Source organism: Hordeum vulgare, chromosome 2H (assembly GCF_904849725.1).
Source record: "Hordeum vulgare subsp. vulgare chromosome 2H, MorexV3_pseudomolecules_assembly, whole genome shotgun sequence".
Classification (NCBI taxonomy): Eukaryota; Viridiplantae; Streptophyta; class Magnoliopsida; order Poales; family Poaceae; genus Hordeum; species Hordeum vulgare.
The window spans coordinates 412,682,226-412,754,314 of NC_058519.1; the positions used below are offsets into that span (position 1 = coordinate 412,682,226).

The 72,089-nt window shown below is 44.1% G+C and overlaps 1 protein-coding gene and 2 long non-coding RNA genes across 3 annotated transcripts; 2 read left to right on the forward strand and 1 right to left on the reverse strand.

The window, feature by feature from the left end:
* The first annotated feature begins 21,125 nt into the window (after positions 1 to 21,125).
* LOC123426455 lies at positions 21,126 to 26,591 on the forward strand. The gene is made up of 3 exons (XR_006622215.1): positions 21,126 to 21,154; positions 23,193 to 23,256; positions 26,541 to 26,591. It is a non-coding gene; the product is annotated as an uncharacterized LOC123426455 (long non-coding RNA).
* A 3,292-nt stretch (positions 26,592 to 29,883) lies between these two features.
* On the forward strand, positions 29,884 to 31,565 carry LOC123426457. The gene is made up of 2 exons (XR_006622216.1): positions 29,884 to 30,604; positions 31,027 to 31,565. It is a non-coding gene; the product is annotated as an uncharacterized LOC123426457 (long non-coding RNA).
* On the reverse strand, positions 31,468 to 41,571 carry LOC123426456 (sister chromatid cohesion protein SCC4). Its single transcript, XM_045110299.1, has 10 exons — positions 40,769 to 41,571; positions 40,201 to 40,669; positions 36,900 to 36,938; positions 34,527 to 34,648; positions 34,072 to 34,218; positions 33,613 to 33,702; positions 33,390 to 33,514; positions 32,317 to 32,522; positions 32,004 to 32,128; positions 31,468 to 31,864 (listed from the first exon to the last, which is right to left on the reverse strand). Exons 1-10 carry the CDS (start codon positions 41,432 to 41,434, stop codon positions 31,670 to 31,672), a joined length of 2,184 nt encoding a protein of 727 aa, XP_044966234.1. The 5' UTR covers positions 41,435 to 41,571; the 3' UTR covers positions 31,468 to 31,669.
* Positions 41,572 to 72,089: the final 30,518 nt, after the last annotated feature.

Below are 72,089 nucleotides of genomic sequence, written 5' to 3' on the forward strand. Positions count from 1 at the left end.
TAAGTATTAACTTTCTCCGAGTGTGGACTTAACGTCACACTCGGGGGCTTAGCTGCGATCCAGAATCGCCTAAGTATCAACTATCTTTGAGTGTGCACTTCACGTCACACTCGGGGGCTTAGCTGCAATCCAGAATCGCCTAAGTATTAACTTTCTCCGAGTGTGCACTTAACATCACACTCGGGGGCTTAGCTGCGATCCAGGATCGCCTAAGTATTAACTTTCTCCGAGTGCGCACTTAACGTCACACTCAGGGGCTTAGCTGCGATCCAGAATCGCCTAAGTATTAACTTTCTCCGAGTGTGCACCTAACGTCACACTCGGGGGCTTAGCTGCGATCCAGAATCGCCTAAGTATCAACTATCTCCGAGTGTGCACTTCACGTCAAACTTGGGGGCTTAGCTGCGATCCAGAATCGCCTAAGTGTTAACTTTCTCCGAGTGTGCACTTAACGTCACACTCGGGGGCTTAGCTGCGATCCAGAATCGCCTAAGTGTTAACTTTCTCCGAGTGTGCACTTAACGTTGCACTCGGGGGCTTAGCTGCGATCCAGAATTGCCTAAGTTTCAACTATCTCCGAGTGTGCACTTCATGTCACACTCGGGGGCTTAGCTGCGATCCAGAATTGCCTAAGTATTAACTTTCTCCGAGTGTGCACTTAACGTCACACTCAGGGGCTTAGCTGTGATCCAGAATCGCCTAAGTATTAACTTTCTCCGAGTACGCACTTCACGTCACACTCGGGGACTTAGTTGTGATCCAGAATCGCCTAAGTATTAACTTTCTCCGAGTGTGCACTTAACGTCACACTCGGGGACTTTGCTGCGATCCAGAATCGCCTAAGTATTAACTTTCTCCGAGTGTGCACTTAACGTCACACTCGGGGACTTAGCTGCGATCCAGAATCGCCTAAGTATTAACTTTCTCCGAGTGTGCACTTAACGTCACACTCGGGGACTTAGCTGCGATCCAGAATCGCCTAAGTATTAACTTTCTCCGAGTGTGCACTTAACGTCACACTCGGGGACTTAGGTGCGATCCAGAATCGCCTAAGTATTAACTTTCTCCGAGTGTGCACTTAACGTCACACTCGGGGGCTTAGCTGCGATCCAGAATCGCCTAAGTATTACCTTTCTCCCAGTGTACACTTAACGTCACACTCGGGGGCTTAGCTGCGATCCAGAATCGCCTAAGTATTAACTTTCTCCGAGTGCGGACTTAACGTCACACTCGGGGGGCTTAGCTGCGATCCAGAATTGCCTAAGTATTAACTTTCTCCGAGTGTGCACTTAACGTCACACTCGGGGGCTTAGCTGCGATCCAGAATCGCCTAAGTATTAACTTTCTCCGAGTGTGCACTTAACGTCACACTCGGGGACTTAGCTGCGATCTAGAATCGCCTAAGTATTAACTTTCTCCGAGTGTGCACTTAACGTCACACTCGGGGACTTAACTGCGATCCAGAATCGCCTAAGTATTAACCTTCTCCGAGTGTACTCTTAACGTCACACTCGGAGACTTAGGGAATTACACGGACCCTCAATGAGGCTCATGCATATGTCAAAACAACTGACATGTTCCGAATGTTTGCCTTTGGCTTCACCAAGAAATGCCAAACGAAAACTCGAGTCAACATTGCAACAAAAGAGCAAAAGAAGCAATTCGAAGTTCAACCAAAGATAGTGGCTCGGTGTGGATCAAGCTTACCCACACCGAACCAAGAATGTGAAGGCCAACAGCAGTGGCCAAAGTTTCTTACAGATCCACACTCGGCATACCGAGGATAAAAGTGTTTTTACGCTTCATCTTGATTAACACCAGGACTGGAGGGCTCTACGAACGTGTCCAGATCAATACCGTTGGCGATGCGGGTGGCGCTTTCAAGGAAGGTTTCCATGAAGTCTTCGAATCGAAGTTTCTTCGTGTTGGCCACCTTCAACGTCTTCAACTTCTCCTCGCGCACCTCCTTGCAATGGACTCGGACCACGGACAGAGCAACATCTGCACCACAACGAGCTACAGATTTCTTCCATGACTGCACTCGGTTGGGAATCTCCTCCAGTCGGGTCATCAAGTTCTCCATCTCCTGCCGCGACTCATCTTCTGGCCAAAGCTCCTTGTCGATTCGGCCAACGACTTCTCTCAGTCGACCGATGAAAGGACCAACTTTGCCCACGCGGATGTGCGCACGGAGCAGATCCCGATTGGCGTCCTCGCCGAGTGGAACGTTCTCAAGAATCGACCGCTCCACATCAGCTGCTTCAGCTTCGGCGTCAAAGCAAAAATCTGCGACAATAGGACAAACAGACAATAAGTGCCGAGTGTGAAGCGCATAACACAACCACTCGGAAAAAGCAGGACTTACCAGCCAGACGCGTCATCATCTACCGAGCCCACTCGCTCACGTATTTCTCATGTGCTCTGCACCGTTTGTTCAGCACGTCCATCTGACCCATCAGAGCAGTCCTCTGTTTCCCCATCTTTTCCACTTCCTCAGTCAACACCTTGTTCGCGTCCCGAGCCTGCTCCAATGACCTCTCTCATCCCTCCAGAGCATCCTTCATGCTAGCCATTGCGAGCATGGCTGCGTCAAGCTCACCAGCGAGCTGATTCCTCTCCGCCTTGAGAGTCTCATAGGCTATTCCCATTTCACAGGTTTTCTGCCACCAAACACCAAGGGACAATCACAAAATTCAACAATAAAAGTCTAAGTTCTTCAGACCCCTGCCGACGCAAGCAGTCGACAGCGGTCTCGGGGACTACACCCAGTGGGTTCACTAAGAGTGACCCCACTGGCATGCAACTCAAGCAGGCCCGCCCTATTGAGCTGCATGTTACCACCTACGCCTACGAGGCCAATACTACCCGACCTGAGTACAACTTACTCTCGGAGACTCTTACAGAAAGTGCACTCCGAGTGCCACAACTGCTAGCAGTCGGTCATGTTATTTAACGACCTGACCAAAGCAAAGACAATATGTATAAAGACAACTGCCGGTGCAAGCACTCGATAGAAGTCTCGGGGACTACACCCACTGGGTTCACTCAGAGTGAACCCATTGCAAACAACAGCTGCTATCCAAAAACACCCAGTGGGTTACAAGATAAAAATAAATACTTACTAACCCACTTACTCGGATATCATCCCGCAGCTCCAAGCTCCGCTGGTACAAGGACGCGACGGAGTCGTAGGCCCTCTTGGCCTCCCCAGCCATCAGCTCCGCCTGCACCATGGCTCCCTTGGCCGCTCCCACCTGCTCCTCTGGGAGACGCTGGATGTTGAAATCGACATTCGACGAGCCTGGCATCGTCGGAAGTTCCTGAGGCATCCCGAGGTCCGTTCCAATCGGCACCTCAACCACCAGCACCGGTTCAGTCGGCGGCAGCGCCTCAGTCGGCGGCACGTCAGCGGCGAGAGCAGCAACAGGCGGAGAAGCCTCAAGAACGGGCTCCACAGCCTGTTCAGTTCTCCCCTGATCGCCCTCGTCCACGCAAATCGCCCCTGATAGATCGAACGACGCAAGATCTCAGAAAAGGAAAGAGGCAGAACTTATGATAGAACAAAACACTCAAGGTCACTACAACACACCTGGCTGGGACGAGACGACGTTGTCTCTGTCCATGAGGTCGTCTTCTTGGCGCACCAGAGAGGTGGCAGAAGTAGCAACTCTGTCGAGTGAAATCCATTCGACCAATGAACAAGAACTCACTCGGATATCAGAAGAAATTAGGAGATCGATACACTTACGTGGAGGTGACGGGGACAGCAACCCTCATCCGCGACAGAGCCTTCCGAGGTTTGGACCCGCTCGGTTTGGCCGCCTTGGAAGACTGACCCGCAGGTTCAGTGGCAGCATCCGTGGCCCTTTTGGTGCTCCGAGCACTCGGGACCACCGGGGCAGTGGGCGGAGCACTCGAAGATGCTGGAGGGGCCGTGGGAACGGCAGGCTCGTGTCGGCGCTTGGTCCGATGCTCTGTTTGCGGAGGTGGCGAGTCCTGCTCTTCGTCTTCCTCCTCTTCCTCGCTCGTCTCTTCCTCCGAATCCCCGCTGTCGGAGACATATTCAGCGCTCTCCACGCTGCCCTCCTGGCTGCCTTCCTCCTTGGTCGGGTTCCCGTTCGAGACGGGAGAAAACCAGTTGGTCCACTCCTGCATAAAATTCAGTCGGCGACATCAGACGTCACACAGAGATTCAAACAAACGATAAGATTAAGACAATTAGGAGCACTCGACAAGTGTCACTCACCTGATTCGGAGGAGGATTATCCGTGCAGAAGGGCTTCACTCGCCGAGATCCTTTGGGATTCTCGCAGGGGCCTGTGATCTGGAGCACCCACGAGGTCACCCTCTCCTCAGTCACGCCCACAACATTGGTCCGAGTGGAATCCTCGGGCCCCGTATAATGCCACATGGCGTGGTCGCGAGCCTGCAGGGGCTGGATACGCCGACCAAGGAAGACCTCCAGCAAGTCTATGCCAGTGACCCCCCCTCCTGACGACATCTACGAGCGCACCGACCACAGGCTGGATGTCGTTCTTCTCCGCCCTCGTGAGCGCGAGTTGCTTAGGTGGGGCGGGCCGATCTAAACTAAAAGGAGGCAGCCCAGTCGACGCATTCGGACAGGCGATATCTTGGCAGTAGAACCACGTCGACTGCAAGTTCCTGACCGACTCACTTAACTGAAGAGCAGGATAACTACTCCGACTCTTTTTCTGGAAACCTAAGCCCCCGCAGAGCTAGAGGAGATGCGTCTTATCATCCGACTGGCTAAGTCGTTTGATGGTTTGGGATCTGGCGGAAAAGATGTGTTTGAACAAACCCCAATGGGGAGGGCAGCCGATGAAACACTCGCACAAAACTATAAAGGCAGAAAGATGGGCGATGGCATTCGGAGGAAAATGGTGAAGTTGGGCCCCGAAGTGATTCATGATGCCCTTGAAGAAAGGATGCGGGGGCAAAGAAAAACCTCGGTAGACGTGGCTGAGCAGCAGGACGCGCTCCCCCTCCCGAGGCGCTGACTCGACCTCATTCTCCGCCGGCAGCCTCCAGGACTTGTGCACGATCATCCCGTGCTCCACCAGCTGCAGCAGATCCCCCTCCATCACCGTGGAGGGGAGGAAGTCGCCCTGGATCCATCCCGCCGGCAGCGGCCGCTGCCGCCGCTGAGCAGGCGCCGCCGTCTTCCCCTTCTTCTTCCTCGCCTCCATCTTGCTGGTCTGGCCCTTGGTCATGGAGGCAGCTGCGAGCCCTCGGGAGGAAGGAGAAGGGAGGAGTATAGGAGCGCTGGAGGTGGCGAGAAGGGCGGAGCAGGCGAGATCAAGGGATTTGGCAAGCGTAACGGAGGAGCCTCGCCACCGAGATTTAAATAGGGTTCCGACTGGGTCGCTGGCAGGTGGCCCTGAAACCTTATCCCCCCGACCCACCGCGGCGATATTAGTGGAGAGGTTGAAGGCGCGAGAATCGAGGCGTCAGGCGCTACTCGAGCGCGATGGCGTCATCCCCGCTGAGCGTGCGGAACCCGAAATTTGAGATCCCGGAAAATCCGCCGCTGTCAGTTGACCGGTCGCGTCAAAAGATGCCGCAGAAGCACTCGGCTTCCGACAGTCTGTTTCGCGAGTACTTCCACTCGGATCGTTGGTCAGAAAAGATAAAATGGATCGGGGCGGGCAACGCCCAAGCCAAATCTGTTCCAGTCGGATCCAAACTCCAAGCACCGCTTCGTCATTTCAACCCCAATCCATTCGGGGACTAATGATGGGGTCATAGTCCTAGGGTAGGGTCATAGGCCTGTCATGTAGGTCCTACCCAAGGACTACCCCTCACAAAGGACAAGGCCCTTAGTCAGTCCCGATTGAATTAAGGAGTCCCCATCATCCAGTCGGTAACAGGTCCTCAACCATCCAGTCGGAGACTAGCATTCGGAGGATACCAAGCTAACCGACTGGCTACACTCGGTACATCGTAACCTCTCTAGAGGGAAATGGCCGTACGTTTCCGGGTGCATTCATTAGCATTTAGAGCATACGTTACCTATAACGTACGCATTCAATCCCCACTACTCCACCCTTGTACCGGAACCGTTGTGGAGGGCAGCGCACTCTATATAAGCCGCCCTCCCTCACTGGTAGAGGGGTTAGCAACTCATTGTATTCCCTATTCCACTCGACAACAAAGCTCCCTGGGCACTGAGACGTAGGGCTATTACCTCCACCGCAGAGGGGCCCGAACTCATACATCCTCGCCGTAGCTGGGACTCTGCCCATCATTTTCGTACCCTACACATCTACTGTCAGGCTTATACCCACGACAGTAAGACCTGAACTTTTCACATGCAAACATGACTGCTAAAAATTCCTTCCCCGTAGTAGCATAGTTTCTCTAGGCACTCTCTAGAGTTTTACTAGCATAGTGAATATCATTCAACTTCTTGTCAACTCTTTGCCCTAGAACAGCACCAATAGCATAATCGCTAGCATCACACGTGATTTCAAAAGGCAAGTTCCAGTCAGGTGGTTGAACAATAGGTGCAGTTATCAAAGCCCTCTTAAGTATTTCGAAGGCTTCCTCACAATCATCGTCAAAAACAAAAGGAATATCCTTTTGCAAGAGATTGGTAAGAGGCCTAGAAATCTTAGAGAAGTCTTTAATAAACCTTCTATAGAAACCAGCATGACCAAGGAAACTTCTTATACCTTTGATATCTGTGGGGTATGGCATTTTATCGATTGCATCAACCTTAGCCTTATCGACTTATATACCTCTTTCAGAAATTTTATGTCCTAAGACGATGCCTTCATTAACCATAAAGTGGCACTTCTCCCAATTCAAGACAAGATTGGTGTCTTTACATCTCTGTAAGACTCGATCAAGATTGATGAGGCAATCATCAAAGGAAGACCCGTAAACGGAAAAGTCATGCATGAAAACCTCGACAATCTTTTCACAAAAGTCAAAGAATATAGCCATCATACATCTTTGAAAGGTGGCAGGTGCATTACATAAGCCAAAAGGCATACGTCTATAAGCAAAGGTACCGAAAGGGCACGTGAAAGTGGTTTTCTCCTGATCAGATTGTGCAACTGGTATTTGGGAGAAACCAGAATAACCGTCTAGAAAGCAAAAGTGTGTCTGTTTAGACAGTCTTTCTAGCATTTGGTTGATAAAAGGCAAAGGGTAATGATCTTTCCTAGTGGCTTTATTCAATATCCTAAAATCGATCACCATCCTATAGCCAGTAATAATCCTCTGTGGGATCAATTCATCCTTATCATTAGGGACAACGGTAATGCCTCCCTTCTTAGGAACGCAATGCACCGGACTCACCCAATCGCTATGAGCAACAGGATAGATAATACCCGCTTCCAGGAGCTTTAGTATTTCCTTTCTTACTACTTCTTTAATCTTATGATTCAATCTCCTTTGATGATCAGCAACTGGCTTGAAGTCAGGATCAGTTTTAATCTTGTGCTGGCATAGAGTGGGACTAATGCCCTTAAGATCATCAAGAGTATATCCAATAGCAGCACGGTGCTTCCTCGGAGTTTTTAGTAACTTCTTTTCTTCATGCTCTGAGAGGCTAGCACTAATTATAACAGGATATATCTCCTTTTCATCCAGATAAGCATACTTAAGAGTATCTGGCAACTATTTAAGCTCGAACACAGGATCACCCTTTGGTGGGGGTGGATACCCAAGCAGTTCAACAGGCAGATTATTCTTAAGGATAGGATATTGTTCTAAGACAACTCTATCTATCTCATCCCTTTCATCCATATGCATATCATTTTCATGCTCAAGCAAGTATTGCTCTAAGGGATCAGTAGGAGGCACGGCAATAGAAGCTAAGGCAATAGTTTCATCCCTACTAGGCAACTCCTTTTCATGAGGTTGTCTACCAAATTTGGAGAAGTTGAACTCATGTGACACGCCTTCAAAGCCAACACTGACAGTTTGCTTCTCACAATCAATATGAGCATTGACAGTATTGAGGAAGGGTCTGCCAAATATGATGGGACAAAAGCTATCTTGTGCAGTAGCAAGAACGAGGAAATCAGCAGGATACTTCGTTTTACCACACAAGACTTCAACATCCCTAACAATTCCCACAGGGCAGATAGTATCTCTACTGGCAAGCTGAATAGTGACATCAATAGGCTCTATCTCAATAGGTGCAATCTCATCTTTGATTTCATCATATAAGGATTGAGGTATTGCACTAACACTAGCACCCTCGTCACATAAACCGTGATAACAATGATCTCCTATCTTAACAGAAACCACAGGCATGCCAACAACACGCCTATGTTGGTCTCTAGCGTGAGGTTTAGCAATTCTAGCAGCATCTTCACAGAAGTGAATATTATGTCCCTCAACTTCTTTAGGCAGAAGATCTTTGATAATAGCAATGCTAGGTTCAACTCTAATTTGCTCAGGGGGTGTAGGTATTCTAATGTAGCCTCTACGTATGACAGTTGAAGCTTTGGAATGATCCTTTATCCTAACAGGGAAAGGTGGTTTCTCAATGTAAGCACTGGGAACCACATGATCATTATAGGCAATGACTTTCTCTTCAAGTGGAGTGGGTTTAACTACATTGACTTCTAAAGGAGGATGAAATTTAAACCACTTCTCTTTGGGGAGATCAATATGGGCAGCAAAGGATTCACACAATGAAGCTACTATCTCAGAGTCAAGTCCATACTTAGCGCTAAAGTCACAAAAAGTATTTGTCTCAACAAAGGATTTAACGCAATCAAACGTGAAATTCATACCTGACTCCTTACCTTCTTCAAGCTCCCAATCTTCAGAGTTGCGTTTAATTCTCTCCAGTAAATTCCATCTGAAGTCAATATCTCTCTTCATAAAAGAACCGGTACAAGAAGTGTCAAGCATGGTGCGATCATCATGAGAAAGCCGAGCATAGAAGTTCTGAATGATAATTTCTCTTGAGAGCTCATGATTGGGGCATGAATATAGCATTGATTTAAGCCTCCCCCAAGCTTGAGCGATGCTTTATCTGTCACGAGGCCAAAAAATTTAAATATAATTCTGATCACGATGTACTAAATGCATAGGATAAAACTTTTGATGAAATTCCAATTTCAACCGACTGTAGTCCCATGATCCAGTATCATCACATAGCCTATACCATGTCAACGCCTTATCCTTCAAAGATAAAGGAAAGACCTTCTTCTTGACCTCATCCTCGGGCACACCTGCAAGCTTATATAAACCACAAACCTCATCTACATAGATTAGATGCAAGTCTGGATGTGATGTTCCATCTCCTATAAAAGGATTAGCCAGCAGTTTCTCAAGCATACCCGAAGGAAATTCAAAGCAAATATTTTCAGTAGGTGTAGCAGCTTGAGGAGCAACTCTTTGTGCTTCCGTTCGAGGTAAAGATACCCCGAACAAGCCCCTCAAAGGATTAGTATCCATAGTGACAAGTCACAACAAATTTCAGCACACTATATGAATGTTTCCTTACCAAGTTCCACTTACCAAAGGCGCTTCACTCCCCGACAACGGTGCCAGAAAAGAGTCTTGATGACCCACAAGTATAGGGGATCAATCGTAGTCCTTTCGATAAGTAAGAGTGTCGAACCCAACGAGGAGCAGAAGGATCTCACAAGTGGTTTTCAGCAAGGTAAAATCTGCAGGCACTGAAATTGTCGGTAACAAGTGATTGTGTGGTGACATGATTCGTAGCAAGCAACAAGTAACAAAAGTAGCAACGGTGCAGCAAAGTGGCCCAATCCCTTTTGTAGCAAGGGACAAGCCTGGACAAAGTCTTATAGGAGGAAAAACGCTCCCGAGGACACACGGGAATTTCTGTCATGCTAGTTTTCATCATGTTCATATGATTCGCGTTCGTTACTTTAATAGTTTGATATGTGGGTGGACCAGCGCTTGGGTACTACCCTTACTTGGACAAGCATCCCACTTATGATTAACCCCTCTCGCAAGCACCCGCAACTACGAAAGAAGAATTAAGACAAAGTCTAACCATAACATTAAACTAGTGGATCGAAATGAGCCCCTTGCGAAGCAACGCATAAACTAGGGTTTAAGCTTCTGTCACTCTAGCAACCCATCATCTACTTACTACTTCCCAATGCCTTCTTCTAGGCCCAAATAATGGTGAAGTGTTATGTAGTCGACGTTCACATAACACCACTAGAGTAAAAACAACATACAACACATCAAATTACCGAACGAATACCAAATTCACATGACTACTATTAGCATGACTTATCCCATGTCCTCAGGAACAAAAGTAACTACTCACAAAGCATAATCATATTCATGACCAGAGAGGTAATGAGTAGCATCAAGGATCTGAACATAAACTCTTCCAGCAAGTAATCCAACTAGCATCAACTACAAGGAGTAATTAACACTACTAGCAACCTTACAAGTACCAATCGGATTCGCGAGACGGAGATTGGTTACAAGATATGAACTAGGGTTTGGTGATGAGATGGTGCTGATGAAGATGTTGATGGTGACGAGTCCCCTCCGATGAGAGGAGTGTTGGTGATGACGATGGAGACGATTGCCCCCTCTGGGAGGGAAGTTTCCCCGGCAGGATCGCCCTGCCGGAGCTCTAGATTGGTTCTGCTCAAGTTCCGCCTCGTGGTGGTGGCGAAACCATGAAAAAGCTCCTCTCTGATTTTTTTTCCTGGACGAAACCCTTCATATAGCAAAAGAGGAGGGCAAGTGGGCCTGCAGGGTGCCCACAAGCCCTCATGGAGCGACCTCGGGGGGTGGCCGTGCCGTGCAGGCTCGTGGCCACCTGCACGCCCCTCTCTGGCACTTCTCCGGCCCAGTATTTTTGATAAATCGGGAAAAAATCCTCGTTGATTTTTACGGTGTTTGGAGTTGTGCAGAATAAGTATCTCAAACTTGCTCCACTTTCAGGCCAGAATTCCAGTTGCCGGTATTCTCCCTCTTCATGTAAACCTTGCAAAATAAGAGAGAAAAGGCATAAGAATTGTACCGTGAAGTGAAATAACAGCTCAAGAAGCGATAAATATCAACATGAAAACATGATGCAAAATGGACGTATCAGATCGCATCTTACTTACGCAAAGCCACACCGGTGATATGCAAATTGCTATTTAACCTTCTCCAAGGACCACCTCGGTCAAATCCGTTTCAACTAAAGTTGAAGAAACAGACACCCGCCGGTCATCTTTATGCAACAAGTTGCATGTCAGTCGATGAAACCGGTCTCTCGTAAGCGTAGGAGTTAGGTTGGTTCGGGCCGCTTCAATCCAACAATACTGCCGAATCAAGAAAATACTAAGGAGGGCAGCAAATTGAACATCAACGCCCACAAACTCTTTTGTGTTCTACTCGAGATATCATCTACGCATGAACCTAGCTCACGATGCCACTGTTGGGGAACGTAGCATGGGAAACAAAAAAAATCCTACGCACACGCAATACCTATCCATGGTGATGATCATCTACGAGAGGGGAGAGTGAATCTACATACCCTTGTAGATCGCTAAGCGGAAGCGTATATAACGTAGTTGATGTAGTGGAACATCTTTGTGATTCAAATCGCAGCATGTCCCGCGATCTCATCACGATCCGTCCCGCGATCCCATCACGATCCATCCCGATCTAGTGCCGAACGGACGACACCTCCGCGTTCAACACACATACAGCTCGATGACAATCTCCGCCTTCTTGATCCAGCAAGAGGGGTGAAGAGGTAGATGAGTTATCCAGCACGGTAGCATGGTGGTGGTGGTGGTGGAGCTATTCCAGCATGGCTTCTCCTAAGCACCGCTGAAATTAGACTAGAGGAGAAACATATCTAGAGAGAGGGGAGCACGTGGCTGTTTTTCTGTGTCTCAAAACCCCTCAATACCTCTAGTATATATAGGAGGGAGGGAGGGGAGGAGCCAGCCTCAAACCCTCAAGGTTTGGCCGAAATTGGTGGTGGAGGAGTCCTACTCCAATCCTACTAGGAGTAGGATTCCTCCTTTCCACTTGGAAACCCTTTCCACCTTTTCCACCTTTGGGTTTTTTGCCTCTCAAACCTCATGGGCCTTAGTGGGAGCTTATGTCAGCCCACTAGCGGCTGGTTTGTATCCTCCCACAGCCCATAAGGCCCCTCGGGGCGTGACACCCCTCTCGATGGTCCCTGGTACCCTCCCGGCACTCCCGGTACACTACCGATGAGCCCGAAACTTTTCCGGTGACCAAAACAGGACTTCGTATATATCAATCTTTACCTCCGGACCATTCCAGAGCTCCTCGTGATGTCCGGGATCTCATCCGGGACTCCGAACAACTTTCATTTACCAACACTTATAACTCAACTATACCGAAACGTCATCGAACCTTAAGTGTGCAGACCCTGTGAGTTCGAGAACTATGCAGACATGACGGAGACACCTCTACGGTCAATAACCAATAGCGGGACCTGGATGTCCATATTGGCTCCTACATATTCTACGAAGATCTTTATCGGTTGAACCTCTATGTCAAGGATTCAGTTAATCCCGTATGTTGTTCCTTTTGTCCTTCGGTATGTTACTTTCCCGAGATTCTATCGTCGGTATCTCTATACCTAGTTCAATCTCGTTATCGGCAATTCTCTTTACTCGTTCCGTAATACAAGATCTCATGGCTAACTCCTTAGTCACATTGCTTGCAAGTCTTATTGTGATGTTGTATTACCGAGTGGGCCCCAAGATACCTCTCCGTCATACGGGGTGACAAATCCCAGTCTCGATTCACGCCAACCCAACAGACACCTTCTGAGATACCTGTAGAGCACCTTTATAGTCACCTAGTTACGTTGCGACGTTTGATACACACAAGGTATTCCTTCGGTGTTCGGAGTTGCATGATCTCATGGTCATAGGAACAGATACATTGACATGCAGAAAACAGTAGCAATAAACTGACACTATCATATGCTACATTTATAGTTTGGGTCTTGTCCATCACATCATTCTCCTAATGATGTGATCCCATTATCAAGTGACAACACTTGTCTATGGCTAGGAAACCTTAATCATGTTTGATCGACGAGCTAATCAACTAGAGGCTTACTAGGGACAATGTTTTGTCTATGTATCCACATATGTATTTGAGTTTCCAATTAGTACAATTATAGCATGGAGAATAAACGATTATCATGATCAAGGAAATATAATAATAACCAAATTATTATTACCACTAGGGAATATTTCCAACAAAGTAGTAGTGGGAGGTTGAGGAGAAGCAGTGGCTGGAGCTCGAGGAAAAGTTGTAGACGGAGATCGAGCAGAAGCTGTAGCGGGAGCTCGAGGATGCATGGGAGAGATGTTTTCGGCGGCTGCGCAGGTCTGGGCGGCGGAAGGGTGTCGTGGCGGCGTAGTTCTGGGCGGCGGCGGCACAACAGTTCTAGGAGGCAGCTCCCGTAGGGAATTACAGCTGGAGGGGAGTCGCGGTTGGCCGACACCGGCCCTAGCAACGTGTGGGCGACGAGCGAAGGAAGACGACAGGCGGAGGGGTCTGTGTGCGATACTTTTCATATTGTGAGGTTTTTTTGTAAATTTAGCAATGAACTGGGCGTCCGACAATAATTTTGGGATGGAGGGAGTATTATATGCTCAGGGAAGTTTTATACTGAGAGAATACAATGTGGCAAATTCAACCTAGCAGTAACAATAGCCCAAAAGAAGGGGCAAATATTAAGTTGAACACATACCCCGTGATGTCTCATAACGCCGACCTTTATTGAAGCACTCTCTCTATATTTTCTTTCAAATCCTTTTTGTTTCTTTCCAGCAGCTCATTTTCATGGTCCATGACGACCATGGAGAAGGCGCATAGCACATCAGAGCTTTCATGGTCCCGGCCCATCCCGAACGTCGCTATCGTCGACGACCTGCCGCATCAGTCATGGAATTAGATGAATTAACACGGAGTTGAAGATCAAATCAGACCATGGAGAAGGTGTGGGTTGCTGACCATCACCTCGTAACCTTCGGAGAGAAGGATAGGAGGGGAGGGGATGCGAGGAGAGGGGACGCCATGGCACGAATGGGCGAGCAGCTGCAAAATCAAAGCACGACCAGGGAAGGTGCGTCGATGACGGCCGATGACGAGGGCCAACACGGACGAACGATGGACGCAGGGCGGCGAGGGATTGGGGGGACAACAGACAGTTTTCTCCCCTTTTCATCTGCCCATTATCACTCCCTCGACTTCTCTAAAGCGACCCCAAATTTGGTCCGTGCAACGTAAGATGCACCATCAGAAGCCATGTCATTTAGCCTGCTAGAAAGAAGTGTGTACCTCAAGTGTTGACTACCAGCAGTTAGGTCGATAGGCACGTTAAAACCCTTGTCTCGTATATCCTTTTCATCTTTTGGCATCCATTTGTCAATGTAGTATTTTTCAGGCAACTTTGACATGTTAAGATGAGAAAGAACCTTAAGGACATTGACTACACACAATTCCATCCTTCAAGAATTTAGCACATATGCAACTAAATTCCCGTTGTTGCATGTTGACTTCAACAACAAACCTTCTTTGTCTCAAATCTTTTGCAACCACCATTTCTATTTTGTAAACTTCATATCTCACATTTCGCACAATTTCTTCAACATGTAAATTTACAACAAATTCTATCTGCTTTTGGAACGTGTAGAAGATTTTCCTATTGTACATTGCTGTTGCCTGAATCTCAAGTTCACTATGAGCCCAGAAAGTTGGTTGAGTTGTCCTTGTTATTGAGTCTTGCTGTCGTTCATTGTCTTGAATATTCTGAGAAATCCTTTGATGTTCTTCCAGGAAAGATATCACATTGTGAGTTGAAGTTATGTTATCCTTGAAAATGGCATTTGTCCCCTCACTTCGTGCAGTAGAATGAATGAATGGGAAAAATTCTTTGTGAAGTAGTCTGGAACGAATCTCTTCCTCTTTTCCACATAAGGTTAAAATACCCATATCTCTCTATCATATCTGGCCACAACCATTCAAACTCAGCCTCTGTCAATGAGTTGTGTATGATATCACTGAAATCAGCATGCAGGTTTTCCTTTGTTGCAAACGTCCTAGGGCATTTTTCTTCAGTTTTCTTTTTAACATGGAATAGGCATCGTGTGTGAACAGAATTAGGGAAAACCATAGGAATTGTTGTCTTCATGACCGCATCTTCATCTGTGATGATTGTGATAGGAGCTTTGTCTCCCATGCAATGAAGGAATGTCTCAAACAACCACTTAAATGTATCATTTGACTCATTCTCAATTATGGAACAAGCAAACAAGCAATTCTGATCATGACCTGTGATGCCAACGAAAGGAGCAAATGGTAGATTGTATCTATTTGTCTTGAATGTCATGTCAAAGCTCAAGCAATCACCATACAAGTCGTACATCTTTCTTGCATATCCATCAGCCCAGATAATGCATAACACCTTGCTTGCCTCATCAGTAACCTTAGCTGTCTTGAACGCGTAATAGAACCTTGGATTCTTTGCTTGCCTTTTTCTGAAGTAAGTCAGCACTTTCATCATGTCATTTTGGTTAGTCTCATTTCCAATCGCTGTCCTCACATTGCTGATATGTTTTTTAGTGTAAGGAGTATTGCCACCTCTCAAGAAACTTAGGATTGTCATTATCTTTCTTGTTGGCAGCTTTACAACATTGAATGTGTGGATAAGAAGCTTCTCCTCCTCTGTCATATGCTTATGAGAACGCAGATATTTCGTTTTAGACGGAGGACTCAAATCATGGTTGTGCTCAAGGTTGATGGTTGTAATTACCCATTTCTCATTTTTCTTGGTGATAATTAGTTGAGCCTTACAACCAGTTATATCAATGGTGTTGGTTTTCTTCTTTTTCAAGTTTCCCCGTGCAACATGCCTTGTTTTTTGTTGTCTTGTTTCCCGACGTTTCCTCAGCCTTGCCTCCTTCTCTTCTTCATCAATCCTTCTCACAGAGTGGTTACATTTGAAAGTAATTCTTGTCGGTGCACTCGCACCTTCCCTCTTTGCACAAAAGGAACCTGCCTTCTTGACAAAGAAGCCACAAATTGATGCATACTCATTGTAGAAACCATATGTTGCTTCTTGGTCGTCAAATGCCATGTCAACTAGTGGCACATGATGGCTACGGACTTCCTGGCTGCAAGTACGAGCCGCAACAATACTTTCATCTTCAAGAAACACGAGGATGTCATCTTGTGTTAGTTGTTCTATTTCGACTCCCATTTCAGTGTTTTTTTGTTCTCCAACATTCTCAACAGCCATATCGGATTTCTTTTCCTTTATGTCCAAGGGAAAGCTCATTTTCTGATTCACTGACTGTTCGTATTCATCAAGCAATTGCACAGAGGTGTGTTCGACTGCTTCCTCAGCTTGTTCAGTGTCAAAATTCAGATCTTGCAGGCTTTCAAAAATTGGATTTTCAACGAAAGGGAACTCTTCTCGACATTGATTGTTCTCAACTTTTGACGGACCAGTTCTTGTTTGAGCATTTGTTGGCATTGGATCCTCTGATGTTACTCTTCCATAACGCCCAGTTATCATGAACATTTCATTCTGAATGTTCTTGATAGCAAGAAGAGATTTATTTTAGCGACGGTATACATATGCAAGTTTTTACAAAAGAAAACATTTTATGCCAAAAAAAATCTATTCAAGTTCATGAAGACAAACCTCAATACGAACCAGCCACTCTTCTTGGGATTGAGATGATGCATACATTGAACCCTGCCAGGAAACAAGAAACAAACCCTCATTTGTTATTTTTTTCTTCTTTAGATTTTTGTTGTTTATTTAGCGAAGTGAGTCAGGAACAAACCTCTTGTTCAACAGCAAGCATCAATTGCATGTAAAGACATAGGTGCATTACTGGTCATGTTCATGAGCTGCATTCCCTATTTTAAATGAGAATAATAATATTTTTCAGCATCAACAAGCCATTTTTTCTTGTAGCACATTATCAACATGATCTTAGGTGCATCATTGGTCATGTAACATACTTACAGGAGACTGGTTCCTTGATGTTTCTGTAAAATGGCTTGTTGAAGCTCCAAGAAACAGATCTGTTCGTTGATCCACCTGCCATAGTAATCATTTTATATGGAATAAAAAATTTAAAATTATAAATCAGGAAGCAGACTGAACAACGTTTTTCAGTAACAACGGTAATTCAGGAAGCATCAAATGGACAACTTTTTTCCTGATGTTGTAGTCATTTGCTGTTTTTTTTACTTACGTAGACAGTGCCCTGTTCAAAAGGGGTCAGATTTTGTACCGATGTTTCTTTTTTGATGCACACCTATAGTGGATTGTTGTTACTCATGCAATCTGGATTGATGTTTCTCATGTAGTAATTATAGCTGCATTGCTAGAGACAAAATTTGATAAGAGAGTTTTTCTTTTCTTTTTCTACATGTTATAACCTTTTTTGGATCATCAATTCCAGACAAAAATTGAAATAAGACAAATTAAAATCCCCAAGGAAACAATTGACAAAAGAAATCAAAGCAGGTTACCTTGGTGAGTTATGTGAGTCATTTGCTCAGCTTCCCCATCTGGATCCATGACGCACACTCTTTTTATGCTTTTTTGCGTGTCCTGAATCTTCCCCAAGCTTAGTTTTAGCTGAATCATGCCATAGATCTAGGATTTTTTGTTGGCGAGGGATGGGCACGAGGATGGCTGGCGATAGGGTTGGAGATGGGCAGGAGGGTGGCTGGCGGCAGGGAATGGGCAGAAGGGTGGCTGACGACAAGGAATGGGCAAGAGAGGGACGGAGGTTTTCTCTTCGGGTCACGTGACAATGAAAGAAAGACACGAAAGAGAAAGGCAACATGCCTACATAGGAAAGAAAATGGCAACCAACCTAGATAGGAAAGAAAGTTTGTAGGACTGAAGAGAAAACGGGCTAGGACATAAATGGGCTGTAAAAGGAACAAACGGGCAGGATAAAAAAAAGTTAACATTACATCCACATCAAGTGACTGAGATCATAGACAAAACTTAGCTAGCTGTACTCCACGCGCTCCCTATAAATAAAAAGAAAACAAAATCTATGCAAACATCCTCATTTTTTTTCAGGATCACATCCTCCTAGCTCAGTGAGAGTCGGCTACAAATCGCGTGAAGCAAGGCCGCCGAAATAATGTAGTCGTGCCCTCACCCCGCCGCCAAGCACCCATCGGAGTCTACCCCCCCCCCGCGCGCGCGCGCTCAATCCCAACCCGAACCAGGCCCCTCCCCTCCCGGCCTCGCCTCCACCCACGGGACGGCGGCTCCTGCTCCACCGCTGGCCTCCGTGAGTGCCTCCACCTACGGGACGGCGGCTCCTGCTCCACCGCCGGCCTCCGTGAGTGCCTCCATCCACGGGACAGCGGCTCCTGCCCGCCGCGTCCACCATGCCACCTTGCAGAGATGCGTACGTTCGCACTTCCCCTCTTCCTTTCACTTCGCGTCCGTCCTGGGAAGCACTGGGCTTGACGTCTTCCCCTGCTTCTTTTCTGTTAGGTGACCCTCGTTGACTGGTGGCTGCTGAGGGATCAAGGCGGCAAGATTTGCATCGACAGGTGAGAGCCCCCCCCCCCCCCCCCCCCCCCGAGATTTTTCGGAGATCCCCCCCCCCCCCCCCCCCCCCCCCGCGCGCTCAATCCCAACCCGAACCAGGCCCCTCCCCTCCGGCCTCCGTGAGTGCCTCCACCCACGGGACGGCGGCTCCTGCTCCACCGCCGGCCTCCGTGAGGGCCTCCACCCACGGGACGGCGGCTCCTGCTCCACCGCTGGCCTCCGTGAGTGCCTCCACATACGGGACGGCGGCTCCTGCTCCACCGCCGGCCTCCGTGAGTGCCTCCATCCACGGGACAGCGACTCCTGCTCCAGCGCCGGCCTCCGCGAGTGCCTCCATCCACGGGACAGCGGCTCCTGCCCGCCGCGTCCACCATGCCACCTTGCAGAGATGCGTACGTTCGCACTTCCCCTCTTCCTTTCACTTCGCGTCCGTCCTGGTAAGCACTGGGCTTGACGTCTTCCCCTGCTTCTTTTCTGTTAGGTGACCCTCGTTGACTGGTGGCTGCTGAGGGATCAAGGCGGCAAGATTTGTGTTACCCCCCCCCCCCCCCCCCCCCCCCCCGATTTTTCGGAGATTGCTTTCCTCGCGACAAAAGTTGAATTAGCTTGTGCTTTACATCTCATTCTGTTTGGATTTCCTACGCCTCAACTTTGTTGCTGCGCTCAGGTTTCAGCAATACTGACATTGCTATCTTGACCCAAAATCTATTGCTGCATCCTGCAAATTTGGGCGTGAGTGTACAGTTTGCTTTCAGTCAACAGCTATGCTTTTGCTAAATGAAATAGACGTTTTAAAAAAAAAAAAGTTTAAGTAGGAACAATGTGTAATTTTTAAATTTCTCTATGATTTATGTGGGCATAAACTCGTACTGATACTGTAAACTGGTTCCACCATGAGTAGACTGAAGAAAAGGTATATACATCATAAACCTTGTTGGTGCCATCTCCAACTTGATCTTTACCATCAGTAGTTCTTAAAGGTTTGTTTTGGAGATTAGGCTGATTTCTAAAACCGACATATGTAAAAGAAGACGGGAGCAATGGTAGAAAATAGTTGATGGGAAACATAAGATTCTCAGGTACCTGGTTTAGGCAGCTCATTTGCCTATTTTAAAAATAAATACCTTACCACTGATGTAACTCCGTTAAATTGTGCTGATGATATGTTACATAGTGTTACATCAACATCAATGGGAAGATAAACTGTGTACATGATTATGTTTCTTTGGAACATCGCTTCTCATTGTTTTGTGTTAAAATTTCATATTTCTAGTGCAGACGAAACCATAAACCTTGATTGTATTTTTGATCGTGGGTCAAAACATCACTTTAACTTATATGCTGGTTTATGTGACTGTATCTCCATGAATAGGAAATTCTGCCTCGTTGTATAATTTCTACAGTGTTACACCATCTGTTAGCTTGTTAACAAACAGTTTTTCTCGACACCTCATAACATTAACGTATTCATTTCGCTAACAGGAACCGACAAGGTCGAGTATTCATTTCTAGTCCCGTTACAGTGCGGCATGCTGACGGTACTATTGAGACTGCAGATCACAAAGTTGTATTAACTAGGGGTCCATTAAACATCAAACAGATGCATGACAATGGATTTCCTTATGAGGGTTGCTTTCTTTCTTCATACATCAGTTTCTTCTAGATTTTTTGTTACCAAAATGATTGTTCGTAGTTTTGCATACTTAAATAGTTCCCTTGATCCGTCTTGTTTATCCCTGTCAATTTCATTTTTGGACGGCACCTTAACATATGGTCAAGCTTTTATCATCTAACCACATTGAATTTATGCAGGTTACGAAACAGTTCAGGCTTGGTTTTCCTATTCAATGGGAGAAATATGTTAATTTTAACATGGAACAGGCGAATGAACACACACTATCTCCAGAAAAATCAACTGAATATTGTATAGAGAAGTTCTTGTGCGGCAGCTTTGCCAATTCAATGGAACATACTTTGACAGGGTTTGATTTCAGAACATCTAAAGAGTCTACTGGTAATGCAGATGGACCTGGGCTTCCAAACTATGTAAAGCCAAGAATTCAGGAACCTTTCGGCAATAGTGGTGATTATGATAACTCAATGAGTAACATGGCTGCATCTGAGGGATTATGTAATGATAGGATTGGTATGCCTGATGAATCTTTTGAAGATCCTGGACCTGGAGACACATGTAATGGTCAAGCATCTAGAGCAGATAATTCACATGAAGATATACAGACAGATGCAAGTGGGCAGAGGATTGTTAGTCACTCTGTGGACTCTGCTTTAGTTAATAATGATATAGATAAAATAGAAGAAGAACATGGACCTTCCAAGTTGGGCAACAACTCAGTGTGTCCCGGAACAGAACATGTGTTAGAAGTACTAAATAAAGTGGTGAGTACGGAGCATAGAAGTGTTCAGTGTTCAAGAAAACTACGGGATGGCAAAGTGTACGGAATGTCTGATGGTGCTTCATTGAAGAGGGGGTACTCCAAGAGGAAGGCAATGCAGCACAAAGCATTGAGTATGAAGGTGATACCAAATGAAAAGACAGCACCACCTGCTGGTCCGACTAGTTGCAAAAAGGTAGGTTGAATTTCGCACCTTGGAAGAAAACACAATGAGAAACAGTTAACTTAATAATGAAAATCAATTACGACAGGGGTCCAGTTTTGACCCCATGATACATGCTACATCCTGTGATTAATCCTCTTCTAAACAAACCATCATGTAGCATTCTAATAATATTTGTTGATGTATAAATGCATAGCCTATCTTTCCCCATCAGCTTGAGCTTTTGGGTGAACTGGTTGGTGCATGCAGTTCAATATGGTATCCGAGCCAAAAGGTCTTGAGTTCAAGACCCTGCCAACGCAGTATTAAAATAAAAAGATTAAGCGGCCTACATTGATCCCATGTCTAAGGACTAAGGGGCTGTTTGGTTTGAGACTAAGTTTGCCAAAGGTTGCCACACCTAAGGTTAGGCAAGTTTGACCAACTTAGGTGGGTGTTTGGTTCAAGCCACACCTTAGGCAAGTCACACTAGGGTCCCACATCAAATACACTCGAAAAGTGTGGCAAGGTTCCCTTTAGGCTTACCAACTTTCTTTTTCTCGAAAACGTAAGAGATTTTGCATTTCATTGTATTGAAAAGAGAGAGAGTTGTTACAATCCTCCTAGGAGGCTATTACAGGTTCCGGAACATAAAATTCAGTGAACATCCCATGTTGGGGGGTGATGGCTCCTAGAGCACCCGCGCATGCCTAGTGAGTGGCCTCGTCTTTAATCTTCGTGAGCATGGTGTCCACCGATGGTTGTCCTCTATTGAAAACGCAGTCGTTGCGCTGTTTCCACAACATCCATGGGACGAGGAGGGTCATGGTGCCCAGGCCTTTGCGCATGGGCGATGGGACGTATTGCCTTGCAGATAGCCACCAGTCGAGTAGTGAGGGCTCGCTATCTGGTGGGGCACACGGGATCCGCAGCCAGTGCAGTGCCGCATGCCAGATCTGTTAGGTAAAAGGGCAGGCTAGAATGAGGTGGTGCATGGTCTCAGGTGCCTGGTCGCAGAGGGGGCATCACGCAGGGTGTTGCAGCCCTCGGCGGGCAAGCCGGTCTGCGGTCCAACATCGGTCGAGGTGGGCAAGCCAGTGGAAGAAGCGGACACGCCCAGTTCTTCCATGTGAGCTTCCAGGCGGGGCAAGTAGTGGAGCCGGCGAAGGTGGCATTGTAAGCAGATTTGGCGGAGTAGGCGCTGTTTGTGCTCCATCTCCATATGAGGCGATCTGGCTCCGGAGAGAGGGTTGTGCCGTCGATCATGTGCCAAAGCTGGAGATATTGCCCGATCTCGTGGAGGCCTACCGTGCCTTGGATGTCATGTGCCCAGCGGTTGGCCTGTAGCCCCTCCGCGACCGTCCTGATCTTGCGCCGGTGCTTTGGGATGCACGCGTATAGGAGCGGGGCGATCTCACGGATGGAGCGTCCGTCGATCCATCGATCCTCCCAGAAAAGGGCTTCCCTACCGTTGCCTTGTGGCTCCCATTTTGAAGAACTAACCTTAGGCAAGTAGGGCAACATTGTGTGGCGAAGTGTGCCATTGCTAGCTGTAGAACCAAACAGCCCTTTAATAAGACTAGACGTGAGGGGGAGTATTGAAATATATTGCCCGCCTCTCTCCATCAGTTCAGACTGATGGGTGAACCGGTTAGGTGCATAAACTTGCAACCAAGAGGTTCAGGGTTCAAAACCCAGTAAACGCAATAAATAATTGCGGCATGCCCCTGCTTCTGTTGCCCACGTCATAAACTCCAAAGGAGCATAGACGTTTCGTACTTTTGGAGCAACTGGCTGGAGCATGAATTGTTTCTAGATATGAATTGTTCCGTCATATTTCACCTTTGCTCCCATTGATTACAATGCTGCCACACTATAGTTGAGTGGCATGCTCGCTGTAGAACTCTGAACATTTCACTTACAACCTCTAACTATCATATGATGATTTGATGGTGATAGTCGTGTAATTATGCCCCTTTTTCCTTTGATGTTCTCTAGCAATCATGTGCTGTTCAAGACCTTTTACTTTGTATGTACCTTTGCTAAATCATGTAAAATTGTAACTATGTAGGGTGCCTCAGTTGCTCAAATCACTGCTTTGGATAAGCTTTAATCACATGGCCCGGGTCGTAAAGGTAATTAAGTAATTTGCATTAATTTCATCAAGTTTTTATCTCTCTACTATTACTTGGTTGCAATGACATCACAAAGGCCTGCTACTAGTTATTTGTAATCACCCACGTGCAATGCATGTTTTACACAATATATATAGCACCAAAGTGAAGCCACCTCCAAATTTTAGAAAGCATGTCTTAAAACAATGTTATAGTTGAGTGTTAATGCTTTGTTATGATAAAGACATTAAGTGTTGCAAAACCTCCTTAACTCCCTGTATGCACTTCATATTTTGTTGCCCCAGGTAATGATTGTCGTTAAAAAATCATGCTTCAGTCTAGATAAGTGGGTATCGATCTTTTTGTACACTAAACTGAAAAAGTTATATCCGCTGCCCTGGTAGAGGACTAAATATAATCCGTCTTAAAAGTTCAAGCTCAAGCCATCTAAAACTTGGGGTAGTCTTGCCCCCATCCTGGGATGTTCATTGAAACTGCTTGTAACCTGCTGTACTCGTCTCCTCTGAGACTGACTTCCCTTCTTTTCAATACAAAGAAACGCACATCTCTGCGTTTTCTCGGAAAAAAAAAAACTTGGTTATATTCTGATGATGATTAGTACCATACACAAATAGATGGAAACTGAGAAAACAAAAGTAAGATAATTACGTTAAATGGGAGGATAGCATGCTTGGCTAATCACACGTACCAGTTGCTTGCTTGTCCACAAATCCATCAAGGTACAAACAAGGTTTTCGAGTTGCGACTCGGAAAGAGTCCTGTAGTTGCGACTAGTCGCGACTCGCTTTTCGAGTCGACACTAAGTTGAGTCGACCTTTTTGTTGCGACTCATTGATTAGTCGCGACTAGTCGAGCGACTCGAAATCCATGGGTACAAATTGTGTTCTCCTCGTCTTAGCACACATTGTTCGTCAAAAGAAAAGCTGTACTACCAACCATGATTAGTGCCACAATTTCCTGAACCATTGAATTATAGATACATATTCGATTTGAGTTAAGGACGAATGGTCCAGATTGCATGGATCCCACGACCTTGTGCTTTACATACTTTACAGATAATACTCCATCCTGATGGAAATTTGTATTAGTGAACGAAGCAAGATGTAGAAGAAGGAAAACAGCAGAAAAGGTGAATTAGAAAATAGAAAGGATTAATCTTTATACGAAGGACCACTCTTTTAGGCTGGTTATTGGCAGTGAAAAACCAACAATGTCATTGTTTCCTGTGATGAATACAAATTTAGTTCACAAAAGAGCAAAAAATCATTGAAAATACTCTAGTACAAAAGATAGAACCTTTGGCATTACATTGCATTGACGATTTCTCTATACACAATATTTTGAGTAATATCTGTTGCATCCTGTAACCCTTAGTAGTGAAAAATAGCACGAATGAGCAACAGAAATAGATATGCATTATCAGTCAAAATCAAACTTAATTCTTGCAGTCTAAATACTACTCCCTCCATCCCAAAATTAGTGACTCAAAAGTGACTCAACTTTGTACTAAAGTTAGTATAAAGTTGAGTCACTTTTAAGTCACTTATTTTGGGACGGAGGGAGTACTAACCTGGATGCTCAAGGCACATAATTTTCTTTGATTTGCTTATCCTATAGTGACCCGCAAAAAAAGCTGCTAGGTTTCGCATCATAATTGACCCAACTATATATAGCAGGTAGAATGAGCAAAAAAAGCTTCGCTTTGTACTACTCACAGGTTATCTCGGAACCGAGGTAGAAGAGAAATAGAAAAAACTGCAGCCAAATGGTTATCATAGTCAAATCCGCAAATGCAACAAAGTTAGCGCATAGAGAAGCAACAAAAGAACTATATCTTAATGTTCCATACCTCGGTATGACATTATGTACATTGTACATTGTGGTTCACACCAACCTGCAGAAATATAAAGGAGAATGAGTTGTGCAAGTTCCTGGTATTGGTGCCATAAGATTAACATGCATCATGAGAGGCTATCTAAAATAAATATTGGTGCTAAATGGCAAATTATTCGGACGTAAATACTATTCATGCAGTTTAATTAGCCTCCAGATTCTTGTATATCACAGAATCATACATGGGCAGCAACTCACTGATCAATATCTAACAACATCGTAGATTCTAAGTCAATACATCATTTTGGAAACAGGGTTTTATAAAGAAATTTTAATTGCAAGGGCGAAATCACATTTCTAAGTTTACTGGGTATATTTGTTAGAGAGAAACCTAGTTGAGGCTGCAGTTTAGAAGATATGCATGTTGCTTGGAAGAAAAAAAAACACATGTCTTAAAACTGGATTGGAGAACAGAATGATGGTGTATTGGCAAGCTACCACATAACAGCTAGTCTCTCTATAGCGAATAATAGAAAGATCTTCAACCAACTAAACAAAAGCGAGGGAAGAAAAACACACGAAATGCAGGAGAGAGCAATGCATCTTTAGTAGAACCGAAGATAAGGGGGGACATTTAAGAAAAGAGATAAGGGGGGCACAGATTTTATAAAAAATAATACAAACTTGGCACTAACTGAAGAGATTCTTTTTTCTTCCTCTATGTTGAACTAATCGTTATACAAAATACTATAAAGCACGTACGTATGCATATACAGCCTAAGGAAGTCTATAAGCTGGGCTAGAAAAGATGCACTGTTAATTACACCAACACCTTGTTTGGATGTAGAAAAAAATGCTTGGAATTGCCAGCCCAGATTCAGCTGTTTGGGGTGGTATAGGATTTGGGCTAGGGAAAATTGGCCCAATTCCTAGCGAGCCAGCTGCGCACCTCCCCCACTCCCCGCTCGTGAAAATTTTCGGAGCTCATGAGTCTGGAAAGGCTCGGAAACGTCCGCTCCTTCCTCTCCCTCCCATCCGCGGACCTCCCCCGTGGCGGCTACTCCGGCGTCGGCGACTCTGGTAGATCCTCTCCCTCCTCTCCACAAGAGTTGGTTGCCTACATTACCAAAGAGAACAAAAGAAGAAAAAGAAAGAGGATATTGTGGTTGACTGGAACATGAATAGACACCAAGATATCAGAAAAAATGGGCCATCTTGCGGACTTGTTCTTTCTTTGAAATAAAGGACCAGGACATATTTGTGTGTTTTATGTAGGCTAACAAGGAAGCATGTGCCTATAGGAACAAGGTAGTCCACAATTGGATGTTCTTTCTTTGAAATAAAGGACCAGGACATATTTGTGTGTTTTATGTAGGCTAACAAGGAAGCATGTGCCTATAGGAACAAGGTAGTCCACAATTGGAAGTCTATTAATATCATATATTCAAAAGATCATGCAACCGGTGCAGGTGCTAGGACAGGAGCTGAATGTGTTCAAGAACCACATGACACACCTGCCGTTGAAGAATCTCCTGAGGTGCCTCCGAAGAGGCAACACACCGGGCACGCTATCTTGTGCATGATGGGAAATATGAAGATGTCTTTTGATGATGCTTTGAACCGAGCCACTTCCTATGCCAAAGTTGACTCCTCCATCTGAAATCTGGGATGCACTAAAGAAGGTACCAGACTTGCATGATAGTGATATGTTCAGAGCTTAGGGAAAATTGATCGTCAATGAGCATTTATTTAAAGCACTCATGGCGCTATCTGAGGAGTTAAGGAAGCCATGGCTCTTGACCTTGGATTGATTGTTGCTATCATGTTTGGTTGATGTATGGATTACTATGTATTTTGTTGTTTGCGAACTGTCTATTTGTGCTATGTGTAAGAGACATAAACTATCCATTTGTGCTATGTGTAATAGACAGAAACTACCAAAATTATTATCCATGATGTGTTCGGGACACTTCAAATCTATTTTGTTTCATGTTTTTACTCCATATTTATTTATACTTGTGTTATTGTTTTGACCTTATTCGGAACATTTCTAGGTTATTATGTGAACAAAATAATATATATAAATATTCAAGTATACATGTACATGTACAGAAATTTATATTGTCAAAACTCAAAAAAACATTCAATTTCATGGATTGTACATCCAAACAGCAATTGGAATTGGGTGCTACCCTGTGATTCCGGTAGTAAATTTCATGCACAACCAAACAATAGAATTCAAATTGGAGTCCATTTCCTTTTCATCTTGAATTTGGAATTCTAATCCAATTCAATTCAAGCAGTTTTTTCTACATCCAAACAAGGCGTAAAGGATGAAGCTTAAATACAGTCGGATATGCATTAAGATCGTGCAATTGTTAAAAGAATATAGCTTTACTATTTTGTTAAGGCATTTTCTCCTAAGTGGTTTTAGTGATTGATGACAATTGTTGTGCGGACTAATCTTGTGTCCTGAGCATTTCAGAATATTCTCTTCTAGGCACAAGATGACTCGACGCCCCTCGGAGGATCTCGAAGACGGTTTTTTCCTCTACATTTCTCTTCCTAGTTTGAGACATAGGAATGTCTTCTTACCAAGAGGGGGTCCGCGTCGGAAAGGTTTGGGTGGAATCCTCACGCACCCACCCATATTTTAGCTTTAATGGAGCACCATTGTGTTTTCCTTGCCTATGTGAAAAAGGGTAAGCGGTAGTACCGCTGGCACAGCGGTAGTATCGCTCCAGGAGCGGTACTACCGTCCCAGGTGCGGTAGTAAACTTTTACTACCGCTCCAGGAGCGGTACTACCGCCCGAAGAACGGTAGTAGTTTTTTACTACCGCTCCAAGGGCGGTACTACCGCCCTCAGTGCGGTAGTATTATTTTACTACCGCACCGACGGGCTTTTTCTCGCATACTTTCCCACGAAGGGGGTGGCACGGTAGTACCCCCCGGTACTACCGTGGTTGGTGAGGAGCTGAGCGGTAGTACCGCTCGTGCACTTATGTGATAGGTGGGTAACGGTTGGATCTGCCCCCCCCCCCACTATATAAATGCATCTTCTTCTTCCTAGAGCTCACCTTTAACCTCTCTAAGCTACATTGTTGCTCCACAAGCTCATTTTAGCCCGATCTCTCTCCCTAGCCAATCAACCTTGTTGATTTTCTAGGGATTGCTTGAGAAGGCCTTGATCCACACTTCCACCAAAGGATATTTGATTCCCCCTACTAATCCCTTGCAGATCTTGTTACTTTTGGGTGTTTTAGCATCCTAGACGGTTGAGATCACCTCGGAGCCACATTCCATTGTGGTGAAGCTCCGTGGTCTTGTTGGGAGCCTCCAAGCTTTGTGTGGAGATTGCCCCAACCTTGTTTGTAAAGGTTCGGTCGCCGCCTTCAAGAGCACCTATAGTGGAATCACGGTACCTTGCATTGTGCGAGGGCGTGAGGAGAATACGGTGGCCCTAGTGGCTTATTGGGGAGCATTGTGCCTCCACACTGTTCCAACGGAGACGTACTTCGTGTCAAAGGGAAGGAACTTCGGTAACACATCCTCGTCTTCATCGGTTCCATTTGTGGTTATCTCTTACCTTTACTTTGTATTTGTTGGTGTTGTAGAGTATCTCCTACGTGCTTCGTTACTCGTTGCTAAGTAGCATCATATAGGTTGTCCTCCTAGTGCCATGTTAGTAAACCTTTATGATTGCTACTCCGTATTTATTTAGAAAAGCAAAAAATTGGTAGTTGCCTATTCACCTCCCCCCCTCTAGTCAACCATATCGATCCTTTCATATTTGATCATTTTATCACTTGAAGTTGATACACTGACTTGGCATATGTTGGCGTCAGCCTGAATGATCTCCTACTCTTTTTTTTCACCGCATCATTGTCTTGTATGGTCAAATGGTCAAATGAGTATCATTTGAGAACCAAATGCCAACATACGTTGAGGAATCTTAGAAACAGAGACCGAAATCCATAAAAAATAGATAAATTTTGGAAGATCACACATGTGAATAAATTAAATTAGTTTACACTGGTCTTGGGGCATTAAATGAAAGAAATCATAGCAAAGAAATATGTATAACAACACGACAATTTTTTTTGGCCTTTTTGTCTTGCCCATTTGGAAAAGAAGAGATCCTATATACGCCCATAGGACAAATTCAAAGATGAGAGAAGTCAAATTTGTAACATACACAATGTGCCCTTTGTATTTAGCTCTGATAATGGGGCTCACCACTGATCTTAGATTAAAGCCTAGGCTTACCGACAAACTATGCAAAACAACATTGATCAACAACTGATGTCTTTGCACTAACAACCCAATGCCAAGCCTCCAAGTATGGTAGCCACCTTGTAACTGCATGGTTGTTTCATCAGTCTAAGGAGTTGTTGCTTCCTCGATTCGCATGGCATGCAATACCGCAAGTACAATGCTGATTGCGGAAGGGGTCGTTTAGGTGCATACATGTTCCTTCGCAAGTAATTTTTGGACCTGCATATGATGTAAACATCCTCATAACTGAAGCTATCTACGGTTTAATGAGTCACTTCTTCCTTGCAAGACTCAGAAGCCCTCACCCGATGACAGAAACAATTTTGTATTATTCCGCTCCATCGCAAACTCTGCGGCAAACCAGCAATCGTGAACCAAACACCAGATTGCTTCCATAAATAGTTCAGAATTCAAGCCTCCTCTAATCTTCATACATGCAAAATTAATGTGGCATCTACAGATTGAAATGGTATTACATCTATAGAAGTATGTGTAACTGGATAACTGGATTACTGAAGATGACTGCAGTATAGAGAAGAGCATATTACAGCTACTAAATAAAATGAAAGAAAGTGGTATATATCTATCTTCTTACACTCCTAGAAGTTATCCATATACATGATGTTGGTAAAAGAAATCTTTAGATAAATATCTGAACGAAGCCTTGCATGAACATGTGATTATTACTCCCTCCGTTTTAAAATAGGTGTCTTAAACTTAGTACAACTTTAACCTAGAGCTAGTACAAAGTTGAGACAATTATTTTGGGACGGAGGGAGTATGTATAATACTCCCTCCGTCTTGAAATTCATTTTACAAAAAGACCCGTTGATTTAATCCGACACAACCCGCACTCCGTCCGCGCAGGTCGCTCCTATCGGACACAACCCACAACTCTCTGCTTGCTCGCCGGCCGGCGGCACAGCTCCCAGTGCCCGTATGGGCATCATGACGCCGCGCCGCGCAGCTCCCCCGTGCGTGAGTCCTGTCAAGTACTCATAGATGCATTAGTATAAATTGATGTTAACATGCTTTGTTACTGAATTACAGAAATTTTCAGAACCTGAACATTTTCAGTTAGTGGCTCAAAACTCTCCTACTAGGGGAGTAATCAACCTAGCATAACCCTTTTGTGACATTTTGGTGACATTCTTGGAGTATCAACTGTTATGCTTTTTTGTAGAGGGTCGTCTTGAAGCATCTGTGCAATTCAGTTGGAGGACCATAGATGATGACCAGGTGAGAGTACATAATCCATGCCATAATAATTCCATAATCAGTTGGAGGACTATAAAGGACAATGGATTTTGTCAAACTGAATCTTGCTCCACAGATTCAGTTATTTTGCTAAAAATTCAGTAGTGTTAAAATGGTCATTTTGTATGAAGTTCATTTGTATATGTGCTGAAAATTCAGTTATAATGACTTTACTGAAAAATTCAGTCACTATTCTGAATTTTGATAGTGCTTTGTACAGCTCGGTCTATTCCGGGCAAAGCGAATTCAGTTAATAGTCATCATTCTGAATTTTGGAGGAGTCATACATTTTGATTTTTAACCCGAAGGTCTAAGTGAACAAACATCCTAGCAATCTCATCAATCTTGTCTTCACAGTGCACAATATTGATTAGATTTTAATTGGATTTACTCTGTATCTTCAGAGTGCAGAGGAGGAGGAGCAGCAGCAACACGGAGACAGCAGAGCTGCACCGGAGGGAGGTTGAGGAGAAGCAGTGGCCGGAGCTCGAGGAAAAGTTGTAGACAGAGATCGAGCAGAAGCTGCAGCGGGAGCTCGAGGATGCTTGGGAGAGCAGTTTTCGGTGGCTGCGCAGATCTGGGCAGCGAAAGGGTATCGCGGCGGCGGCGTAGTTCTCCGCCCGTAGGGAATTATAGCTGGAGGGGGTCGCGGTTGGCCGGCGCCGGCCCTAGCAACGTGTGGGCAACAAGCGGAGGAAGACGACAGGCGGAGGGGTCTTTTTGAGATACCTTTCAGATTGTGAGGTTTTTTTTGTAAATTTAGCAATGAACTGGGCGTCCGACAATAATTTTGGGACGGACAGAGTACTTGTGTATCCACTACTCCGCTTGTCCATATTCCATAGTGACACTGAAACTGAACCGTTCCCTTGCAGTTAATAATTGTTTACAGATGAGGCTACAACGGTGTACAATTGACTAATGATAATAAACTTAATTAAAACAACAACTGAGGGGCCTATATAGGATAACATGTCCAGCATGCTCTCTCTATATATATATATATGGGGAGCATGGCGATTCACTCCGATGGACAGCCAGCTTGACTCACGAAACCCGCCTCCTTGTGCTGCGCCTTACCGAGCTTGAATCGACCAGCCTTTTCACGGACGATGGCTGGGGAGTGGACAGCCCCACTGATTCTGGGATGTCAAGGTCATCATTTACCGGCAGGCCTGACATATCGTTATGCTTCTGGAACAAGTCGTGCAGCGGCTCGGCTTCGATCCTCACTTTCTCCACCTGAAACACAACTTTAACTTCAACTCCTAGCATAAATGCATTCCATGTTTTTTTCGGTGCCAAAAGAGTCCAGTAAATTTGTCCGACTTCCATATAACAAGACAATGGATCAAATTCAATCAAAGCCGTGGTACCATACCAGCTCCTGGTGACAAGCACGGGAACGAGCTTCAGCCAGTCTTCTCTGCAGTTCGATTTCTTTCTTACTTACATATTCGGAATTCTCCATTTCATTTTCCTTCTCTTCCAGTTCTCGATATAACTCTGAAAATAAGGTATTAGTTGCCATCAACATCCAGCAATTCAACAAATTGACAGTCACAACAAGAATGCATACCACGAGATTAAACAACCAGCCTACGGAAGGAAATGAAACCAAGTAGGAGGGCCATTACAAAGCTTTGAATTTTCAAACGCCATGTGAAGAAAACAATGTAATCTCAAGGACATACCTGTAAATACCGACAAGATCCAGATTTGTGTTGGGATGTCATATAATGTCTTGGCTAACGTCAACGATGACTTCAAGATCTCTCTGGCTTGTCCAGTGTCATGTAACTGAAGTGCTAATGTACCTAATATTGTTAAATACTGAGAAACCAATTGGATGTTACCCAACTGTTGGTGCGCTATTCTCAAACCACTTGCAAGGCGAACCCTGCATCAGGTAGAAACATTTCATATTAACAACATAGAAATTGACTATCTGCAAACTTGCCGAGAGTTCGCTCAACATAAAAGAGGAAATGAAATGTGGCAGACACCCATGGGAAACAAATAATGCAGAACATTAGCCACATGGTGATACAACTTCTGTTTTTCAGTGATCAAATGTACTCCCTCCGTTTCTAAATATAAGTCTTTTTAGACATTTCACCAATAGACTAGATACGGATGTATATAGACATATTTTAGAGTGTACATTCAATAATTTTGCTTCGTATGTAGATCCCTAGTGAAATCGCTTAAAAGACTTATATTTAGGAACGGAGGGAGTATAATGCATCGAGATCATGTGGGCTCTAAACTTTTTAAAAACAATTACATACTCCCTCCATCCAAAAATAAATGTCTCAGTTTTGTACTAACTTTAGTGCAAAGTTATACTAAATTTGAGACACTTATTTTGGGACATAGGAAGTATCCAGTAACGACACAGGGGATCTCCAATTTTGCCATTCCAATTTCAATTGAACTTTAAAGTTCAAGAGGACGAATATGGAACCCTGTAGAAATATAAATATGGAATCCTAGAGGAGAAAAAAAATCTTCCTTTATCCGGGAGTAATTTGGGAGGGGGGGATCATATACCCTTCCCTCCCTCTTAAATAAGAGATGCAGAATAAAAAAAAGTGAACACTTCTTTACCTTTACGCTTTATAGTCATCATTTATATACATCTATTAGAACATTTGAATTTCGTTTTTACTATCTTAAGTATAAACTATAGTTATGCGCAATACATTCATTACACTGTGCAGTCATCATACTAATTTTCACTACTTAGTACTATATCATATCTCACCGTGCTTCTTGTGGATTATGCTGCCTCATAAGTAGAAGTCCGTAAACAAAAATGATACAGGTCTTCTCTCGTACCCCAACAAATGAGTCCATGGTTCTGTAAGCAGGACCAATCAATTCTAGCGCCTAAACAGCGAAAAAGTTGAGGCAATATTTAGTTGTATTAGCTGGCTTGATACAGAAAACAGACAGGTATGTAGGAGTGATATAAAATCCTACTTTACCTCTGAAGATGATTCCGCGTCACCCTTACAAATGTAGGAGACTGCCGCATAAACTTGGCACATAGATTGCATTGATTTGTTCTCTGTCAGCTGAAAAAAAATGTATTTCTTTCATTAGAAAAGGACGGGATAGGTTGCAAACAATTGGCCTACTATATAAAAATCTACATTCCTTTATAGATGTTTTTACTTCAGTGGTTTTGGGACGCATAAATATTGACTAAAAGAGGTATAGCTATATTATAATAGGACTGGTAACCTGGTTGCAGATCACATTGAGCACATAACCAATGGTCGGAAGTTGTTAGGTTTTTACATCAGGTGCAGCATGCAGAAGACCCGCAGAATATTAATGTGTTTGGTAGCATACAAGAGGAGACTAGGAAATGCATGGGAGAGAGTATGCAAAGAAGCATATTGTGGACTTGTAGAATGGCACGTCGAGAGGAAAGAAAATACCTTCAATGCTTCAAGGAAGTGGAAAGCAGCCTCGTCAAAGCAGCCAACAGAATGTGCGTACTGCCCCCTTAGCATTTCAATTGTGCTCTCACAACCTTGGAGAATCGTTGGGAAACGAGTAAACCAGTTTTTCATTTGTGCTAAAGCCTACAGAAACAATGACAAATTGATAGTAAAGGGTTAGCTGAATAACCATAAGATATATCTGATGTTCGGAAAGAAACATATCTGGCACACCAGACAAGATGTGCTTATACCAAACCCACTAATAAATATATAATAGCTCAACGTATCGCGAGACATGTTAGTTTCAGTAAGCAGATTGGCAGGATGCCCTTTCAAAAAATGGAGCCGCATATTTGAAAAGCATATACATAGACGAATAACCAAGCATGGTTGCAAACTTGCAACCTTGAGCAGTCGTCCGACGTATTAGGGTATGATGCTCTATGTACCTCTTGGGCTTCAACAAATTCTGATCTCGTGAGTTCCACAGCAACATTGTTTTCGAGAAACTGAAGTAAAAGCATCAAGTACAACCCGGCCGTCCACATCGTTGAGTGTTCCAAATCTCCCTCTGCATATATAATGACAAAAATTAGATGAGATTAAGGTAACAGAAGAAGAATACTATGATAACAATTTCTTCTGCAGCTAGTGAAGATCTGTTTTTTTCTGTGAAGCATAAAATATATACAGGAAAGTTCTTTATATACGGCAGAATGATTCCTCCGGTCCCTGACATACCACCGAACAATGACATACATGCCCCTTATTTGTCATCTCCATTCAAGCAGGCGAGCATGGTGGAACATGATAATCGATGGTCCTCGATGAATTGACTACATGGCAGCGGATCTCGAGATGTCTGCTACTCCCTCCGTCCGGAAATACTTGTCCTAGAAATAGATGTATCTAGACTTATTTTAGTTATAGATACATCCATTTTGTACATTTCTAGGACAAGTATTTCCGGACGGAGGGAGTACTAATTTGAATAGAGACTCAAAAGAAGAACCAGTTTGGTGGTTGTGCAGGATTGACAGGACACAAGAAGAAATAGTCCAAACCATAATAATAAACAGTCAGTGGTGGATACGAGGATTTGAGCCGTATGAAGGAGCCACTAACATCACTAGCGAGATCGCTTTGTTGAGGGAATCCCATTTAAGTGAATGGTGGCACAAGACGAAATGGTGGCACAAGACGAAATGGTGGCACAAGACAAAAGGTGGGGTGAAAATGCACAGTGGTGGGATTTTAGGTTTAGTGGAAGGAGATGCTTAGTTGAGGAGCCGAACATTGGCGAGGCTGCATGAGAGGAGTATTTGGTCGAACTCACAGTAGAACATGACTGAAGAAGAGACGTTAAAGTCAACAGCGGTGACGGTGAAGAGCGGAGAATAGCACAATTGTCATGACACTTCAGCGTGTGCACACCATGGCAAGCTCCAGCTTGACCCTTCTTCATGGTTGATGCGCAGTTGCAGCTAGGCCAGCACCCGGTGCCGGCAAGGAAGTTGGAGGTGAAGTTGTCTCGAAAGATGACTCATTTAGGTACTTAGCGCCGCCCATGGCCATCAAATTGGGTGGTCTCGGTGCAAACAAGCATGAGGTTATGATGTGGTGCAGATTTGGTGCTTCAATAGGAGCCCAGTGTGAGAGCAACAGTAGAAGGGTGGCAAAAGAAGATGAGGATAAAGAGAGGTATGACGAAAAATATAACATGAGAAATTTAATGGGTGGCACTGGAAGAAACGGGTACAGTTTTACTACAGTTGTTCCATATAAGTGAAAGGTCATTGTTTTAGAGCAGATCAGGGACGTATCCATTCACATATAGATATTCTGAAGATTGAATTCGTCAAAGCAGCCCAGTGGGTTAAAGAAATGTCTGGTATGAAGTAGTTCACGTAAAATTCAAAATTAATGGCCCATGACTGATATGGATGACCTAGTTGGCAGGGGCAAAGATTGACAAGCTAGGAGCTACAAATTCCGTTTTCTTAAAAGAAAAAAAAGGAAGAAAGAACAAAAAAGAAAACATATGCCCACATGAGAAAGGGTTAAACATATCACAATTAACTAAGTCTGAATAGGATGGCCACATTGGAACTCCAGCAGGACAAGGTATCATGCATATCCAGCACATGAAACAACAAGAATCGTGACTACTGACAGATATAATTTAATGTAGCAGCTCAACTAAAGATTGTTTCTGGAAGGCGTGATTTTTAGAATGACCATCACAATTTGGTAAAAGCTAGGTAATTATTTCTGAAAGGCGTGATTTTTAGAATGACCATCACGATTTGGTAAAAGTTAGGTAGCGGATCAAGGATGAGGCAGATAAATGGAAAGAAGAAAGGATGAGAGTGTGTGTGTTGAGCCACTGTAGGAGCAGCCTCCTAGGCTTAGTGTTCTTTTTCTGGCTTTTCATTTGACTTCCATTATCACGTCTCACCATTTTGGTGAAGATTTTCCTGCATCTAAACTGCTTTTCCAGCTTCATGGAAAGATATGGAAGGCTCTTGCGTATTCTCTAGAAAAGTTTGAGTTTATCTTGCTTAACCAAACAAAGGAAAAAGTGTGTGGACTGTGGAACTACACAGTAGTAGAATCGCACAGATCCAATCAGGGTCATGCAGTAAGTATCAGCTTGAAAATATGGTACTCCCTCCGGTCCGAATTAATTGATGCAGCCCATATACATTTTAAACTGGACAATGTATATGAGTCGCGTCAATTAATTCGGATCAGAGGTAGTAGTACACAATCAAAACTTGTAGAGGGTCGTCGTAGAAAATAACTGAAGTTATTATCAGTACCTGTCACACCATCCACGATCCCAAGCTTGGAGAGTTCCTCTGTGAGACAATGTGAATGCCCAGTAAGTTACAGATATACAGAAGTTTCTATATCTTTCAGCTTTAACATAGACACAATATATATATGATCATGTTTAAAATATCCAAGAAAAAATGCATGGTGAACGTATCTTTTAGGTTTACTATTAGCTTATGCAAGGTCGAAATGTATCAATGCATTTGCAGCCCTTAGTTACTCAACAGGTGGTACATGCCAGTCGCGGTACTCCTGGCAAATTGCAGTGACAGGCAGAAGGTGTACCATGTTCCATGAGGCATACATGAACAATGAATCTGGTATGCAGGGAACTATTCTCATTTTGGACATTGTGGTGCTGATCAATTGAGGATTTTTGTTTTTACAAAAACACGCTAGATATACTTTTAAAAGGCGGCGATGGCTATGTTATCAAATGAATATAATCAGCACGTAAAAAGTAGAAAAGGTACACTATAACCTTGAAATCTTGCCGATTTTAAATTACAGCCTTCAACTACTAAACCATTTATTTTTAACCCCAAACTATGAAACCCATTCACTCTCTCTCTCTCTCTCTCTCTCTCACACACACACTCTCAAGTGACTTTCTCTTCCCTTAAGCACGACTCTAGCTCTCTTCTCACTCTCCTCAACACGAGCCTGCCTGTTGTCTTTTCAATCTCGCAACCTGCATCATATCATGTAAGATATTCACTGTTGCCTTGGATAATCTTGTGACTGTAGGGTTAGAGATTTGGGCTAGCTCGGGTCGGGAAAGGTAAGAAGAAAAATGTCCATGGGAGACAGAAGGAGATAAAATCACGCTAGGCATACTTTTAAAAGGCGGCGATGGCTATGTTATCAAATGAATATAATCAGCACGTAAAAAGTAGAAAAGGTACACTATAACCTTGAAATCTTGCCGATTTTAAATTACAACCTTCAGCTACTAAACCATTTATTTTTAACCCCAAACCATGAAACCCATTCACTCTCTCTCTCTCTCTCTCACACACACACACACTCTCAAGTGACTTTCTCTTCCCTTAAGCACGACTCTAACTCTCTCCTCACTCTCCTCAACTCGAGCCTGCCTGTTGTCTTTTCAATCTCGCAACCTGCATCATATCATGTAAGATATTCACTGTTGCCTTGGATAATCTTGTGACTGTAGGGTTAGAGATTTGGGCTAGCTCGGGTCGGGAAAGGTAAGAAGAAAAATGTCCATGGGAGACAGAAGAGAGATAGGGCAACGGCTGTCATGGATTAGCTGTGCCAGCTGTCCACCACATGGAATTTGAGTCAGCACAAAAGCACCTGAGATTGGACCAAGGGGGCTAAACTGAATAGATTTTCATATTTTGGCGTTACAAATAAATTGCTTATGAGTTGAAGGTTGTACCGTGAACTTTGGCAAGAGTTGAAGGTTGTAAAGTGGAGTTTATTCTAAAAAGTAAAACATGATTTCAGTGTTTTGTGGAACACTTATTTAATACTCCCTCCGTTCCTAAATATAAGTCTTTTAAGAGATTTTATTAGGAGTCTACATACGGAGCAAAATGAATGAATCTACACTCTAAAGTATGTCTATATACATCCGTATGTAGTCTATTAGAGGAATCTCTAGAAAGACTTATATTTAGGAACGGAGGGAGTAAGACCTAATGGTGTAGATTTGCTACAGCTGGCTTTGAGATAAAAATAAACGGCTTAGGAATGGAAGGTTGTAACTTGAACTTCGGCAAGGATTGAAGGTTGCAAAGTGGACTTCATTCTAAAATGTAAAACAAGATTTCATTATTTTCTGGAACACTTGTTTAGTACTCCCTCAGTAAAGAAATATAAGAGTGTTTAGATCACTAAAGTAGTGATCTAAATGCTTTTATATTTCTTTACAGAGGGAGTAAGATCTAATGTTGTAATTTGCTACCACTGAGTGATACATCCCCAAAAGGTGCCTAAAATCATCCAATAAAGTTAAAATCGAAATATTCAATTTAACAGCAAAGACCCATTTCCCCGTCATCTTCAGTCTTTCCGCTTAACTACATCGTGTATCGCAAAACCAACCATTTGCATCAACATGGCAACTCCCATTTATATATGCCTCTCATCCATTTATGTGACAACATTCACATAGACACCTTCATGGAGTTTGCTTCAACAAGAAAAATGACCATAGAATGTCGTGAAACCCAAGGGTCAGCTGTAACACCGCAGCCTCTCACCCAGACCGGCAGTCGTTACTCGTAGCGGGATCTAGACTGGCCTCACAGACCAACACTGCACACATTGTCCTCACTCATGCGCAGCGGGGAAGAACTTCCCGGTGGGTCACTTAACAAGAGATTCTTGGAGATGAGCTTCCGGAGCGCGCGTTGTTGATATGAGTAGTCTACCATTCCTTTTAAGCTAGGATGTCACATCAGCCAAGTAGCATTTGATGAAACCAAACATCCTTCTAAGGTTGACTGAAGATCTTACCAGATCATGGTAATGATAAATGGCGGTGATCAATCTCAACTTGTCAAACAAAAATTAAAATTACCACCTTGTAAAGGTTGACGTTAAGCAAAAGGTCAAGTTCACACTTCTCATATGAGTGTTGCTGTCACTGCATTCTTGCCGCAGACATGTATCAAGAAATGCTGAAAATGTTCTGAAATGGACAATCTTTATAGATATGTTGCTCATATGAATGAACAATAAAACAAACTTATCTTTCATATGTTCCCTCTCGTTGAGATGAACAGCATCGTGGCATTCCAAAGGGGAGAGTGGAAGTGAGATGACTTGGAACAAGTGAGGATCACATACAAAATTACTAGCGATCATGTGTTCTCCACAGGAGACAAGGAAGTGAATGGACCAAAAGTGAAGAAGAATATATCTGGTTCACGAGCAGCAAGATAATGATAATAAATAGCGAAGCACTTGTAGTACGGAAAAAACATCCACAAAAAGGTAGCTGTGAGATTACTAGAATGGCAGTTAATTATATCAAATACTGAAATTAATAAAACCACGCAAACAACTCACAAAATAAACCCTAGAAGGGAATACAATTGCAACCCTCAAAGTATTGATGGTTGGGTTTAATAAACACCTCCCTGTAAATAAGGGCCATGACTTCGTAAAGAAATGGCTACTATTTGATGCCCATGGTTATAAATTAGCTACGCCTGCTATCTTGAACTGAATCGTATAACATATGTAGTTAGCTATAAGCATGTCATCTTCAGAAGCAATACTTCAAATAAGTTAGCATTCAACAGCACATACCATGGATGAGCTGTAGTCCTGAATGTATTCTCTTTCCACACTCCTTAAATATGCCTTTTGGCCGACTGACCATGACGACCATGAGATCCACCAGCACAAACACCGCAGTCCGTGGGAGCCACTCTCCGTGCATCGGCGGTGGTGCCAACAGTAACTTGTCCCCATAATCTAACACATCGTTCAATGTGTCATACCCGCACAACGCTTGCAATTGAGCTCTCAACTGCCCCTGCTTATGCGCAAGAGCCACCCTCTCCCTCTCCTTTAACATGGTCTGCGCTAGCGTTCCCTCTACTGCACTGAGTTCAGTACCAAGCTCTTTAATACGGCGTCCCCTCTCCATCTCGTTCTTAACTGCGATGTCCATCCTCTCCACATGCTTCGAGGCAGCCTTGTAGTCACAGATCCTGAGCAGGTAGAAAGTCTGCAGCAGCTCCGTGTAGAAGAAGAGCCCAACCCAATGCTCCTTCTGTATCCAAAAAAACACAAAGTTTACATCTCTTCACTGCTACAGACAGCATAAAAATGAAGCGATGAAGAAAAGGAAAAAAAGCTAACTTGAGTTTACCTGCTCGGCCGTGAGCGCATCCCAGAGCCGGGAGACGCGCGCGACGGCGTCTTCAACGGCGGCGTTGTCCTCCCAGCAGAGTAAGTGGACGTGGAGAGCGGTGGCAGCGAAGAATAGGTCGAGCTGGGGGCTCTCAAGATCGGCAGCGGCGGCAGCCCCGGCAGAGAGGGTCGAGAGAGCAGATGCGGCGTCCCCGTCGGCTACGAGTGCGGAGGCGAGCTGCGCCTGGAAGTTACTGGTCCAGAGGAGGGCCGGGCCAGAGGGGAGAAGCCCCGAGGCGGAGGCGGAGGCGAGGAGGGTGAGGCCGCGGCGGAGCGCGTGCTTCTGCGACGGGACGGCGCCGAGGAGACCGTAGACGTTGGCGAGGAGGGAGTGCGCTAGCAGCTTGAGGCGCGGCGGCGCGGAGGGGAGCGGGTTGAGGACGAGCAGCGCGCGCTCGAGGTGAGCCTTGGCGTTGGCGAGCCCCTTGTTACGGGCGAGCAGCAGGCCGGCGAGTCGCATCCGCGCGCGGGCCTCGGCGAGCGGGAGGAGCGAGGCGGCGTGGGGCGGGCTGAGCGCCGACTCGAGGCAGGAGGTGGCGGTAGAGAAGTCGCGGCGGCGCTCGGCCTCCTCCGCCAGCGCGAGGAGCCCGTCCGCCGCCGACATGGACGGGCCGGCGGACGGCATGACCTAGGGCGCGGTGAGCAGCAACGGCATGGAGATTTGGGGAAATCGGGGGTAGGGGAGCGTGGGAAGCGTGGGCTGGAAGGAGGTGTGGGAGGGAGGAAGGAAGGAAGGACTGGGTTCGGCTGCCGGTTTCAACGGGCTCGTGTTTGTGTGTGTTACGCTCGGTCGCTGTTCACGTCCAGCGGGGAAAAAGTCCGGCGGCAAACGATTAATCTTGTACAAAGAAATAGCCAACACAATATAATAAACACAAACAATATGCAATGTATGTATGTTTAAATAACACAAGTAAACCACAAGTAAGGAGTTCCTTTTCTCAGTACCGTCAATGCTCATATTTACTGTGAGAATCAAACTGTCACTGATGGATTTGAAGGTGTGTCACACGAGTTCAATTTCTCTAAGTTTGATAGACAACCTCATAAAAAGAAATACCAGATCAAAATAAACGGCTCACTGATAGACCAATTCAGTCTGTCAAGAGGCCTTTGACAAGGCAATCCAATTTCACCATATCTGTTTGTCATCTGCGCAGAAGGTCTCTTGACTCTGCTCCATGATGTTGAAAGGAGGGTACTTCTGTGGAGTTATGATATTGATGATATTGGTCTCAACATTTATGGGAGTACCGTAGATATAATGCTTGATTCTTTGCCCATTTACCATTCTAGGAAAATTTCCTTCCGTGTTATTGATTTTGATGGCACCGGAACGATATATTTCCTCGATAACGTGCCTGGCGGTCTGCTCCTTCGTTGGTTAGAATTTTTTTTTGAGGAATGTTGGTTGTTTAGAAGGGGTGTTTTGAAATTCTCTGTAACTTAGAGCGTGCTTGGATCCAAGAGACTAAAACTAGTCTGACTAAAACTAGTCTCTTTAAGAGGCTAAAGTTCCAAGCACCCCTGACTAAAGAGAGGCTAAAACTAGTCTTGCCGCTAAAATCTTTTAGTCAGGGTACCCCTACTAAAATATGCATTAGTCCTCTTTCTCCTCATTTAACTCCTCATGCAAGTTCTGGATTGGAGGGTTTGGAGGATAATAAATGCTCATTAACTTGATTTTAGTCTCTTTAGTATTTAGATCCAAGCATGGGTGAGGCTTGCAAGTTTTAGTCTCATTACTTTTAATCATGGGACTAAAACGTATCCAAGCACCCTCTTAGATGGTTGTTGTGTTCGGTCGCTGCTTATTTTGTCGAGCGGGGAAAAAGGTCCGGCAGGGCCTGGCGGCCTGCTCCTTCCCCTGGTTGAATTTTTTTTAGGAATGTTGGTTGTTTAAAAGGCGTGTTTTAAAATTCTCCGTAACCTAGATGGTTGTTGTGCTCGGCTGCTGTTCACGTCGTCGAGCGGAGAAAAAGGTCCGACGGGGCCTGGCGGCCTGCTGCTTCCCCTGGTTGGAATTTTTTTGAGGAATGTTGGTTGTTTAAAAGGCTTGTTTTGAAATTCTCTATAACCTAGATGGTTATTGATTGGCTGTGAGATGGATTAAAAATAGCATTCACATTACGCATGCATATAAAAGTAGTACAACAGAGTATTAATTGGCTGTTTGGAGTAAATGCAATGCGCCCTAAACCTTGTCTATTATGAAAATGCACGTAAATTTAACTGTGTTTTCTAAACTGTGACGGAGGAAGTGGTTGGTCTACCAAATTCATTGGTGAGGAGAAAAAAGATTGGTCCAATTTATATGGAAAACCGGACCCAAAAACCATACAAATGGTCCAGTTTATGTGGAAAATCGGACCCAAAACCATACAAACGACGCCTTTCGACATACTCTACACACATCCTCACGGGTCACGGGTCTGTCTGACCGGATCCACCTCCAAAACGACGCCCTCAAGAAAGAATGCGACGTCGGGCAACGCCGTCATCGTCCGATCTACACTAGACCAAGGGTTTCCCCCCGAACACGTCGAAAAAAGGCAAGGTTAGAACAGCTACATCGATGCCTCCAACAAGGGAGCGGAGCCAGAAAGCGTCGCCATTGACGACTCCGGCTAGAACCGGGGTACGACTTTTGCCGGCAGGCTCACCTGCATAACCCGAGCCCCAGTTCCGATCAGCCTACACACCACATTACTATCTCTGCCGCCACGACCACCCGCACTTCCTGGGCAGACTCGACGTGCTTCCAACCTTGCATCCGCGTCGCTCGGAGGATGCAACCCCGCAGCAGTGCCATTCTTCTCCAATTGAAAGGATGCAACCAAACAATACGCCATTGGTCTCCTTGAGGATGCAACGTCCGTGAACCATTCATCTCCCAACGAAGGATGCAACGTCCGCGAACCATTCATATCCCAACGAAGGATGCAACAACCGCAGCGACACCATTCCTCTCCCTCCAGCCATCACCATCTCGTCCACCCACTTGCAGCACCGTCGAACTATCTGAACCACCATTAGGAGGATGCAACACCGAGAACAAGGTGACATTCATCTCCCATGATTTCTCCCACACATCTTGTGGCCAGCCCACCAGATACGGATCCGCACGCACCAAGCTAGGTGCCGCCCTCCGGGGGTAACCCCGCGACCTCCCGAACCCAGATCGAGCACGAGCCCTGCACACTCGCCTTGCCGGTCGACGCGTTCGCGGCGTAGCAAGTCCACGCGCGGCCGCACGACACTCAGCCACCGGAGACTTCAGGCCGCCACCCAACAGATCCATGCCGGGGGCGCTCATCGCGCACCTCCCTGCAGCGGGTCGCCACGCATAGCCCGAACCACATGCGAAGGGAGACGAGACCCACCGCCGCCAAAGTCTTGCGGGCTTTGCCGCGGCGGCGGTGGGGAGAGGGCGAGGGAAGGGTGTGAGTTCGCCGGTGGCTAGGGTTAGCGCCCGAGTCGCCCACAGGGAGGGGGACTCGGCCTTGGATAGCTAAAAATTCTTTGGAGACCCGTGATGACCCACAAGTATAGGGGATCAATTGTAGTCCTTTCGATAAGTAAGAGTGTCGAACCCAACGAGGAGCAGAAGGCTCTGATAAACAGTTTTCAGCAAGGTAATAACTGCAAGCACTGAAAGTAGCGGTAACAAGTGATGGTGTAGTGAGGTGAAACGTAGCAAGCGAAAAGTAACAAGTAACAAGTAGTAGCAATGGTGCAGAAGTGGCCCAATCCATTTTGTAGCAAGGGACAAGCCTGAACAAAGTCTTATAGGAGGAAAACGCTCCCAAGGACACACGGGAATTTCTGTCATGCTAGTTTCATCATGTTCATATGATTCACGTTCGTTACTTTGATAGTTTGATATGTGGGTGGACCGGTGCTTGGGTACTGCCCTTACTTGGACAAACATCCCACTTATGATTAACCCCTCTCACAAGCATCCGCAACTACGAAAGAAGAATGAAGACAACGTCTAACCATGGCATTAAACTAGTGGATCCAAATCAGCCCCTTACGAAGCAACGCATAGACTGGGGTTTAAGCTTTTGTCACTCCAACAACCCATCATCTACTTACTACTCCCCAATGTCTTCCTCTAGGCCCAAATATGGTGAAGTGTTATGTAGTCGACGTTCACATAACACCACTAGAGGAAAAGACAACATACATCATATCAAAATACCGAACGAATACCAAATTCACATGACTATTATTAACATGACTTATCCCATGTCCTCAGGAACAAAAATAACTACTCAAAAAGCATAATCATAATCATGATCAGAGGTGTAATGAATAGCATCAAGGATCTAAACATAAACTCTTCCACCAAGTAATCCAACTAGCATCAACTACAAAGAGTAATCAACACTACTAGCAACCTTACAAGTACCAATCGGAGTCGCGAGACGGAGATTGGTTACAAGAGATGAACTAGGGATTGGAGAGGAGGTGGTGTTGATGAATATGTTGATGAAGATGCCTCCCCTCCGACGAGAGGAGTGTTGGTGATGACGATGGCGACGATTTCCCCCTCCGGGAGGGAAATTTCCCCGGCAGGATCGTCCTGCCGGAGCTCTAGATTGGATCTGCTCAAGTTCCGCCTCGTGGCGGCGGCGAAACCACGAAAAATCTCCCGATTGATTTTTTTTGGAACGAAACCCTTCATATAGCAAAAGAGGGGGCCAGTGGGCCGTCAGGGAGCCCACAAGCCGTGTAGCCGCCACCAGGGGGGTGGCGGCTACCAGGCTTGTGGCGCCCTGGTAGCTCCCCTCTCGTACTTCTTTCGCGCAGTATTTTTTATATATTCCCAAAAAATTCCACGTAAATTTTCAGGGCATTTGGAGTTGTGCAGAATAGAGGACTCAGATTTGCTCCTTTTCCAGTCCAGAATTCCAGCTGCCTGAATTCTCCCTCTTAAAATAAACCTTGCAAAATAAGAGAGAAAAGGCATAAATATGGTACCACAAAGTAATATAACAGCCCATAAAGCGATAAATATCAACATGAAAGCATGATACAAAATGGACGTATCAACTCCCCCAAGCTTAGACCTCGCTTGTCCTCAAACGAAAACCAAGTTCCATAAACATGTCCACATGTTTAGGGGCGAAGGTGTCGATAAAACATAATACGGACATGAGGGCATCATGATCACACATAGAATAGCAATACATCATAAATATTCTTATGGGAAAGTAACAATTCCTTCACAAGCAAAGTATGAAGCAGAAAACCTTACCGAGAAGTAACCAACAACAGTCCAAAGTCATTGAAGCAATTGCAATTTATCATAAAATTAGAAAGAGTCAAATAAGAGCTTGTAAGGCAAACCCACATACTCAATCATCTCTTTTATTTTCCACAATTGTTACAACTCACGTGGTACTCATGGTATCAAAGTTTCAGCTGGACACAGAGGAAGATAGGGGCTTATAGTTTTGCCTTCTAACTATTTACCTCAAGGGTAAAGTCAACAATAATAAAGCATAAGTACTCAACTCCAAGTTGATATATGAATATAGATCTTTCCCAAGCATGTGACGGTAGCCAAGACAAAGGCAAAAATAGGGAATTGGTGAAGATCACCATGACTCTTACAAGGGCAAAAAGTAAAGGTACAAGATAGGCCCTTCGCAGAGGGAAGCAGAGGTTGTCATGCGCTTTTGAGGTTTGAATGTGTGTCCTCTTAGTGCGGAGGAACGTCACTTTATATTGCCTCCTGTGATAAAGAACTTTATTATGCAGTCTGTCGCTTTTATGTCTTCCTCATCACAAGTTCGTACAAAGCTTATTTTCCACACACTAATAGATCATACATATTAGAGAGCAATTTTTATTGCTTGCACCGATGACAACTTACTTGAAGGATCTTATTCAATCCATAGGTAGGTATGGTGGACTCTCATGGCAAAACTGGGTTGAAGGTTTATGGATGCACAAGTAGTATCTCTACTTGGTGCGGGAGTTTTGGCTAATATGAGGTGGAAGCAATCGTCACATGCTAAGGGATCTCTAATCATATAACATTATTTGGAACCAAGCAAACATAATTCATTATGTTGTCTTCCTTGTCCAACATCTACTTCTAAGCATGTAATAGTTTGGTGAGTGCTCACAATTGTAAAAAGTGTCTAAGATGATATATTTATATGTGAACCTCTCTTTCCTTATTACTTCTTATTAATTGCAACAATGACTGAGGTCTATGTTGATTTATTCTCAACAAGTTTCAATCATCATACTTGTCATATGTGAAGCTATCACTTTCCATAAGATCATCTCATGATCTTTCATGCTATCGTTCTTTTCATACTTTTGATCACGACACAAAGCAAAGCCCTTGACTACGATACTCTTTATTATATAACTCATAAGCTCGAATACATCGGGGGAGACACAAGGCAAAAGACTCAAACTAAACACTAAAGACTTATTCCACTAAGAGAAGAAATAAAAACTGAAAAGGAAAGAACTAAAACAAAGGTAAAAGCAAAAGATATAAAGGTGATACGATACCAGGGCAACTCCCCCAAGCTTGGCAAAAGCCAAGGGGATTGCCCATACCAATTCTTAGTTGTCTTCCTTTGGTGGTGATAGTGGTGGTGTCCTTGCCTTTGATTCCAAGAGAGCTATCAATCTTTGATTTATACCTTTGAGATCTGCGACATGGTTTTCCAGCAAAACAACTTCACGAGAAAGGGAAATATTGCGAGCACGAGTTGTTTCGCAAAACCTCAAGAGTTCAATCAAGGATGGAGACAACACGTGGAGGAAGGGTTGGAGAAAATCTACTCCTTCAACGTCTTCAATGTTGAACATAGGTTGAACTTCCTCCCTAGCTTGGGTTTTCTCCTTAGCTTTGTCCCTGGCTTCCGTGACTTCTACTCGTTTCAGATCAGCATCTACTTCATGAACTTGGGGGAGATAATTCTCCCCAACAGATTCCTGAGACATCTTTGCTCTAAATTTGCGGCAGACAACAGGCTCGAAACGAAAACAGAGGAAAACTGAGCGATACGGAGATCAAAACCTTCGGGCGTATATATAATGATTTTTTCTAGACCAGAAGGAGTGTTCCGCAAGAAAACGAAGTTCGGGAGGCACACGAGGTGCCCACAAGCCCTCTAGCCGCCACTAAGGGGGTAGGTGGCGGCTACCAAGCTTGTGGCCGCCTCGTGCGCTCTTCGGACTGCTTTTTATTTTTCTAATTTTCCAAAAATTCCAAAACGGAGGAAATTTCCTATTGGAAAAGTTTCGAGTCCAGTTACTTACCGAAACAGATACCTCTTCGTTTTCAGGGTCTGAAACAGGTTGATAAATATCCCTTATGTACTCCTCTGGAGTTATGATATTGATGATATTGGTGTCAACATTTATGGGAGTACCGGAGATATAATGCTTGATTCTTTGCCCATTTACCACTCTAGGAAAATTTCCTTCCGTGTTATTGACTTTGATGGCACCGAAACGATATACTTCCTCGATAACGTAAGGACCTTCCCATTTAGAGAGAAGCTTGCCTGCAAAGAATCTTAAGCGAGAATTGTATATCAGGACATAATCACATACATTGAACTCTCGTTTCTGTATTCGCTTGTCATGCCATCTCTTAACCTTTTCCTTGAACAACTTGGCATTCTCATATGGCTAAACCCTCCATTCATCTAATGAGCTGATATCAAACAACCGCTTCTCACCAGCAAGTTTGAAATCGAAGTTGAGCTCTTTGATTGCCCAATAAGCTTTGTGTTCCAGCTCAAGAGGTAAATGATAGGCCTTACCGTAAACTATTTTATACGACGACATGCCCATGGGATTCTTATAAGCAGTCCTATAAGCCCACAATGCATCGTCAAGTTTGCTAGACCAATTCTTTTGAGATCTATTGACAGTCTTTTGTAGGATCAATTTGATCTCCCTATTACTCAACTCCACTTGAACACTAGACCGAGGATGATAACGAGATGCAACTCTATGGTTAACATCATACTTAGCGAGCATCTTGCGGAAAACACCATGAATGAAGGGTGAACCTCCACCAGTCATCAAATATCTAGGGACTCCTAATCTTGGGAAAATGACTTCTTTAAGCATCTTAATAGAGGTGTGGTGATCATCACTTTTAGTGGGGATAGCTTCTACCCACTTAGTGACGTAATCCACAGCAACTAAGATGTGAGTGTACCCATTGGAACTCGGGAAGGGTCCCATATAATCAAAGCCCCAGACATCAAACGGTTCAATGACAAGTGAATAGTTCATAGGCATTTCCCGACGTTTACTGATGTTCCCTATTCTTTGGCATTCGTCACAAGACAAGACAAACTTACGGGCATCCTTAAAGAGAGTGGGCCAATAGAAACCTAATTGCAATACCTTATGAGCAGTTTTATCTCCAGCGTGGTGTCCTCCGTAGGCTTCAGAATGACACTTCTACAGGATCTGTCCCTGTTCATGTTCAGGCACACAACGTCTAATAACACCATCTACTCCTTCCTTATAAAGGTGAGGATCATCCCAAAAGTAGTGTCTCAAATCAAAGAAGAATTTCTTCTTTTGCTGATAGGTGAAACTGGGTGGTATGTATTTGGCTACGATATAATTTGCGTAATCGGCATACCACGATGCACTATGTGAAGTGCGGATGACACTTAATTGCTCATCAGGAAAGCTGTCATCAATAGGTCGTGGGTCATCAAGGACATTCTCTAGCCTGGACAAGTTATCTGCCACACGGTTATCAGCACCCTTTCGGTCAACAACGTGCAAATCAAATTCTTGTAGCAGGAGAACCCATCTGATTAGCCTAGGCTTAGCGTCCTTCTTCTCCATAAGGTACTTAATAGCAGCATGATCAGAGTGAATAGTGACTTTGGAGACAACTATATAAGATCTGAACTTTTCACATGCAAACACGACTGCTAAAAACTCCTTTTTCCATAGTGGCATAGTTTCTCTGGGCACTGTCTAGAGTTTTACTAGCGTAGTGAATAACATTCAACTTCTTGTCAACTCTTTGTCCTATAACAGCACCAACAGCATAATCACTAGCGTCGCACATGATTTCACAGGGCAAGTTCCAGTCAGGTGGTTGAACAATAGGTGCGGTTATCAAAGCCTTCTTAAGTATTTCGAAAGCTTCCTCACAATCCTCATCAAAAACAAAAGGAACATCCTTCTGCAAGAGGTTGGTAAGAGGCCTAGAAATCTTAGAGAAGTCTTTAATGAACCTTCTATAAAAACCAGCATGACCTAGGAAACTTCGTATACCTCTGATATCTGTGGGGCAAGGCATTTTCTAAATTGCATCAACCTTAGCCTTATCAACTTGAATGCCTCTTTCAGAGATTTTGTGTCCTAAGACGATGCCTTCATTAACCATAAAGTGGCACTTCTCCCAATTCAAGACAAGGTTAGTATCTTTGCATCTCTGTAAGACTCGATCAAGGTTGCTGAGGCAATCATCAAAGGAAGACCCATAAACGGAGAAGTCATCCATGAAAACCTCGACAATCTTTTCACAAAAGTCAGAGAATATAGCCATCATACATCTTTGAAAGGTGGCAGGTGCATTGCATAAGCCAAAAGGCATACGTCTATAAGCAAAGGTACCGAAGGGGCAGGTGAAAGTGGTTTTCTCCTTATCAGATTGTGCAACAGGTATTTGCGAGAAACCTGAATAACCGTCTAGAAAGCAAAAGTGTGTGTGTTTGGATAGCCCTTCTAGCATTTGGTCTATGAACGGAAAATGATAATGATCTTTCCTGGTTGCCTTGTTCAGTTTACGGAAGTCTATCACCATCCTATAGCCAAGAATAATCCTTTGTGGGATTAATTCATTCTTATCATTAGGAACTACGGTGATACCTCCCGTCTTAGGTATGCAATGTACCAGACTCACCCAATCACTATGAGCAACATGATAAATGATTCCTACTTCCAGAAGCTTTAATATTTCTTTTCTAACGACCTCTTTCATCTTAGGATTTAATCTCCTTTGATGATCAGCAACTGGTTTAGAATCAGGATCGGTTTTAATCTTATGCTGACATAGAGTGGGACTAATACCTTTAAGATCATCAAGAGTATATCCAATAGCAGCACGGTGCTTCCTCAGAGTTTTTAGTAACTTCTTCTCTTCGTGCTATGAGAGGAGAGCACTAATAATAACAGGATGTATCTCCTTCTCATCAAGATAGGCATACTTAAGAGTATCAGGCAACTGTTTAAGCTCGAACACAGGATCACCCTTTGGTGGGGGAGGATCCCCAAGCAGTTCAACATGCAGATTATTCTTGAGAATAGGATATTGTTCTAAGACAATTTTATCTATCTCATCTCTTTCCTCCATATGCATATCATTTTCATGCTCAAGCAGATATTGCTCTAAAGGGTCCGTAGGAGGTACGGCAATAGAGGCAAGAGCAATGATTTCATCCCTACCAGACGACTCTTTTTCATGGGGTTGTCTTCCAAACTTGGAGAAGTTAAATTCATGAGACACACCCTCGAATCTAATTGTGATAGTCTGCTTAATGCAATCAATGTGAGCATTGACAATGTTGAGAAAGGGTCTACCGAATATGATGGGACAAAAGCTATCTTGTGCAGTACCAAGAACGAGGAAATTAGTAGGATACTTCGTCTTACCACACAGGACTTCTACGTCTCTCACAATTCCCAGAGGGCAGATAGTGTCTCTATTAGCTAGCGTAATAGTGACATCAATGGGTTCTAGCTCAGCAGGTGCAATCTCATATTTGATTTCATCATATAAGTAACGGGGTATTGCACTAACACTAGCACCCATGTCACATAAACCATGGTAACAATGATCTCCTATCTTGACATAAACAACGGGCAGGCCAACTACAGGTCCGTATTTGTCTTTCGCGTGAGGTTTAGTAATTCTAGTAGAGTCCTCACAGAATTTGATAACATGCCCGTCTACGTCTTCGGCTAAGAGATCTTTGATAATAGCAACACTAGGTTCAACTCTAATCTCCTCAGGGGGTACAAGTGGTCTAATGTAACCCCTACGTATCATAGTTGGAGCTTTAGAATAATCCTTTATCCTAGCAGGGTATGGTGGTTTCTCAGCGTAGGCACAAGGAACAACAGGATCACTAAAAGCAATGACTTCCTCCTCAACTAGATTGGTTTTCACTATGTTGCTTTCTACAGGAGGATGATACTTAAACCACTTCTCTTTGGGAAGATCAACATGAGCAGCAAAAGATTCACATAGAGAAGCTACTATCTCAGAGTCAAGTCCATACTTAGCGCTAAAATCTCTAGAGGTGTTTGTTTCAACAAAAGATTTAACGCAATCAAACTGGAAATTCATACCTGACTCCTTACCTTCCTCCATCTCCCAATCTTCAGAGTTACGTTTGATTCTTTCCAATAAATTCCACTTGTGGTCAATATCCTTCTTCATAAAAGAACCGGTACAAGAAGTGTCAAGCATGGTACGATCTTCATGAGAAAGCCGAGCATAAAAGTTTTGAGTGATAATTTCTCTCGAGAGCTCATGATTGGGGCATGAATATAACATTGATTTAAGCCTCCCCCAAGCTTGAGATATGCTTTCCCTATCACGAGGCCAAAATTTATAAATATAATTCCGATCATGATGTACTAAATGCATAGGATAAAACTTTTGATGAAATTCCAATTTCAACCGTTTGTAGTCCCATGATCCAGTATCATCACATAGCTTATACCATGTCAACGCCTTATCCTTCAAAGATAAAGGAAAGACTTTCTTCTTTACCTCATCCTCGGGCAAACCTGCAAGCTTAAATAAACCACAAACTTCATCTACATAGATCAGATGCAAGTCTGGATGTGAAGATCCATCTCCTGTAAAAGGATTAGCGAGCAGTTTCTCAAGCATACCCGAAGGAATTTCATAAAAGATATTTTCAGTAGGTACCTCTGGTTGAGGAACAACTCCTCGTGCTTCCGTTCGTGGTGAAGATACCCCGAACAAACTCCTCAAAGGAACAATTTCCATAGTGACAAGTGACAATAAATTTCAGCACAGTATATAAATGTTTCCTTACCAATTTCCACTTACCAAAGGCACTTCACTCCCCGGCAACGGCGCGAGAAAAGAGTCTTGATGACCCACAAGTATAGGGGATCAATCGTAGTCCTTTCTATAAGTAAGAGTGTCGAACCCAACGAGGAGCAGAAGGCTCTGATAAACGGTTTTCAGCAAGGTAATAACTGCAAGCACTGAAAGTAGCGGTAATAAGTGATGGTGTAGTGAGGTGAAATGTAGCAAGCAAAAAGTAACAAGTAACAAGTAGTAGCAATGGTGCAGCAAGTGGCCCAATCCCTTTTGTAGCAAGGGTCAAGCCTGAACAAAGTCTTATAGGAGGAAAAACGCTCCCGAGGACACACGGGAATTTTTGTCATGCTAGTTTCGTCATGTTCATATGATTCGCGTTTGTTACTTTGATAGTTTGATATGTGGGTGGACCGGCGCTTGGGTACTGCCCTTACTTGGACAAGCATCCTTTTCCAGTCCAGACTTCCTTAGGGCATTTGGAGTTGCGCAGAATAGAGGACTCAGATTTGCTCCTTTTCCAGTCCAGAATTCCAGCTGCCTGAATTCTCCCTCTTCAAATAAACCTTGCAAAATAAGAGAGAAAATGCATAAATATGGTACCACAAAGTAATATAACAACCCATAAAGCGATATATATCAACATGAAAGCATGATGCAAAATGGACGTATCAACCCGCTAGTTGGAATTTATTTAGATACATTATAACTGAACACTCTTCGTGTCCTCCTAGGCTATTAGCATATCTAGTTGTTAGGGCATGTACAGTGCATAGCCTCAGGGTGATGCATTGTATACCAAGTAGGATCGGATGTGAGGAAAAGAAGGTTCGGATAAGGAAGCGGGAACCTTTGCACGAGGCGGGTGCTTGAAGAGAAAAGGTGTGGTCCGGTGTAAAAAGCTGAAAAAGTTAGAGTGGAAAGTAGAGATGCATGTGTGTTAGTCTTTATTTTCTATTCTTTGATGAGGCCCACTAATGGTAGCTTGCATTGGAGAGAAAAAAATCAATATAGATGCCTCAAGTTACTTTTTGTCATGGGGCATCTCTACCCACATGTCACCATTGTACATGACCTTACCCCTCAAAAAAAGAATATCTAGCTATTGGATCATCTCTTTTAGGCTATCTACGTCGTTAGATTTACTCTTAATCGTCATTAACAACGTACATGCTTCGTCATGAGCGCTGACCTTCCCGGGCCGCTGCTCCGGTGTCTTTTTTGGCATCCGAGATTTAGTTGGGCCTACTAGGCATGTACTAGAATTCCGTCCAACGCAGAGAAGTAGAGAACCCTAAAACGTTGGACGCTCGCAACCCTCGTGAAAGCACATATGCTCCCTTGGTGGTTTTGATAATTCACGACAACATACATTGTCTCTTGGACTAACACTTTTACCTAGTATATCTCAGGTCTAGTCCACAGAGAGCTTTGGCTATAGGATTGAGTGGAGAAGCCCCTTGATGAAGGAAGGAATAGGATTGGCTAAAGCTTCAAGCAAGAAGACTCTTCATTTTACACTTTGTGATAAATCACATTTGAGTCCATAGGAAAGCCAATATTATAAAAAGGGGATGATGTGTTATGATGAATTGGTTGCTCAAGTGCTTAGAGACAGCCACCAAAAATACTCAGCCACTCTTCCAGAAAATATATCTGCCCCAAGCCAAATATCCAAAATTTCAGGAATCGGAATTTCCAAGTTTGAAATCGGTCTCACCGAGATTTGGAAATTGGTCTAGGTCATCGCATCGGTACCACCGAGATTCCAATATCGGTCTCAACGAGAATTGAAAAGTTGCCACATTTAGTGCAAGTCGGTGCCATCGAGATTCTTTTCGGTGTCACCAAGTTGGGCAATAATGTTGTAACAGTTGAATTTTGGGGGATGCCTATATATACCCCTCCACCTACCTCGCATTCGTATAGGAAGCACTCAGAACACACTTACAGTTGCTAGATCCATTTTTCTGAGAGAGAGACGCCTACTCATGTGTTGAGATCAAGAGATTCCATTCCAACCATTTGAACCTTGATTTCTAGCCTCCCCAAGTTGCTTTCCACAAATATCAATTGCTCCTACCCCTGCCAAATCAGAGAGAGAGTGATTGAGTGTTGATGAGGCAATCTTTAGAAGCACAGTAGCAAGGAGTTCATCGTTCTACCACATCTATTACCTTTTTGAGGGTGGTGCCTCCTAGATTGGTTAGGTGTCGCTTGGGAGCCTCCTACTTCGTGTTGTGGAGTTGAACCAAGAAGTTTGTACGAGCAAGGAGATCGCCTACTTCATGAAGATCTACCGTGAGTGAGGCTAGTCATGTGTGGACGGAAGCCATGGTGGAATAGACAAGGTTGCTTCTTCATGGACCCCTTGTGGGTGGAGCCCTTCGTGGACTCTTGCAGACGTTACCCTCTATGGGTTGAACTCTCCACTAACATGGACGTACGATAGCGCCACCTATCGAAACCATGCCAAAAATCGTCGTGTGAACTTCTTTGCGTTTGGTCTTCCTAAACTATACTCCTTACTACATGTACAATGTCTTTACTTTGCGCTGCCATATTTGTTGATTAGCATGTGGTGGGTGCACTAGACCTGTGAGAATCGCTAAAATCTGTCAACCATTAAAATTGGGAAAATGCTAGAATTTTAATTTATGCAAGTAGTCTATTCACCCCCCTCTAGACACCTCTTCTATCGATCCCACAATTGGTATCAGAGCAAGGTCTCCATAACCTTGGTTCAAACACCATTGGAGTAAGATGGATGTGCCTAGTTTGGGGAATATTAGTTGTAGAGTGCCTATTCTTGATGGGGAATATTTTAGACAATGAAAAGATGAAATGCTTGATATATTTGATGAATTACATTTGCGCAAGTATGTTGAATATCCCTATGAGCCTCCCATTGATCTCTTACATCCTTCTCGTGATGAAGAACTTGATATGCTTGGTAATCTTAAAACTGTAGATCTAATCATTAGAGGAGTGCCAAGAAATGTGCTCAATCAATTGCATAATTTTGAGTGTGCTCACACTTTGTGTAAAGACTTAGAGAAAAGATATCCCGACTATTCACTGAAAAATCTTGAGATCATTTTCCATAAAGGCATTGCCTTTCACGAAATGAAGCCAATTGATCTTAATTTTGATAAATGCCTTTTTGAGCTTCGTGACCTCATATGTGCTAAAGGAGATGTCATTACCATTAACAATGTCATTGTTGAAGCCATTTGCATGCATAAATATGAACATTGTCATAGTCAAAATTCTAATGAATTCTTGTTTCTTATGATGAGGGTATTTCGTCCGACGACGACAATGTAGAGAATGGCTACTATGATGAAGATGAAGAGTTTGACATCGAGTATGAGAAGACCACGAGGAACCTTAGTATTATGGCTAACCTTAGAGACTACATGGCTGGTGGAAAGGGGTGGGTTCTCGAAAGTGTATGAACAAATCACATGACCGGAGATAAAGACATGTTCCATGAGATTACACCAAACTGCGGATCTCAAATGTATGTGACCTTTGGAGACAACTTCAAGGGTATGGTACTTGGTCCTCATAAGGTGGTAATATCTCATGATAGTTCCATTCAAAATGTCATGCTTGTTGAATCCCTTGGCTACAATCTGCTTTCCGCATCTTGACTAGCAGACTTTGGTTTCAATGTGCTATTTACAAAAGTTGACTGCCAAGTGTTCCGTAGTGACAATTATAACATGGTCTTTACTGGTATCCATAGAGGTGATCTATACATGCCGATTTCACTAAAAATTCAAACCCCGTACATGTCTTATTGCTAAATCTTATAAAGGTTGGTTATGGCATAGAAGGTTAGGACATGTAGGTATGCGTAAGCTCGATAGCCTTATCAAAGGTGATCATATTCTTGGTGTTAGAGATGTTATCTTGGACAAAGATAAACTTTGTAGTGCTTGTAAAGCAGGAAAGCAAGTTGGTGGAAGTCATCCCGTGAAGAACATCATGACTACAAGAAGGCCACTCGAGCTGCTTCACATGGATCTTTTTGGTCCCAATGCTTACCAAAGCCTCGGTGGAAATTCTTACGGTCTAGTTATTATTGATGAATTTTCCAGATTTACGTGGGTATTCTTTCTTGATGATAAGTCACAAGTACAAATGATCTTCAAGAACTTCGCTCGGAAAGCTCAAAATCAGTTTTAAGTGAAGATCAAGAAAGTTCAGAGCGATAACGGAATGGAGTTCAAGAACACTAATGTGGATACGTTTCTTGATGAAGAAGGTATCTCACATGAGTTCTCGGCGATGTACACACCTCAACAAAATGGATTTATTGAGAGGAAGAACCAGACTCTCATAGAGATGGCAAGAACGATGCTTGACGAATACAAGACACCAAGACACTTTTGGGTAGAAGTAGTGGAAACAGCTTGATATGCCATAAACCGACTCTACTTACACAAGCTTCTCCATAAAACGGCATACGGGCTACTCACTGGTAAGTAGTAATAAACCCCAAGTTGGATACTTTTGAGTATTCGACTCAAAGTGCTACATTCTTGATAAGCATCATCGCACTAAATTTGCTCCTAGATCTCATGAAGGTTTCCTACTCAGTTAAGGATCAAATTTTCACACTTACCGTCTCTACAACAACTTCACTCGAAAAGCTGAAGAGAAGGTAGATGTGAAGTTTGACGAATCTAATGGTTCGCAAGTCGAACAATTGCCAAATGATGTAGGAGATAAGGAACCTTCGGAAGCCATCCAAGATCTACCTATCGACAAGATTCGTCCCAGGGAGGTGAAGGAAAGTACTTCATCAACTCAAGTGGAAACTCCTACTTCGCGTCAAGGCGAACCACAAAATGGCATGGAGGCATCCACAAGCGGTACACGACACGATGAAAAAGAAGAAGAAGTACATCATGATGATCCACCTCAACCTTCCTCACCACCACCTCAAGGAGATGACACTGTCAACAACAACATGCAAGATGATTATGATGAATAAGCTCCACCATCCAACAAGAAGAAGCTGTCACGAGTTCGATCAAGAGTGGACAAATATCATCTATTGAATCAAATCTTCGATGACATACAAACCGGGATAATCACTCGCTCTAAATCTCGTTTAGCTAACTTTTGCGAGCATTATTCCTTCATCTCTAGCATTGAGCCTTTGAAGGTAGAAGAAGCCCTTCAAGACCTGGATTGGGTGAATGCCATGCACGAAGAGCTACATAACTTCGAGAGGAATCAAGTGTGGACACTTGTTGAAAAGGCCGAAGGCGAGAAAAACATCATCGTTACGAGATGGGTGTTTCGGAACAAGCAAGATGAAGATGGACAAGTTGTACGCAACAAGGCGCGTCTCGTGGCCCAAGGATACACGCAAGTCGAAGGTATGGACTATGTTGAGACTTATGCCCCCATTGCTAGACTTGAAGCCATTCACATTCTTCTCGCTTATGCCAATCACCATGAAATTACCCTTTACGAAATGGATATCAAAAGTGCTTTTCTAAATGGTGAAATTGAGGAGGAGGTTTATGTCAAACAACCTCCCGGATTTGTGAACCCTAATAAACCTAATCATGTTTACAAACTTCGTAAAGCTTTACATGGTCTTAAACAAGCCCCTAGAGCTTGTTACAAATGCCTAATGAAGTTTCTCATTGAAAAGGGTTTCGAAACTGGTAAAATAGATGCAACCTTATTCACTAAAAGAGTCAATGGAGAACTATTTGTGTGCCAAACATACGTGGATGCTATTATTTTTGGTTCTACTAACCCAAATTTTAGTGAGAAGTTTGGAAAATTGATGTCGGAGAAATATGAGATGTCAATGACGTGCAAGCTGAAATTCTTCCTTGGATTGCAAATAAAACAATCAAGAGAAGGTACATTTATCTCTCAAACCAAGTACACCAATGACTTATTCAGGAAGTTCAATATGCAAGAGTGCAAAAGTATGAGACCCCCCATGCCTACTAGTGGACATATTGACCTCACTAAGTAGGACAAACCAGTTGATCAAAGAGTTTATCAATCAATGATTGGTTCATTGCTATATCTATGTGCCTCCTGTCGTGATATCATGTTGAGTGTTTGCATGTGTGCCCGATACCAAGCGGCACCTAAAGAGTGTCATCTATTGGCTGTTAAAGGAATCGTGAGATACCTAATACATACACCAAACTTTGGCATATGGTATCCCAAGGGATCTTCTTTTAATCTTGTTGGCTATTCCGACTCGGACTATGCCAGAGACAAGGTTGATAGAAAATCCACCTCGGGTACATGTCAATTTTTCGAAGATCTCTTATGTATTGTGATGACCCACAAGTATAGAGGGTCTATCGTAGTCCTTTCTATAAGTAAGAGTGTCGAACCCAACGAGGATTAGAAGGAAATGACAGCTATATTGTAGTCCAGAAGTTCAGCTACCGACATTCTCCCTCTTCATGTAAACCTTGTAAAACAAGAGAGAAAAGGCATAAGTATTGTACCATAATATGTAATAACAGCCCATAATGTAATAAATATAGATATAAAAGCATGATGCAAAATGGACGTATCAACTCCCCCAAGCTTAGACCTCGCTTGTCCTCAAGCGAAAACCGAGATTGATAAATACGCACACGTGTTTAGAGATAGAGGTGTCGATAAAAATAAAATACGGACATGAAGGCATCATGGTTATCTTTAAAACAACAACACATATTGACATATAATTTCTTATGCTAGAGTAGAAATTCATTCACAAGGTAAAATATGAATTAAGAACTCTATTGAGAACTAACAAACTATGATTCCAGTCAATGAAGCAATTCCAGTTTATCGCAACGTAGGAAAGAGTCAATATAAGAGCTTCTAAAGCAAATCCACATACTCAATCATCTTATAGTCTTTCATAATCGCTAACACTCACACGGTACCTATGAGTTCAAAGCTTCAATCAGACACACAGAAAGATAGGGGCTTGTAATTTTGTGATACGTCTCCAACGTATCTATAATTTTTGCTTATTCCATGTTGTTATATTACCATTCTTGGATGTTTTACAATCATTTTACTATAACTTTATATTATTTTTTGGGACTAACCTATTAATGGTTGAAAAATTGCACAAGTTATTGTTTCACACTTTCATTTGTAGGAATCAATTAGAAATTGTCGAAAAAATGCAAAAGGAACCTTGTTGGAGGAGGACTCTCACTGTCGTGAAATCTGTTCACAAATAGTTTTTAGAGATTGTCAGTTTGACCTCCTAACACGGCGTCAAAAGGGAAAACATAAAACTAAGAAAGTGTGGGGAATTTTATGGCAATAATTCTGGACTACAAATTCGTTCGAAACGGAGTTAGTATGCGATTTGGAGACCCATTTTACTGAAGGAAAATATTTGATTACGAGAATTGTTGACGTGATTGAGTCCAACTCTTAACATATCTGATATATTCGGCCACGCCACGACTTTGGAGACTCATGAGGGCTGTGAGGAGCCCCTAGGAAGGTTCTAGAGGTGCCCGTGATCCATTGAATCAAGGGTCCATCCATCATAGGGCCATAGAGCACGAGAGAGACTCCTTCATTGCCTCCCCCTAATTTTGGTGGAACCACCAAGAGCCACGAATTTGCCTCCCCCTTGGCAGCCGCCATGAAGGGGAGAGACTCCTTCATTGCAGCACCAAAACCAAGAAAGAAGGAGGGAAAAGGTGCTGCCACCCGTCGCCACCGCCGCCGCCCGTCGCCGGTGCCGTGGCCGCCATCGCCTCCATCTCTTCGGGGCTGCACCTCTCCATCAACAAATCTCTCTTTCTCACCATGATAATGTGTGAGTAATCCTTTTCGGGGCTCAGGGTATGTGCCAGTAGCTATCTGTTCAATCTCTCTCTCTCTCTCTCGTGTTCTTAAGATGGCACGATCTTGATGTATCGCGAGCTTTATTAATATAGATGAATCATATGAAGTTTTCCCCTCTCTATCTTCTTGTGATGAATTGAGTTTTCCCTTTGAAGTTTTCTTATCGGATTGAGTCTTTAAGGATCTGGGAACACCTGATGTATATCTTGCAATGGGATATTTGTGATGAAAATGAGATGTTCTATTGATCCACTTGATGTATGTTTTGGTGATCAACTTGCGGGTTCCGTGACCTTGGGAATCTATGCACAGGGGTTGGCACATGTTTTCGTCCTGACTTTCTGGTAGAAACTTTGGGACACTCTTTGATGTTCTTTGTGTTGGATTGAACATGATGAATCTGAAGTTATGTCATGCATATCGTATAATCATGCCCATGGGTACTTGTGGTGACATTGGAGTATCTAAGTGACATTAGGGTTTTGGTTGATGTGTATCTTAAGGTGTTATTTTAGTACGAACTTTATGGTTGTTCGTGACACTTATAGGGATAGCTCATAAGATTGATTAGAAAAGATAACTTTGAGGTGGTTTCGTACCCTACAATAATTTCTTTGTTTGTTCTCCGATATTTGTGACTTTGGAGTGAACTCTTTGTCGCACATGAGGGATTTATATATGATTCAACTATGTTAGTATTGTTGAGAGAACTTGCACTAGTGAAAGTATGGACCCTAGGCCTTGTTTTCAAGCATTTATACAACGTTTTGCTCGGTGTTTACTATTTGTTACCTTGCTATTTTTATATTTTAAGATTACAAAAACCTATATCTACCATCCATATTACACTTGTATCACCATCTCTTCGCCGAACTAGTGCACCTATACAATTTACCATTGTATTGGGTGTGTTGGGGACACACGAGACTCTTTGTTATTTGATTGCAGGGTTACTTGAGAGAGACCATCTTCATCCTATGCCTTCCACAGATTGATAAACCTTAGGTCATCCACTTGAGGGAAATTTGCTACTGTCCTACAAAACTCTGCACTTGGAGGCCCAACACGAGTCTACAAGAAGAAGGTTGTGTAGTAGACATCAAGCTCTTTTCTGGCGCCGTTGACGGCGAGGTTTGGTAGGCGGCACTCACATCCCGTCAACGAAGCTCTTTTTTGGCGCCGTTGCCGGGGAGGTGAGTGCTTGAAGGTATATTTTTAGATCTTGCAATTAAATCTTTTAGTTTCTTGTTTTTCACTAGTTTGGTTTTATAAAAGAAAACTACAAAAAATGGAATTTAGTTTGCCTCATATGATTCATCTTTTCAATGTCTTTCGTGAAAATGGTGGAAAGGAAAATCGTGCTCAAGTGTTAGAAGAAGTTATTAAAATGTCTGGCAGTAAATCTTTTTATTATGAGCATGATTGCAATGTTGTTAGTATGAATTCCTTGAATATTCATCATGCTAATGATATGCAAAGCCACAAGCCTGGGGATGCTATGTTTGATGAAGATGATATGTTTAGTCCCCCAAGTTTTGATGAGAAAATCTATTATGATGAAAGCATGCCTCCTATTTATGATGATTATGTTGGGTAACGTAGCAAAAATCAAAAAATTTCCTACGCCATATTCAAATCTTCCTATGGAGAGACCATCAACGAGAGAGGGTGAGGTGATCTTCATACCTTTGAAGATTGCTAAGCGGAAGCGTTGCTAGAACGCGGTTGATGGAGACGTACTCGCGGCGATTCAGATCGCGGTGTGATTCCGATCTAGTGCCGAACCACGGCACCTCCGCGTTCAACACACGTGCAGCCCGGTGACGTCTCCCGCACCTTGATCCAGCAAGGAGGAGGGAGAGGTTGGGGAAGATCTCCGGCAGCACGATGGCATGGTGGCGATGGAGAGACGAGGTCTCCTGGCAGGGCTTCGCCAAGCACCGTGGGAGAGGAGGAAGAAGAAGAGCAGGGCTGCGCCGAGAGAGAGATGGAATTCCGTGTCTCCAATGGCCAAAACCCCCGATATATATAGGGGGAAGGGAGGGTGGCGCCCTCCTTTAGGTTTTCCACCCCTAAGGGGTGCGACAGCCCTAGATGGGGGGAGGGGTGGCGGCCAGGAGGGGAGGATGGGGTGGCGCACCCCCTGGTAGGCCTTAGGCCCACCTGCGCTAGGGTTCCCCCTTCCCCCTCTTAGGCGCCATGGGCTCGGTGTGGGGGTTGCACCAGCCCACCCAGGGGCTGGTTCCCTCTCACACTTGGCCCATGTAGCCTCATGGGGCTGGTGGCCTCTCCCAGTGGGCCTCCGGAACCCTTCCGATGGTCCCGACACTTTGCCGGTGGTGCCCAAAACATTTCCGACGTCCAAACCCATCCATCCTATATATCAATCTTTACCTCTGGACCATTCCGGAGCTCCTCGTGACGTCCAGGATCTCATCCGGGACTCCGAACAACCTTCGGTAACCTCGTATAACAATTCCCTATAACCCTAGCGTTATCGAACCTTAAGTGTGTAGATCCTACGTGTTCGGGAGGCATGCAGACATGACCGAGACATCTCTCCGGCCAATAACCATCAGCGGGGTCTGGATACCCATGGTGGCTCCCACATGTTCCAGGATGATCTCATCGGATGAACCACGATGTCAAGGATTCAATCAATCCCATATACAATTCCCTTTGTCTGTCGGTATAGAACTTGCCTGAGATTCGATCGTCGGTATCCCATACCTTGTTCAATCTCGTTACCGGTAAGTCTCTTTATTCGTTCCGTAGCACGTCATCCTGTGACTAACTCCTTAGTCACATTGAGCTCATGATGATGTTCTACCGAGTGGGCCCAGAGATACCTCTCCGTCACACGGAGTGACAAATCCCGATCTCGATTCGTACCAACCCAACATACACTTTCGGAGATACCCGTAGTGCACCTTTATAGTCACCCAGTTACGTTGTGACGTTTGATACACCCAATGCACTCCTACGGTATCCGGGAGTCGCACGATCTCATGGTCGAAGGAAAAGACACTTGACATTAGAAAAGCTTTAGCATACGAACAACACGATCTAGTGCTATGCTTAGGATTGGGTCTTGTCCATCACATCATTCTCCTAATGATGTGATCCCGTTATCAATGACATCTAATGTCCATGATCAGGAAACCATGATCATCTATTGATCAACGAGCTAGCCGACTAGAGGCTTGCTAGGGACACATTGTGATCTATTTATTCACACATGTATTACTGTTTCGTGTTAATACAATTATAGCATGAACAATAGATGATTATCATGAACAAGGAAATATGATAATAACCATTTTATTATTGCCTCTAGGGCATATTTCCAACAGTCTCCTACTTGCACTAGAGTCAATAATCTAGTTACATTGTGATGTATCGAACACCCATAGCATTATGGTGTTGATCATGTTTTGCTCGAGGAAGAGGTTTAGTCAACGGGTCTGCAATATTTAGATCCGTGTGTACTTTACAAATATCTATTACTCCTCTTTGGACCTGGTCCAGGATGGAGTTGTAGCGGCGTTGGATGTGCTTGGTCTTTCGGTGAAATCTGGGCTCCTTGGCTATGGCAATGGCTCCAGTGTTATCACAGAAGAGTGTCATCGGACCTGACGCGCTTGGAACCACTCCAAGGTCGGTGATGAACTCCTTCATCCAAATCCCTTCATGAGCTGCTTCCGAAGCAGGTATGTACTCCGCTTCACATGTAGATGCTGCCACGATGTCTTGCTTGCTGCTGCACCAGCTCACTGCCCCACCATTCAAAACATACACGTATCCGGTTTGTGACTTAGAGTCATCCGGATCTGTGTCGAAGCTAGCATCGGCGTAACCCTTTACGACGAGCTCTTCATCACCTCCATAAACGAGAAACATCTCCTTAGTCCTTTTCAGGTACTTAAGGATATTCTTGACCGCTGTCCAATGTTCCATACTGGGATCACTTTGGTACCTCCCTACCAAACTTATGGCAAGGTTTATATCAGGTCTGGTACACAACATGCCATACATTAGAGAGCCCACGGTTGAAGCATAGGGGACAATACTCATCTTCTCTCTATGTGTTGCCGTGGTCGGTGACTGAGTCTTACTCAATCTCATACCTTCCAAAACTGGCAAGAACCCCTTCTTTGAGTTTTCCATGTTGAACTTCTTCAATATCTTGTCAAGGTATGTACTTTGTGATAGACCTATGAGGTGTCTCGATCTATCTCTATAGATCTTGATGCCTAATATGTATGCAGCTTCTCCAAGGTCCTTCATTGAAAAACTCTTGTTCAAGTAGGCCTCTATGCTCTCCAATAACACTATATTATTCCCCATCAATAGTATGTCATCCACATACAGTATGAGGAAAGCTATAGAGCTCCCACTCACTTTCTTGTACAGACAGGCTTCTCCATAAACCTGTATGAACCCAAACGCTTTAATCACCTAATTAAAGCGAATGTTCCAACTCCGAGATGCTTGCACCAGCCTATAGATGGAGCGCTGGAGCTTGCATACCTTGTTAGCACTCTTAGGATCGACAAAACCTTCTGGTTGCATCATATACAACTCTTCCTTAAGATACCCGCTAAGGAACGTTGTTTTGACGTCCATTTGCCAAATTTCATAATCATGAAAAGCGGCAATTGCTAACATGATTCGGACTAACTTTAGCTTCGCTACAGGAGAGAAAGTCTCATCATAGTCAACTCCTTGAATTTGTCGAAAACCCTTTGCGACAAGTCGAGCTTTATTAACGGTCACATTACCGTTTGCATCAGTCTTCTTCTTGAAGATCCATTAATTTTCTATGGCTCGCCGATCATTGGGCAAGTCCATACTTTGTTCTCATACATGGATCCTATCTTGGATTTCATGGCTTCAAGCCATTTGTTGGAATCTGGGCCTGCCATTGCTTCTTCATAGTTCGAAGGTTCCCGTTGTCTAACAACATGATTTCCATCACAGGGTTGCCGTACCACTCTGGTGCGAAACGTACCCTTGTGGACCTTCTTGGTTCAGTAGCAACTTGATCTGAAGCTTCATGATCATCATCATTAACTTCCTCTTCAGTTGGCGTAGGCACCACAAGAACAATTTCCCACGCTGCACTACTCTCCGATTCGAGAGGGTGTACAATTACCTCATCAAGTTCTACTTTTATCCCACTTATTTCTTTCGAGAGAAACTCTTTCTCTAGAAAGTATCCGTTCTTGGCAACAAAGGTTTTACCTTCTGATCTAAGATAGAAGGTATACCCAATAGTTTCCTTAGGGTATCCTATGAATACGCATTTCTCCGCTTTGGGTTCGAGTTTCTCTGGTTGAAGTATCTTCACATAAGCATCGCAACCCCAAACTTTTAGAAATGACAGCTTAGGTTTCTTGCCAAACCATAATTCATACGGTGTCGTCTTAACGGATTTAGACGGTGCCCTATTTAAAGTGAATGCTGCAGTTTCCAATGCGTATCCCCAAAATGATAGCGGTAAGTCGGTAAGAGACATCATAGATTGTACCATATCTAATAAAGTGTGATTACGATGTTGAGACACTCCGTTACGTTGCGGTGTGCCAGGCGGCGTCAGTTGTGAAACAATTCCACATTTCCTTAGGTGTGTGCCGAACTCATGACTCAAATATTCTCCTCCACGATCAGATCGTAGACACTTTATTTTCTTGTCATGTTGATTCTCAACCTCACTCTGAAATTCCTTGAACTTTTCAAATGTTTCATATTTGTGCTTCATCAAGTAGATATACCCATACCTACTCAAATCATCGGTGAGAGTGAGAACATAACGATAGCCACCGCAAGCTTCAACGTTCATTGGACCACAGACATGAGTATGTATTATTTCCAATAGGTCGGTTGCTCTCTCCATTATTCCTAAGAATGGAGTCTTAGTCATCTTGCCCATGAGGCACGGTTCGCATGTGTCATATGATTCAAAGTCAAGAGACTCCAATAGTCCATCAGTATGGAGCTTCTTCATGCGCTTAACACCGATATGACCAAGGCGGCAGTGCCACAAGTATGTGGGACTATCATTATCAACTTTACATCTTTTGGTATTCACACTATGAATATGTGTAACCTCATGATCGAGATTCATCAAGAATAAACCATTCACCAACGGAGCATGACCATAAAACATATCACTCATATAAATAGAACAACCATTATTCTTTGACTTAAATGAGTAGCCGTATCGCATTAAGCAAGACCATGATACAATGTTCAGGCTTAAAGCTGGTACTAAATAACAATTATTAAGGTTTAAAACTAATCCCGAAGGTAGATGTAGAGGCAGCGTGCCAACGGCGATCACATCGACCTTGGAGCCATTCCCGACGCGCATCGTCACCTCGTCCTTGGCCAGCCTCCGTTTATTCCATAGTTCCTGCTTTGAGTTGCAAATGTGAGCAACATCACTTGTATGAAATACCCAGGAGCTACTACGAGCGCTGGTAAGGTACACATCAATAACATGTATATCATATATACCTTTAACGTTGCCGGACTTCTTGTCCGCTAAGTACTTGGGTAGTTCCGCTTCCAGTGACCTTTTCCCTTGCAGTAGAAGCACTCAGTCTCAGGCTTGGGTCCATTCTTTTTCTTCTTCCTGGCATCTAGCTTACCGGGCGCGGCAACGGCTTTGACGTCTTTCTTGAAGTTCTTCTTACCCTTGCCCTTCTTGAAACTGTTGGTCTTGCTGACCATCAACACTTGATGCTCTTTCTTGACTTCTACTTCTGCAGATTTCAGCATCGAGTACAACTCGGGAATGGTCTTCTCCATCCCTTGCATGTTGTAGTTCAGCACAAAACCCTTGTAGCTTGGTGGGAGAGACTCAAGGATTCTGTCAATTACAAAGTCATCCGGAAGTTCGACTCCAAGCTGAGTCAGACGACCGTGCAACCTAGACATTCTGAGAATATGCTCACTAACAAAACTATTCTCCTCCATCTTGCAGCTAAAGAACTTGTCGGAGACTTCATATCTCTCGGCCTGGGCATGAGCTTGAAAAACTAGCTTCAGCTCCTGGAACATCTCATATGCTCCGTGTTGCTCAAAACGCCTTTGGAGCCCCGGTTCTAAACTGTATAACATGCCACACCTAACCACAGAGTAGTCATCACTTCGCGCTTGCGAGACATTCTTGTCACATCCCTGACCCCTTAAGCAAGTTAGCTTGTGCTCATGTTTTTCTTTGCATTGCATCTAAGAAATTTTCAACAAGAACAAAGCAAATGATGAAGGAAAATGCTAAAACCCTAGCCACTTCTTATAGTGAGGGAAAATTCAAACTAGTCAAAATCAATGAACCCAAAATGGCCTCAAGAAAAGTTCAAACTTTCTGATAAATCATGAAAGTAAATGAGCAATGAAGAAAACCATTTTCTTGACACTTTAAGCATTTTAAATAAATGCAAAAATCTACTGGTTTCAAGTTTTAAATTTGAAATCAGAAACTTTAAACTTTCAAAAATGTTGAAAACTTTAAGAATGGTTGGAAATATTCCAACAAATATTCTAGGGTGCTTAACATAGTTTTTACAAATTATTTGGGAGCTGAAATAAATAGTAGATCAATGTCAGCAATTAAAACAGAAATAAAACAGAAACCAAATGGGAAAGAAGTTACCTGTCGCCTAACCTGGCCCGGCCCATCTCCTTCGTGTCGTCTTCCTCCCTCGCGAGTGGGCAGCAAGAGGTGGCCGCCGCGTACTCCGGCGCGGCCACGCACCTATGCGCCTGCCTGGCCGCCGCCTCGCGCTGGCAAGCACGGGGATAAGCTCCCCGAGCCCGTGGCTATCCATTCCCCAACTCATTCTTCCCCCTCTCCTCTCGGTTCCCTCGATCCCCTCTGCCGCCATGGACAGGAGCTCGAGCTCGAGCTGCCCGTGCCCCTAGCCATAGGATCCTCTTACTGAGCACGCCGTTAGCTCCGCCTCGTCGATATGGTCCTCTCTGCAGAACCCGAAGCCTCCCCGAGCCCTGCAACGCCCACGGCACCGTTGTCTTCAACCTTCGGCCGCCGGCGAGCTCCGCTCAATTCGTCGCCCTCAGCCTTCCCCGAGCCGTCTAAGCCCTGCTCTGCACTCCCCGTGAGCATGCGGTCATTTTCCCTAAGCTCTCCCCGTCGATCCCCTCCTCTAGGCTTAGTTCCATCGGAGCCCGACGAGGACCGCCGCTGCAGCTCGTCGCCGGCAGCCCTCCGGTGAAGTGTTGGTCCGTCTGAGGCTACCAACAGCCTCAGGACATCATGTAGATGCGTTAGGTGCCTAGCCCCGAGCGTTTTGACCCCGTATTAGATGGCTTCGACGATGGCCGAACTTGGTCGCCGCCAAGCTCGTCGCCGGCGTTGATTCCGGCCACTCCAGCCCCTGAGGCTTGTCCCATCGTGCGCGCCATCGAGTGGCCGTTCCTCCCGTGGTCTCTGCCGTGAGTTTGGCCGTCGGAGGTGAGTTTCCGATGCCCTCCACCGTGCTGGTGGTCGCCGGAGGCTCCCCGCCGGCGAGGACGACCTCGCCGCTGGTGGATCTCAGCTGGCCTGAGCCACTGACGTGTGGGGCCAGCCTCTGGATAGTTTAGTAATAATAAAAATAAATCAGACAAATTAATAAGACACTGACATGTGGGTCCAGTGAGTTTAATTAACTAAATAAGATTAATCCTAATCTAAAATTGACCAGAGACACTGACCAGTGGGTCCCACTGGTCAGGTTTGACTTTCAACGACTAGTTGGACCTGCTGATGTCATGCTGATGCAGTAAAAGTATTTTCTAGTATAGAAATAATTCCAGAAATGTTTAAAACTTCAAAAATTCATAGAAATTAATCTGTAACTCCAATGAAAATAATTTATATATGAAAAAGTATCAAAAAAATCCAAGGATTCTGATTATGCTATTTTCAATCATGTTTGAAAAAGTTACAGAACCCAAACATGTAGATTAATGAATATGTCAATTCTTATAAATACTTGATAAATGGAATATGGAAAATATTTAAATTTCCTTATGTTTGACATGATCAAACACTGTTCTAATAACAAATCAGCAACTTAACATGACATCCCATGCATGTTAACATCAAGTTGATCTGAGCATCAGGTCGAATCAATTAAAACGGTATCTGAGAATACCTCGTTCGAAGTGATATTTGAATTTGATTCAAATCAACTTCAAACCTAATACATGTTGATTATATTAGTATATCACCTTGCATTCTCATGCATCATCTTGATTGCATATGCTTGATATTGACCATTGTCATTTCCTTCGGTAGGCTCCGCTCCCCCGGATTCCACCGAATATCCGTCTAACGGATATTGTCCCTCCTCCGAGCAACAAGGCAAGCAACCATTTTGATCATCCCGATAAATCCCATGTTCTTGCTCCTGCACTTGTTTATTGCATTAGGATCAAATGCTTCAACTGCTTTTGCCACGTTAGTTGAACCCACTTCCTTTGCATGACCTATCCTTGTCACAGTAAATAGCCGAACCTTGCAACCTAGCATACCTGGTAGTTGCTTGAGCCATGATGTGCCTTATCCTCCTATGCATGCTATGCTTAGAGTTGTGTATGGTCTGTCATCTGGGAGATGAACAGAATTGTGAGAATGCGTTCGGTAAGCAAAGGTTGTGTGTTGAATCTGATTTGGTAAAGGTACCGGTGAAAGGCTGTGTAGGAGTACATGGCGGGTTGTTTCATTGGAACCGTCCTTAGGAACTGAGTTCCGTGTATGTAATCCAAGACTAGATACTACCACATGCTGGGCCCTGAAATATGACCCCGCTCGGCCTATTAATCGCTTAGTACTCGGTCCAGGAGTTGCAAGTAGTTTTTGGTGTTTATAGTAATGCTGGAGGCCGTGCATGGTGCTGACCTGAGAGGTGGGCCGTGATGCGGTAGGCAGTGGCACGGTGTACCAAGTGGCACCCGAATGGTGGGCTTGGGAAACGTGCGCACATCGTTTGAGGCCATGGCGGAAACCTCGGCCGGACTTCCGTACGGGTTACTCTCAGATAGGCGATAAACCTGGACTAGGTACTAGTGTGGTTAACGGTCGTGGCCGACTCCCTCGTTGGGCTTCCGCTTGAAGGTTGCCGAGGTGCATGACGTGCACATGGCGATAAGTGGCGAGAGCATGTGTGACGAAGTACACCCCTGCAGGGTTATGATCTATTCGAATAGCCGCGTACGCGGATATGGACTACTTGGAGACATATGTTGTTCATAGATAATTTCAATGGCTACTCATAAAATTGTCGAGATAAGCGTGAGTGTCGTGGATGGCATTTCCGTATGGAGACGGAATGATTCCACGATGGTGTATTGTTGTGGTGTTAGTGGACTCGCGTGCGAGAAATCAAGTTGTCTAAATTATTTAAAAATGCAAGTTGTCTAGCCACGAGTCAAATGCTGGCTTTCCGCATGAAACCCCACCATACCTTATTGATACATTGCATGAGTAGATAGTTATCCTAAAGTCTTGCTGAGTACCTTCGTACTCATGTTTGCTTAATAAATGTTGCAGAGGTTGCTAATGACCCTAATGGAGGGTTCTTCGTAGACATCGACGACGACGAGTAGCTGGTGTCCCAGCTACGATCTCGCCCTAGGTTGGGTCTGTAGTATAGTTAGGACATGTGCCCTTTTAGTTGCACCTGTCTGTACTCAGACAGCTTTAAACTCTTCCGCTGGCTTGTAACTGAATGACTGCTATTATGGGTCGTGAGACCCTTAATGTGTAATATTATGTGTGTGGCTCTTCCGAGCCCCTTAAATAAAGCTTGTATGTTTATGGTTATGTTGTGATGCCATCGATGTATCTATACATATCGGTATGCCATGCGTACGTGTGTCGTACTTGATATGTATGGGGTTCGATTACCTAGACGTGAACTTTAGTAGCACTCCTTACAAGGAAATGCCCCTCTGTGATCCAACGAGCCTTGGTAGTTCGCTACTGCTCCGGACACATTGGTTGACCGGCATGTGTCCTTCTTAGCTGCTGTGTCTGTCCCCTCTGGGGAAATGTCACGCGATGTAATGGAGTCCCTGTAGCTTGCTACGACTCGTCTACACTCGCTGGTGACCGACACCTTCTTTGTTGGGTCATGTATGCCTGTCCTTGTGCGGTACTCCCACTTTGGTTTGTGACTAGACTTGTCGATCCGGGTTCTTTGACATTGGAATGCTAGCAACACTATTGCATAGGTGAGTCAAAAGACGCAAACGGTCCCGGCTAAGGTAAGGCTGCAGTCGTGGAGTTAACCGTGCGTGAGACCGCAAA

Excerpts from the sequence above, each read along its gene's own strand:
- LOC123426456 (XM_045110299.1), bottom strand. The coding sequence starts at position 41,434 with ATGCCGTCCGCCGGCCCGTCCATGTCGGCGGCGGACGGGCTCCTCGCG. Across the intron at positions 40,670-40,768 it reads ATGCGCTCACGGCCGAGCAG|AAGGAGCATTGGGTTGGGCT; the intron begins GTAAACTCAAGT and ends TTTTGGATACAG. Across the intron at positions 34,649-36,899 it reads GATCGTGGATGGTGTGACAG|AGGGAGATTTGGAACACTCA; the intron begins GTACTGATAATA and ends TTATATATGCAG.